At 38.7% G+C, this 72089-nt stretch overlaps 2 protein-coding genes across 3 annotated transcripts; one reads left to right on the plus strand and one right to left on the minus strand.

Moving 5' to 3' along the window:
- Positions 1 to 2312: 2312 nt before the first annotated feature.
- npc1 (Niemann-Pick disease, type C1) lies at positions 2313 to 22235 on the plus strand. The gene is made up of 25 exons (XM_007548604.2): positions 2313 to 2481; positions 4793 to 4921; positions 5969 to 6075; positions 6913 to 7058; positions 7260 to 7427; positions 7522 to 7771; positions 7855 to 7937; positions 8229 to 8599; positions 9405 to 9631; positions 11034 to 11134; positions 12869 to 12971; positions 13095 to 13284; positions 13515 to 13697; positions 13831 to 13945; positions 14968 to 15095; positions 16253 to 16387; positions 16522 to 16611; positions 17244 to 17434; positions 17577 to 17692; positions 18055 to 18184; positions 18302 to 18487; positions 18725 to 18956; positions 19398 to 19511; positions 19639 to 19801; positions 20622 to 22235. The coding sequence occupies exons 1-25, from the start codon at positions 2389 to 2391 to the stop codon at positions 20702 to 20704; spliced, it is 3834 nt and encodes a 1277-aa protein (XP_007548666.1). The 5' UTR covers positions 2313 to 2388; the 3' UTR covers positions 20705 to 22235.
- A 5965-nt stretch (positions 22236 to 28200) lies between these two features.
- On the minus strand, positions 28201 to 50421 carry cables1 (Cdk5 and Abl enzyme substrate 1). Of its 2 annotated transcripts, XM_007548605.2 has the most exons (10): positions 49701 to 50421; positions 39756 to 39827; positions 39572 to 39664; positions 37499 to 37576; positions 33953 to 34055; positions 32813 to 32969; positions 32615 to 32718; positions 31236 to 31342; positions 30857 to 31064; positions 28201 to 29741 (listed from the first exon to the last, which is right to left on the minus strand). In XM_007548605.2, the coding sequence occupies exons 1-10, from the start codon at positions 50273 to 50275 to the stop codon at positions 29601 to 29603; spliced, it is 1638 nt and encodes a 545-aa protein (XP_007548667.1). In that variant the 5' UTR covers positions 50276 to 50421; the 3' UTR covers positions 28201 to 29600. The 2 variants fall into 2 exon arrangements, with proteins under 2 accessions (XP_007548667.1, XP_007548669.1); XM_007548607.2 differs by lacking the exon at positions 37499 to 37576.
- Positions 50422 to 72089: the final 21668 nt, after the last annotated feature.

Genomic DNA, 72089 nt, shown 5'->3' on the forward strand with positions numbered 1-72089 from the left:
TTTATGTTGAAAATGCTGACCAGGCTTGCTGCAGCAACATAAAGTTGCCAAAATGTTTTTTTTTTTGTCTTTTTTTTGTCTTTTTTACATTACATTGAGATTTTTGGACATGGTGGTGGCCAGAAATATTAGAAGCCCTTAGTTGTGTTAATAGAGTACAAATAAAAAATATTGAGACATAGAAGCATTTACAAAGTAAAATATTAATTATCATCACATGTACAAGTATTTATTTGAATTTCTAAAACTAGAATCAAAACATGGAAGAATGCAACCGAATGAAGCTGTTCCAGTGAGATCACAAGGCTTCTCAGCTTTGCATTTGTCCTATTTATTTTTGTTTAAAAGCATTAGTGTGTTTAACAATCTAGAAAAAAAAACTATCATTAAGATAGCCAAACATAACATTTCTATAAATGCCAGAACATACTAGCTGTTGTACTGCTCATGTTACAAAAGCAATCAGTTTTCTGGATGGCTGGTTGCATTCTGTAATACAGCAACTGTCTTTGGAAGTTACAAAACCACAGTTAATCATTATTCTTAGGAAGAAGAAAATGGTGTTTCCCATTAAGTTTATTCACCCACCCAGGCCTCGCCACTTCTTATCTGTGCACACTTCCTGAAACCCTTAGTGATCGTTTTATAGTCATATGGTGTAGATTTAGATGGAGTATAAAACACTCCTTTATAATGGGAAATTTATTTTTACTTCTCTTCATAATAAAACTTAAATAAATGTTACAATACATCAAAAGGGGATGTGCACTATAAAACAGAATAACATGTGAGGCATAACAACACACCAACCTATTCAAAACAAACATCAGCCTATTTTCCAAGAAGATCAGTGTCATAACATCAACTTCTTGTCTGACTCATAACGCAGGGCTGGAAGGCATTTTGTGTTTTCTGGGCAAAGTGCAACAATTTAGACAAGTAGAAAATATTAGTCAATGGTTTAATTGGGTATATTCACCCTCACTTGAAAGAGAATCAAGGTCAAGGTCTTTTATTTTGTTGAACAGATTTATAGGACTACTTAAATACACAACTTCATAAACATAAGGAGTTAGAAACCACCAGTCAATATTATTTAGCTCTGATAAGCAAATACTTCAAACAAACTACTACTAACCCTATCATACTATAAAAGACAAAAAACACTATTTGTACCACTCTTTTAAGTGGTAGTTGAACATGCTGCAGTGAAGTCTAATGGGAACGGTGAATTTCAGTGCAATTTCAAATTATTGATGGTCATTACCTTAATATTTCTAAAATGTTTTAATTTCTTTTGAAAACAAAAAAAAGTCTCAATGCTGAAAATTAAATTTCTTACCAAATATTTACTGAATAGGAACTAGTCAATATATGTAACCAGTAGCTACTAGGTAGCTGTATTTAATTTATTTTACTGCATAACACCATATTGTGTTATCATCTTGAGACATAGCAAGGTTTGTATGAAAAACTCAATATATCAGTTAAGACCTTTATGACCCTTTTTGTCAATGAGAAACTGATAACAGGGAATGCTTTACAGGTCTAAAGTCGGACTCTGATCCTGATTGACTAAACATCTCCTGTCTAAGGACGAGTCTTATTTGATTACAGTAAATGCAACTGACTATCTGATCAATTTGTGTTTGTGGAGCAATAAATTAATCAGTAATCAGTGAGTTAATACTGTTTTTAAAATACAAAATTGAACAGTAGCTTAAAAAGGACAGACTGTATATGTGGGGTTGGAAAATGATGATACATTTACTCCTTTTATGATGTTTACAGTGAAGTTATGTAAAGTGAGTTTAAGTGTTTTTACCGTTAAATGAACATAGAATCTTAAAAATTCCATAAGCAGTATTGCATATGGATGCCTATTGCAGCTCAAACACTCTCGAAAATATTCTATAAATGGAAATTATTGATTAACATTTAAATCTAATTGCTTAATTAAGTTAATTAAATAATTGATTAGTAAAATGAAACAAATGTTGAATGTTAATATTATGGACTATCCTGAGATAACTGCTTAAGTCTAAAGTTTGACAAATTTTTGTTCTATTTCTTTACATTTTCTTGGGTTCAAATTTGGAGGTTGATTCTATGCTGCAAAGTTTAGTTTGAATAAATAAAATGTGATTTTTGGTGGGGGGTTTTTTCTACAAGAATAAAAGAGACAAATATTGGCTAGACAACCAAGCACAGGCAGATGTCGCTTTATATTTATTTCCCTTTGCAGAATCCCATGATTCCACTGTGAGCGCTGAACATTCTCTGCCGCTTGGTGGCAGCACTGGCCTCCGCCCCTAAAGAAAACGTCACAGGAAGAAGAGACCATCAACAAGATATGCAAAAGTTTAGCCGGACTGTCAGTTCATTTCGATGATTTCAGAGAGAGGGATGGGGCCCACAGCAGGGAGGCTCGGTTTCACTGTTCTCTTCTTCATTATACTGCTGTCAGGATACTATCGATGGGTGAGTGTGGCTGAACGTTCCCGGACTCGTGACTGTTCCGTGACTCAGCCTTGGCTACAGCTGCTGTTGTGATGTTTATCCGAGGCGGAGAACGAAACTGGATAAACATATTCTGTTTATCGAGTCTGCATTATAACCTAATGTAGACTGGAGATAGCTTTTTCAACTTACTGGATTTATGCTCGCTTGAAAATATGTTTTTTAATGGTTTAAGACAAGCCGTGCTTTCGTTATTGAGAGCTGATTGAAATCAATCGTTTCAGGGAGACGGGCTTTACTTTTTAAAAGACTGGTTGTACTGGTTGTGTTTAAATTCGCGGCTGTCGAAACCTATAATCATGAGAAAAGCAAAACTGCTTTTTTAGGAAGAAGAAAATAGTTATTGAAACCTCAAAACACGAGTTTAATTGCTAGCTGAGCGAAACGCAACATTGCACAAGTTCACTGCTAAATATAAAATAACCAGGCGGGTATTAAAACACCATCTTGTATAACCTGTATATTTCTGGAGACTGAGCACTTTTTTGATGACAAAAAGCAAATAAAATGTTTACCGCTTGTCTTTGTTGGAAGCTGAATTAACAAATTATTTCAGTGAATTTAAAATGCATGGTCATCCAGTGAGCAGAATTGGCCAGATATTTCATTAATCACAGTTGATCTATTCAGTAAATCCATCGTGAAAAGCAACACATCTCACTTTTATTTTGAAAACATCATGTTCTGTGATTCTCACCTTGTGCCCCTTCTATTTTTCCTGTTAACTACAGACGAAAAAGACATCTTACAAGTTCTTAAATTGTGATAGTAGTTTTGAAATTCACTAGAAAATTAAGAGATTAGAACAATACTGTAACCTTAATTTCTTTATTTCTGCTTTATGGATATTATCCTAACCTTTGTATCATATAATGAACTAAAAATAGGTGCATCAAAGGTACAATGTTGGTTGAATGATTTATAGACTGAAGATGTTGGGAGGTCTTTGTTTTTATACATTTAACAGATGGGCATCAAATGTTTGTTTTTTTCGGTATTTGAAATGCAGACAAAAATCAATGGAATATTGATTGGTTAATCTTCAATAGAAACTTACATCAAGGACGGTCATCCTTGTTGTTTAAATTCTTCAGACGGACAGCTACACCTAAGAGTTGCACAAAAGAATAAACAAAAATTAAACTAAATGCAAAAGCCAGATTTTGCACAGCGTTGTTGTCTGGCGGTCCTGTTTCATTAACTTTAACATGTCTGTCCAGTTCAGGGGTATTGCTAAACAGAAAGTGACTCTGTCCCTTTGCTTTAATTTAATCAATTGTAGGTAATACTCACTCGTTCTCAGTGACCTCTCACAACATTATTTGCACTTCTTTACATGATGCAATTAGTTCGATCCTCTGCAACGCACAGATCTGCTTTGAAACTGAGCTAAGGCGTCTGAAATGTCATTAATCATTACTGTTTTAAGATAAGGTAAAAAAAAAGAAAGAAAAAAAACTGAAAAGAATGCTAGAATCAGCGCAAATATTGACTACCTGAAAGCTGCTGTGGGTAAGCAGAAAAGTTAAAGAAAACTCATGAGTATTTAGGCAGAAATTCCGTTTCTGGCCCAGGATCACTATGGAGACCTGTTTGGTAACCTAGATAAACAGGACTTAGCAAATGGTACCACAGTCCAGGTAGCAGGAGCAGCCTACAGCTTCATAAAGGTTGTTTTCCAGAAATAACTTCACCTGAATATCATATGCTTGTGAATAAAACCCACAAAAATAGGACAAAGTTTAACTCCGAGTCTTGTCATAAAATAGTTTGTGGAGTAAGTGAATTAACTTCCCCAACATGACCTTAGCAACAAAATGCACGTGATGGCTCTGATGCTGAACAGGCAGATTAAAGAACATGTTTAGCTTTATTCTAACTCTTATTGGAGACAGTAGGCTATCACATGTCACATTTTAAATCGATATCTAACATGTTCTGCGCTGGGTGTCACCAGGTTTTTTTCGAAGTCCTGTATTGCAAATATATTTTTGCAGAAGTGAAAATGTTATTTTTAAGTACACGGAGCATATGATGTTCAAAAGACAGGAAATCAATTCTTAAAAGGAAGAAAGATAAAGTGCTTCTTCACCTATATCTCTGAAGAAGTTTTAAAGCCTAATGAACTAAGGCACCTGACACATTTCAGCCTTGGTAAAAATGGCCTTGGTAAAAATAGATGACGTTTTACACGATTTAAAAGTTATTTCTCATCCACCAGCCAACATCCTGTTCACTCATAATCTTGTTTGTTTTGTTGTCTCGCTGTCAGGTTGAGGCCCAGCACTGTGTTTGGTATGGCGAGTGTGATGAGTCTGAAAAGGTTCCTGGCAAAAAATATAACTGTAACTACACCGGTTCCCCTCGTCCACTAAAACCTGAGGGCTACGAGCTTCTAACGGTACGTTCACTACTGTAATGCTTTGCCTTTGTTGGTGATGCTCTGTGGAGAAAGTGTTCATGCATCTTCAACTTTTCACATTTTGTTACATTGCAGCCTCAGTTTATTGGGATTTTATGAGAAGCTTTTGTTTTTAAAGTTTCATTCTACCAGCTTTGTACAGCAAGATGTTTAGCCATTCTTCTTTGCAAAATTGCTGAGCCTCATTTAGTCTGAATAGAGAGCATCCGTGATCGTCACTTTTCTAGTCTTGCTGCAGATTCTTCGTTGGATTAAGGTCTGGACTTTGACTGGACTATTCAGACACATGAAGAAGTTTTGATCTAAACCATGCTGCTGTAGATGTGACTGAATGTTTAGAGTCAGCAACATCCAGCTGGAGCATAAACCTTCACTTGAGCCTCAAGCTATTTGCAGACTCCAATAAATTTCCTTCCATTGCCCTGTATGTAGCTCCATCCATCTTCCAATCAACTTTGCTGAGCTCCCCTGTCCAGGCTCAAGAAAAAAACATTCCCATACCATGATGCGGCCACCACCATGTTTCAGTTTTACATGTAGATCAAAACGTACCATTCTTGTTCTATTTGACCAGAGCAGCTTCTTCCACATGTTTTGCTGTCCCTCCTACGTGGTTTGCACTAAACTGTAAGGGAAACTTCTTATTGCTCTCTTTCAGGGATGACTTTGTTCTTGCCATTCTTCCAGAAAGGCTTGCAGAGCATGATTAGTTATAGTTCTTTTGACACATTCTCTCACCTGAGCTGTGCATCTTTGCATCCCCCTCAGAGTTACCATGAGCATCTTGGATGCTTCTGTAAATAATCTTATAATACCGTCCAGTATGGATACATGTTGGAGGTCATGTATGTATCCATACTGTGTGTCATTTTCCTTCCCCTGTACGCGCAGTACCTTGTGTTGGTCCATCACATAAAATCCCAATGGCTGTAATAAGACAAAACGTAAAAAGGCTCAAGGGTTATAAATACTTTTGCAAGGCATTGTATAAAAGTGTTTTTCACAGCCCGTGCTTTATATGTGCAGGAGCTCTGTCCTGGGTATAACTATGGAAACCGAAGCCTCTGCTGCGATGAGAACCAGCTGCGCACGCTCAAAGGGAGTCTCCAGCTGCCCCTTCAGTTCTTGTCTCGGTATGTTAGAAGATTAGCCGATGAAGCACATGACACTCTTGCAGCATTATCTTCGCCTTCGTGAAATGCTGAAGATAAATTCATCAATGTATCGTATTTGCCGGTAAAAACAAAATATGTTTGTTTTGTTTTTTTTAAGTATGTAAAACTCCACAGATAGCGTTGTGGTTATCAGCTAACGCTAGCATGTTCTATCACTTGCAGCTTGTCTCGATTCACCTCAAATTTTCATTTTCACGTTTTTAAAATCTTACTACTGTTATATGTACGAAGTTGTGAAAAAAGTGTTTGCTACTTTACAGATTCATTCAGTTGTTGCTTTTTAAAAAAAAATCATACTTAATTGTTTCAGATCATCAAACAAATTTTAATACCAGGAAAAAAAAAAGATGAGCTGAAACCAAACAAACCAGAATAACATGACCTTGTGTAAAACAAGCAATTTTCCCACTTTGTTGCATCATGAATTAACCATGAGTAATTCCTATTTTCAATCAGTTTCACTTCCCACACTCAGGCAAGGTTATACCCAGACTCGTAGAATCAAAAAATAATTTAAATCAACCAGTCAGACAACATGAAGTGGATAAAAGACCCTGAGAAGCAACACATCGTGGCACAATCTAAAGAAATTCAACAAAAGATCAGCCATGAACACCCGGTCTGGAATGGGTTACAAAACTATTTTTACATCTTTGACTAAGAAACATGGAACGATGGCGAATCTTCCCAGGAGTTGCTAGCCTCCTCAAATTGCTCCAGGAGCTCATGAGCAATGACTCATCCAGGTGGTCACAAAAGAACTCGGGTTACTCTGACTTCTCCATCTACACACAGGTGTCCTTCGTGTTTCTACAATCTGATGAACCTGTTCTGTGAGCTGACATGCAGTCCGCATCAGAGTCAGTTTATGAATGCCACCAAGTTCGAGAAGGATAATGTAGTAGAAGTGCAGTACTATATCGGAAAGACATTCGCTAATGGTGAGTTTTTCAACTGTTGACATGCAAGCATTTGGCTTGCGTAAGAAATCTGCTGAGTTAACATAATTATTTCCTGAAGCTGAGCTCTCAGTCATGCCATTGGAAACTTCCTGTCATAACTTTCTGCTTTGTGGCAAACGAGAGAAGACCGAAGGGAACTTATGAATCGTTTAATAGTTTTCTCCATATGATTTCTTCCAGCTATGTACAATGCCTGTCAGGATGTGCAGGCACCTTCTAGCAATGTGAAAGCCTTATCGCTGCTGTGTGGCAAGGACGCTCAAGAATGCAATGCAACCAACTGGATCCAGTACATGTTCAGCACTGACAATGGCCAGACTCCATTTCCCATCATCCCCGTGTTCTCTGGTAAGCACCTCTTCATACCACTGACTCACAAACTGACATTCAGAACCATTACATGGGTTCGTTTCTTAAGGCAGATCTTCTGTTACTATTCCAGATGTGGAGGTTTCCGGTTACACGCCCATGAACAACAAAACGTATGCCTGTACGGAAGGCTTAGAGGACGGTTCGGGTCCGTGCTCCTGTCAGGACTGCGCGGCGGCATGCGGCCCCAAACCCGTCCCCCCTCCACTGCCCCCTCCCTGGACCATCCTCGGTATGGATGCCATGTCGGTCATCATGTGGATCTCCTACGTGGCCTTCCTGCTCATCTTTGCCGGAGTTTTAGTCGGGGCTTGGTGTTTCAGGTAACGCGCTTCGGAACGTTATGTGTGATGAATATTATTCGATGCATACGTTTGTTCTGAACTGGTTGCTAACTGATGTGTAGGAAAAGGACCATCACATCAGAGTACGGCCCCATTTTGGACAGCAACAACCCGCTTTCCCTCAATAGTGATAATCATAACCAAGGTAAGGCCAAGTTAATAATAATAATAATAATAATAATAATTCATTTTATTTATAGACATCTTTAAAGACTCTTAAAGTCTCCTTGCATTATGAACAATACATAGAAGCAACATAATTATCAAGTTATCTTTACTTTTTGAACCTTTCTACAACCACAGACCTGAATGCTTTATTGTGGTTTTATGGAATGAACCAAATTGGAGGCCCTGTATCCATAATGTTCTTGTTCTTTAAATGATATACACATAACAAGATTTATTCTTCTTGTTATTTTTGTTTTTCTCCTCTCAGAAAATGCATCGTGCTGTGAGACGCTGGGCGAACGCTTTGAGAATCTCTTGCGAACTTTCTTCAGCTCCTGGGGTTCTTTCTGTGTTCGTCATCCATCCGTGGTCCTGCTGGGCAGCTTGGTGTTAGTGACCGCTTGCAGCGGAGGCTTGGTCTACATGCGCATCACCACCGATCCCGTTGAGCTTTGGTCGTCGCCCGCCAGCCAGGCTCGCCAAGAGAAGAACTACTTCGATGAGCACTTTGGACCGTTCTTCAGAACAACGCAGCTCATTATAACCACTCCCATCAATGACACTCAGACCTACTCCCCGTATTTCGGAGGGTCAGATGTCCCGTTTAAAGCCATCCTGTTCAAAGACATCCTGCACCAGGTTGGTGGTTTAGGAAACAGTGAGCAGCACTAATTTATTGAAACATCTTTCTGACGTTTGGAGAAAACATCAGTTTTTTTGTTTTTTTTTGTTTTGTTTTTTCTGTAAATGAAAACTAAAGTGCAAGACTTTCTGCTGTCTTTCCGTCACAGTGAAGCAGAGAACTTCCAAAGAAAAAAGCTCAGCAAAACCTAAAATCTTTAGATAAACTTAAACTATGGACTTGGCCTTAAAATTTGAATGACCACAGCTTAATCCTTGTCCTTGTTGCTCTGCTGTTTACACAAAGCGTGACTGAAACTAACACCGTCCTCCCTGTTCTGATCGGTTGTTTTTGACCGGGAGTGGTGTATCTCTGCAGATAGCAGTAGGATCACTGGGAAGAGGAAGAAAATCTTTCTTTTTTTTTCTCCCTCAAATTATTTGTCTCATATTAGACTGTTTGTCTGGGTGTAGTGACAGTTTTAAGAACTATGTAAAAAAAATCTGTTTTTATAAAAGTTACCTAAGGCAGTTTTAATAAACGTTTTAAAATCAGGTTTAGAGTCAAATTGCAATTTCTAAGCATTAAAGCACCTACATGTTCTATAATTATGCCTACAGCTCAAATCAGCTCTTGCAAAGTGCAGAAGAAGAGATGGTTTTAATATTTTGCACCTGGAACCGCTAAAATTGCATTTCTGTTTTCTTTCTGCTAATATAGATGAAGTGCAACTAAGGTTTTGGAACTGTGGTTCCAAGTTTTTCTTTTTTTTTTTCTTTCTATTTGTGCACTCATGTTTCTTTTCTAACCTCACTTTTCCAGGTGCTGGACCTGCAACTTGAAATTGAAAACCTGGTAGCTGAACACGACGGCAAAAACGTCACTTTGAAGGACATCTGCTTGGCTCCTCTGGCGCCATACAACAACAACTGCACCATCCTGAGTGTTCTCAACTACTTTCAGAACAGCCACTCGGTGCTGGACCACAGCATAGGAGATGAGTTTTACGTGTACGCCGACTATCACAGCCACTTCCTCTACTGCGTCAGGTATTTTTTACTTTAGTTCAGTTTTGTATTTTTTGTTTTTTTTCTATAAGCTGACAGTTTGTATTATATTTAATCTTTCATTGTGATCTTCTCTTGCTTCACTGTCCTTATTTTGGAGAAGCACTCTTCTAAAAACACCTGTTCCTCATTGCGTTTTCATAGAATTGTAGAGGAACGCTTCGAACATGGAACATAGTCAGCAGACAGCCACCGATTCAGTTTTGTTTCGCAACTTTTTCAGTTCACCTTTTGGCGTTTTGAAAGTCATACCAGGAGAACACAAAAGTATGTTTTCAACTTACAGCCATAGAATTCTGTTTCATTAGGTTTTTTTTAAATTAACCAATAAATATTACTCCATTTTCAAAAGAAAATGACAAATAAAAATCTGAAAAGTGTGGCATGGTGTTAGAACAGTTATCCATGAGATGTTTACAATCTCTAGATATTGTTTCATAACTTAACTGCGATTTCAAAACTTTATCCTTAATTTTCTGCTGTGTTATTGTTCGTTTTATTTTTATGATTAAAGAATATTTCACTGTTCCTTTACCAGCAGAATTCTTTAAAAGGCCATCCTGGCCAAGACTGGTATTGATGCAGAGTTAGAAAACAGACTCTAACAACTTAATCAAAGTCTACATGTTAGTTCATTTGAGCATCAGAGCGGTTAAAAATTAAAGCTTATCTTTGACTGATCATCAGTATATTGATCATGCAAAATTCTTGCTCCCAAAATATCAGACATTTATCAGACTGGCTCCTTTAGTTTCAGATCAGCCTACAAATGACTCTAAAACCAGAGAGCAGCAAACTGAGAGGATTCCTGTTCTGTCTAGGTGTTTGGTGCTGACGATAAGAAAAAAAAAAAAAGTTCTGGGTCCAAAGTGAAAATTTGATAAGATAAGAAAAGGAGCATAAGATACATATGCTTGTTTCTTATGTGCCAGTGCTTCATGATGTTATTTCTTCTCGAATGCTCTCTAACAAGCTTTTGAAGTGTATTTTATTTAGGAGTATGCGAGTAGAGCAGGCAGTATACAAATGTCCAACCTTTTTCCTGGTTTATCACATAAAACCCTAAAAAAAATCCAATGACATTTTTGATGGCCATGCACTGCGTACGATCTTTTTGCCTTTCTTACAAGCTTGGTGTCTTATTTAGTTGAATGTATATATTTTTTTTCTTTTTGTTGATAAAGTTTAAGAACCACCTGCTCCTTCAAGGGTTTTCCCCTGTGTTACATTTTCAGATAATCTTCCTGTTTAGAATAGTGTTTGCAGATTTCCTCCTTACCAGTCATGTATTTTTTCAGTTCTGCAATTAGGGCTTCAGTGACTTTGTTGTTGTGTTTAGGTTTTTTGTCCTAAACCCTTAACTACATATGTTTCCCTCTTGCAGCGCTCCAGCATCACTCAACGACACCACTCTCCTTCATGATCCCTGTTTAGGAACCTTTGGTGGCCCCGTCTTCCCTTGGCTGGCACTCGGAGGTTATGATGGTAAGTTTTTTTTTTTTTTGTTTGTTTGTTTTTTTAAGGCTGTTTTGCACAGTTATGAGTGGTTGATAAAACTCATACATAAGCATGTCCCTGTAAAGGAAGTAGATTCATCTGAGGCGATAGGACTCGCTGGATCCTATGGAAATCAGATATTTGTATTTGGTTTTCAGCACAACTGCATACAGGAGAGGGTGACTAACTACAGTAAAAAGTATTCTTTGTCATATTTTGTCACACTGCAACCACAATCTTGGGTGTATTGGAGGAAAACTAGCACTTCACCCAGCACAGACCTCCTGTGCAGTGTAGACGGTATCATGACAGAGGGAAGCTGTTGATGGGAAAGAAAAATTAAGATTTAATTTCTGCTTGTGAACATTTCCTTCTACTTCACAACTATGCATTGTGTTTTTATTTTTGTTTTTTGTTTTTTTTTTGTTTTTTGGCTCAGTGACATGAAATCCCAATAACACACACTGTGTGTGGTTGAAGTGTGACAGAATGTGAAAAAGTTCAGGAGTAACTTTGCAAGGCACTGTGACAAACTGTAGTTGGTACTTGTTTTGAAAGAGCAAACAAAGAAAACTTCAGCACCCCTCTGGTCATTCACCTTCAGCACATTTTCCATAACTTTGTCGCAGTGTTTGTCCATAGTTGTGTCTCTATAAACCAAATCGTACCTCTTTCCCAGACTAAAAAGTATGGAACTGTCAAGCAGCTGTTGCCTGCTATGCCGCCGCCTCCCTCGTCACACCTTTTCCAATAAAAACAAAGGTGAAGGAGGCTCCGCCCTCCTCCACCGTAAAAGCCTCATCTGCTCTGATTGGCCAGCTTTCTGTGGGCTGATCACCAGGCACTGCCCATAACTTTTTAGAAAGCATTTAATTGGACACAAATAGAATCAATGGTCTGAGTAAGATACTCAAAATTGTGAAACATTTGGCAGGAAATGGGAAAAAAAACCCAAGAAAAAAACATTGATTACGACAAATGACTCACAAACCTTACGTCTTGCATCCACTGTAGCCAACAGAACATGCCATCCTCTGAACCAGTTCTTCACTTTACTCCCTTCTGGCCACAGATGCAAGTAAAGCTTTGTCCCCTCAACTATCAGTGAACAAACTCCAGAGAGAATCGTCCATTTCCTTTTTTGTTTCTTGTGACGTGTATGTGGGTGTGCATAAGGGGAGTAAGCAATGTGTGTTATATCTGTAAAGGTGTGTATGAGTTGAATGTGGTTTATGTTGTAATTTATATTTGTGATGTCACACTTTTTGTGAGAAGCCCAAGTTATTTGTATCTGCAGCTTGGAATATGTAATGAGTGTGAAATAGATTTTCTCTGTGAGACAACAAAGACTATCTCTACCTACCTGTCAAAAGGAAAAATCACAGATCTTTATTGTACCAATAAGTAGTGAAAACCTCACTGGAACCTTCAACATAAAAAAAAGAAGTACAAACTGAATTATGTGTTTTTGTACATATATCAAAGTATTAAATTAAGGAGTAAATAAGTCAACTTGAAATTTATTTGGTAAAATGTTCATTTGTTTAAAACATTTTTATTGTGATTTTATTAATTTTGTTTTACTGTAACACTTTAGGAGCTCTCTAATTTTATTTTATTTTTTAAATAAAAGACTTCAAATAGGCTTATTTCAATGGATAGTAAAGAAGTAAAAAAATTCAATTTGACAGTAAATATACGCTGTATTTCTTCAAATTCCAGAGACAAACTACAACAATGCCACAGCTCTTGTGATCACCTTCCCGCTCAACAACTACCTGAACGACTCGGTCAAGATGGGCCAAGCTCTCGCCTGGGAAAAAGAGTAAGATGACAATCCATCCGACAAACTCCTTTGCCTTTAGTTTTATCTTTTTTTTTCTCTCTTTTTCTCCATATAGTGTTGTTTGTACAGTCTGGTTATTTTGTGTGTGTCCGTGCCTTTCAGGTTCATCAAGTTTATGAAGAACTTCAACAATCCCAATCTGACCGTAGCCTTCAGTGCAGAGAGGAGCGTTGAAGACGAGATCGACAGAGAGAGCAACAGTGACATCAGCACCATCGTGATCAGCTACGCCATCATGTTCATCTACATCTCCCTGGCTTTGGGCCACATCCACAGTTTCAGAAGGCTGCTGGTAATAGGAAAAACCCTGCCACGATGTCAGCATTTTAATCAGAGCTTCTGGTGCCACTTGCTGCCACACATAGCTAAAATAGTTTCAGACATGACACACCCTTAGCTTGTCCTGCCTGTTTACTATGAAGCAGCACGAGTCACGGTCACGTCTCTTGTTACTCATGCATGAAACTAATGTGGCGAAAGGATGGAGATGATTCATTTTGGGGGTTTTTGTAATCGGTGCAGGTGGACTCGAAGATATCTCTAGGTATAGCCGGGATCCTGATTGTCCTCAGCTCTGTGTCTTCGTCTTTGGGGATCTTCAGCTATGCGGGTGTCCCACTTACACTCATCGTGATCGAGGTCATTCCCTTCCTCGTTCTGGCTGTTGGGGTCGACAACATCTTCATCATCGTGCAGACTTACCAGGTAAACGTTATCTTTTGTGCTAATATTTAACGAGCATTGATCCGTAACTTTTATTTGTAAGGAATAATGTTTGTCCGTGGCTTCCTCTGAAAGAAGAGATGCTAAATTTGAAAATGCTTGCATTTGCGAACAGAGAGATGAGCGGATGCCTCAGGAAGAGCTTCACCATCAGATCGGCCGTATTCTTGGAGACATAGCTCCCAGCATGTTTCTCTCTTCCTTCTCAGAGACTGTGGCCTTCTTCCTGGGTAAGATGAATCTCCTGCTTAATGAGTGCAACGTACTCATTAAACTGTTGGGGCTTTCACTGGTGAAGCAGGCCCACAGTATTACAGATCTTCCACCATACTTAACATTCAGCATGCACTGCTTTTCCACTTATCCATTCTGTGCTTCAAACCAAACCCAACTTCAGTTTTTTTTTGACAAAAAGGTCAGTCATTGTCCCATCTGAGGAAAGCAAATGGTTTCATTTTAAACTTCCTGTAGAGTTTACTCTACCTTAACATGTCCATGTTAAGGTTTGCATAGGAACCACTTCCAACCTGTTGGTATTTAGATAGTATGTTGTGGTTTTTATGGATATTTTATGATATTTCATCCCTCTTTGCTGCAGCTCTCCAATGAAATTGGGCCTTTATGTTTATGGATCAGGGATCACAAAGAGCCAAGAGTTACTAATTGGAAATACCTAGAAATTCATATTAGCGTAAAAAGAAAGCATGAATAAGACAAAATATTTTTATTTTAAATGAGTTGTTAGCAACTTACCCTCATCATGTCTGGGGTTTTTTACAAGCTTAATTATGCTTACAAAAATTTAAAGGTGAGTTATCTCTAAAATTTTCACAGTGAACATGAACTACACCTTTAAGGCTATTTACACATTTTTGCCAGATTGTGGCAGTGATTGTGGCTGCATGATCTTGTCAGCAGAAATGGATGCGAATCAGCGTCTGTGTCATATTACACAGTTATATCTCTGACATTGCAGATGGATTTATGGATTGGAGGATAAAGTAATTGGATTGTATCCATTAAGAACTATCTATTGTGAACCTGTCTACATATTTTTGACAAAACATGTCCTAATTATTTGACTAAGCAAAAATCCTTACAGACTGAACTGCAAATGTTTAAGCTTAAACTAACAAACTTGAACTATAAGAACCAGAATGACAACGTTTAACAGATGGATTGCTTCATTTTTCTGCCGAGCCTCAAACTGACCTATTTTTTATTTTTTTATTTTTCTTGGTTTATCATGCAGGTGCCCTGTCCAACATGCCGGCTGTTAGGACTTTCTCACTGTTTGCTGGCTTGGCTGTTTTCATCGATTTCCTGTTGCAGATCAGTTGCTTTGTCAGCTTGCTCGGCTTGGACGCCAAAAGACAGGAGGTGGGAGTTCAGCAACAAACTTTTTTTTTTTGTTATTGTTGTCTTTTTAATCTAGATGCAAAAAAAAGGACATTAGTTGGCATTAAAAATTAGATTGCTAGAATAAAAATAACTTAACTGCCAAATGATTTACACTGCCAAGAAAGTAATCATCCCCTCCAGATTTTATGTTGCTCTAAAAGAAATCACATTTTTGTATTTGATTTGAAAGATTTTAAATACAACCTGAGAAAATACAAAAACACATATTTCAAATGATGGGGACAAAAGCTTTAAAAACAACCTGATCGTGTCTGAAAATGTAATTATTCCCAATCTCAACTGTGGGTGAACACATTTTGTGTCCTGCTTTTAGTACCCATAGAGTTGATTACTGTACGGCCTGCATATTGAAGAAGTCATGTAAATTGCACCTGTATAAAAATCATGAAGTAGACTAAAACTCCTCAAAAAAACACAAACATTTAAGGAAATTAAAATAGAAGAAATTTTTGGGGTCGTAAATCCTGACCATATAACTTCTGAGCATAACGTGTTTTTTTTTTTGTTTTTTTTTTTCTTCATTTGACATTTGCAGTTAGATTTGAGTAAAACTCTGAAGACCATTTTAACAGAAACTCTGTTTTAGTGGTATTTTTCTCTACTTCCTCATTTCCATGTCAGCTGTTTCATTTGACTTCTTTAAAGGTCGTTAATTGTCAGGAGTCTTTCTCCATAACCAAACTGTTGAGTCATGTTTCTCTTTTCCTTCTAGACATTTTAGCAGTAAACAATGATGGTATATTATTATGCACCACCATAAAGTTAGAAACCATTCCAGGCTTTACGAGTAATTTAATAGTTTTGTTTGTTTAATCACATTTGGAACAAATTTTGTACTCGGCGGAATCAAATTTTTTTAAAGTACTTTTTAGTGATTCCTTTTATGAAATTCTCTAATGAAGAAGTAATGTGCAAATATATTTATTATCTAAAACTTTCTAATCTACAAATCACACTAAATGTGAACAGATTTATCTGCAAACAGATAACAGATTCCCTTATTCCAGATCCTCCTGGCCTGTTCAGCGTGTACAATAATAATTCAACTTTAGCAACAGGTTCTTCATTACACTACACTTTTTAAACACTGCGGTGTGTCTGTCATGTTTAAAAAGGGGAATCGACTTGACATCTGCTGCTGCGTGAAGCTGCCCGAACGTCAGGAAGCCAAGACAGAAGGCTTGCTCTTCCGCTTTTTCAAGAAATTCTATGCTCCATTCATCCTTAAGGAGTGGGTTCGACCAATCATTGTGAGTCACACCTTAGTAACCGTGCCTGCCTTCCTGTTTTAAATTCACCAATGAGTTCAAGTGGAACCATTGTTTTTTTTTCTTTCTTTTTTTTCTTTTTTGAGTGGATGTGACCGTGTTGTTCCTGTCAACAGGTGGCGGTGTTTGTGGGTATGCTGTCCTTCAGTATTGCAGTTGTCAATAAAGTGGAAATTGGACTAGACCAGAAGTTATCTATGCCTGATGTAAGTTTTTAGTTTTTGTCATATTTTTCTTTCTCACCATTTCTGAGTGCAGACTTTGAGTTTATGCAAGAAGCCAGAGCTGCATTGCCTTGCTCTTTATTTAACGTATTCGCAACCATTGAACTTAACACCTAGTCACGTTGCAAACTAAATTTTCAGTGTATTTTGCTGATGTTTAAAAAAAAAAAAAAACAACTAAAAGAAGTTCATAATTGTAAAGTGGAACAAAAATGAAATATGTATTTCAAAATGAAAGTCAAATGAAAATCTTCATCCATTTGCATTGTGCCTTGCTGAGACATTTTTTGCAGAACATTTACAGCTGCAAGTCTTTTGTAGTGTATGTCCCTACCAGGTTTGTACATCTGGAGACCAAACATTTTGCCCCGTCTTCTTTACAGAAGACCTAAGCCTAAGCTGTGGATCTGCAGCTCCTCCAGACTATCATTTATCTATCATATATCATTTATCTATCACTTTTACTGAACTCTGTGAGATGTTTAAAGCTTGGGATACTGTTTTCAAGGTGCATTGATTTTACAGTGTCCTCAAGTCTAAGTCCATTTCCGCTCATCCTTAATTATTATACCCATCATAAACAGTTAGTTTTGACAGCTCGTCTCTTCATTTAGGACTCGTATGTTCTGGATTACTTCAAGAACCTGAGCGAGTACCTCCACACCGGAGCGCCAGTTTACTTTGTAGTGGAGGATGGACACAACTACAGTAGCCCAGAGGGCCAAAATTCTGTGTGTGGAGGAGTGGGATGTAACAACAACTCTTTGGTGCAGCAGATCTATTCAGCCTCACTTATCAGCAATTAGTAAGTTGACATTGTAAAAACTTTAAATACTGTATGTAGGACTAATTAGGTCAGCTGTTCAGCTTTAAAGAACTTCACAAACTGCTTATCTCATCTTAATTGTTGCTTCATCCAACTAGTTTCACTTTTTATTTGCTCCCAGCACAACCATTGCCTACACGCCGTCGTCTTGGCTGGATGATTACTTTGATTGGGTGAAGCCTCAGTCAACCTGCTGTCGCTTCTACAACAACACTGGAGCTTTCTGCAATGCCTCAGGTATTTTCCAGCGACCAAACTAATGTCTAGTGGATTCAGAGATCAGAATGTAAAAGCCATGCAACATTTTAGCCAGTTTTTTTGTGTGGAAAAATTATTTTTGTCAAATATCTTAAAGCAGCAAAATACATTTCGTAGGCAATCATAAACTTTTCTGTCCTTTCTTAATTTCTTCTGCTCTTCTTCTATTTTCGTTTTCTTTCTTTGTCTTCTTCCTTCCCTCCTTTCTTGTCTCTGTTTTTTCCAGGTTACACGTTTAAGTGTAAATAGAAATATCTGGTCTTGAGTTCATCGTAGGGCAGTCATACATTTTCTCAAATCCTTTGAATACAGATTAACGTGTTTCTAAATCTATTCACTAGTTGTGAACTCGTCCTGTGTATCCTGTCGGCCCATGACTCCGAGTGGGAAGCAGAGACCTGAAGGCGAAGACTTCATGCACTTTCTGCCCATGTTCTTGTCCGACAATCCTAACCCCAAGTGTGGAAAAGGGTAATTGATCACATGCATTTGACAAAAAAAAAACAAAACAAAACAAAAACACTTCATGTGTCCTTAAATCCTTTCGCTTTAACTTTTTCTTTACCCCTCTCCATTAATCCTCTCCAGCGGACATGCGGCTTATGCCACAGCAGTCGATCTGTATCCCAACAACACGGGCGTCGGAGCAACTTACTTCATGACGTACCACACCATCCTAAAGGATTCTCCAGATTTCATAGATGCTTTGAAAATGGCCCGAATCCTGGCCAAGAATATCAGTCAGTCCATGGATCACAAAGTCTTTGCCTACAGGTACATTCTGCTGACGAGCTGCTCTGTTTTTGGATAATACGTTTTTGTTCATGATACCAAGTCCTCTGCCATACTTATCTGTAGGCATGACTTGTTTTTCTACATGTCCATCTTTTGTTTGTTTGTCTCTTTGTAATAGAAATAAAATACAAGGCTATTTACTGAGGGTGTCAATAATTCTGGCTTGTATGTTTCAGAAGTATCTTACTCACTTATTAATGTTTTCCTCCTCTACAGCGTCTTCTACGTGTTTTATGAGCAGTACCTCACCATTGCCTACGACACGGCTCTGAATTTGTGCGTGTCGCTGGGGGCCATATTTGTGGTCACTACGGTGCTGCTGGGCTTCGAGCTGTGTTCGGCGCTGATGGTCAGCATCACCATCGCCATGATTCTGGTCAACATGTTCGGCGTCATGTGGCTGTGGGACATCAGCCTCAACGCGGTGTCTCTAGTGAACCTGGTTATGGTGAGAGAAAACAAAAATTCAGCAATTTTTCTAAGGAGCATCAATGGGAGAGCAAAAGTTTTTTTCCCCCCCAAGACACGGGAATTACTTTGGGAAAACAAAATTCTGTGTTTTATTTTAAGTAATGTGAAGATTTGTTTCATCTGAAACCCTTTATGTGACAAAAAAAAATACAGAGGAAATCTGTGAAAGGGGTAAAAAAAAAAAAATTTCAGTACAGTAAATGTGTATAAAGTGAAACCCTCTCACTTGATGTACTTTGTTCTGAAAATGTCACATCAACAATTATGATGCCAAGTCGTGTCAGAATGACCGAAAGGAAACTAGAGTTTACAGATGACCTACTGTCACCTCTGATAATCAGTTTGAAAGGGGGGAAAAAAAGCAGATGTGTGACTTTCTTCTGTTCTAAATTGTATGTTTATTTTCCTGGACTTGCAGAGCTGTGGAATCTCCGTGGAGTTCTGCAGTCACATTGTGCGAGCGTTTTCCGTCAGCACGAAGAAGAGCAGAGTGGAGCGAGCAGAGGAGGCCTTGGCTCATATGGGCAGCTCCGTAAGTTGAAGCCGCCGCCGTTTTAAATGCACAACAGGACGTTAAATCTGTCAAAATGTCGTCGTCTTGTGTTTTTAGTGTTACCTTAAATTTATTCTATTTTTGTATTTTTATTAAATCTCAACAGGTGTTCAGTGGGATCACATTAACAAAGTTTGGGGGGATTTTAATCCTGGCGTTGTCCAAGTCGCAGATCTTCCAGGTCTTCTACTTCAGGATGTACTTGGCCATCGTGTTGCTCGGGGCAACGCACGGCCTCGTCTTCCTCCCAGTTCTTCTAAGCTATATAGGTCAGTAATATTACACAACAAGCAATATATAATATACTGCACAACAAAAACACACAATTATATCAAGTATTTTTAGTGTAGTGTAGCATACTTGAAAAGTCCATAATTAACTTAAAAGTAACTTTTTAACAAGATGTAGCAGGTTATTTTAAATAATTCCTTAATATTGATAAAGCTCTAGTTCTAAAAACAAGACATTTTCCCCATGTTATAAATGAAATTATTTATAACATGGGGAACTAATACTTTTTTTAAATCAATATTAAGGAATTATTCACCTAAAACAAGCTCTTATATTTTACTGAAGTTACTTGTGAGTTAGTTTTGTCCTTTTCAAAATTTACACTAGTAGAAACTAGACAAAAGATACTTGCTAAGATTTTGTGTTTTTGTATTGCATTCATACACTTATCACTAGTGTGAATGCTATGTAGATTTTTGATATTTTTAAGTTTTTAACTCTGCTGATTGGGATCTAGAAAATGTCATATAATATGGAGACAAAACTGTTTCAGAAGCTTGTTCATTAAAAAACCCATTTGGTCAAGGAGAAATCCCATAAAAACATTGGTGGGGGTTGATGTATAATTTTGACCGCGTGCGTGAGTTGGAGTAAATCCCTGTTATACAGAAACATAAGCACCAAACTCATTGAATTTGCACATCAAGTGATCATTCCACCCTCTAAAAAAAGAGTAGCTTAAAACGATCGAAAGCTCTAATTTAATATCTCATTAATGATCATGACTGGTGTGCGTACATTTCCTACCTGGACAGTCTTGACCTGGGTGATTTACTTACATTGTGATCCTCTCCAAAGGTCCGTCGGCGAACAAAGCGAAGGTGTTTGCCGCAAACCAGCGCCTCGCCGGCACAGAAAGGGAGCCCCTCATCAAACACTAGCCGGCTTGTTGAGACGGCGAACAACAAACTAATTAACTAACTACCTGTGAGGGACTTGTTCGAGAGTGTGAGCTCGAGCTGCTTCTGCAACCACTGACACACTCTTCATCATCCCAGCTACTATGCGTGGATCTAACTCAGGAATGATATCAGAAATGAGGAACGCTGAAGGCCAAGTCCACAAGCACAAGTAGATTTCTCCTTAGAGGACTTAAGACATGAAATAAAAAAACTGCTGCCCTCCTCTTCTGCTGTCATCGTCGTTGTCGTCATCGTCGACCTTCTCGCACTACAGGCTTTAGCATCTGCAAATGGAACAACACACCAAGGAACAGACACTTTGATGGAGAGGAGCAGGTAGTTTTGAGAAGATACAAAAGGGGACAAACTGGTCAGTTTTCATAAAGCTGTCCAGACCAGATTAATCATATATGAAATGTTTCTTTTTTGTCATGAAAACGTTAAGTATTTGTACAACTATTATTAGACATTTATCTAATGGAACTAGTAACAGCGGCGACTCTTCCTGCAACACCTGGAAAACTCGTCTCTTTGCTTTGTCGTGACGCAGGTCAGCTTTTTCCTCAGCAGCTAGTAGCAATCAAACCGTGACGCTTTTAGACACATCGACATCTACGTCAGATTGGTGATGCATAAAATACTTCCACTGATGAGGATAAATTCTTTTAAATGCATACTCAGTTTTTTTTATTTTTTCGTATTTAAAAATCAGATAATCGGGACGACAAAACAAACAAAAAAAATACCCAAACAATTTCCAGGTACATGCAGCCGGTCCCGAAGATGCTGCTTCACGTCTTCCTTCCCACGTGTTATTTATTTCAAAACAACAAATTTCACTTTAAATTGTGCCGACATAAAAGTGTCCTCCTTTTTTTCCTGAAGACTATGTAGGACTGAACGGTTCTGATTGGTGTGTATCTGATTTGCTTTGTGGTTACTGAACAAAACATTTGTAGCATTATAAAGGAAAGAGGATAAAAAAATATATATATAACTGGAAAAAGCTAACAAGACTAACTAAAATATGTTCTATGGTCATTGCAGTTACGGCAGTTTTGAGATGTGCTTTTAAATTATTGTTTTAACTGTTAGCGTTGCTTTTCTGTATATTGTTTTGAACCTCTTCTAGCTTACGGTTAGAGGCCCCTTTAAACAAACGAGTGTTTTCAGATAATTTAAGCGTAATGTGACCAATCAGAGCTTTACATTGTTTATATTCTCCACCTTTACCTCAACATGTCTTGACATTGTAGCCATTTGTGTTCTGCTAGAGCAGTGAACCATTCCTTGTTTTTATTACTTGGTAGAAATGGAGTAATAATTTGCATAATAAGAGAAAAAGCTGCACCTGAATGTGCAAGACAAAAAAATAAATAAATAAATAAATAATTTTGGTTATCGTTTTGTGTTGTTGAATCCTGTCTGACATTGGAAAAAAAAAACTGATGAAGTGAAACATGGGATACTTTAGTTTTTAACCATTTTTAACATTTATTAAACTACTCAACAAAAATGCAAAGCTTGTTTTGTGTTTGTTTTATGAACTCTTTTGTTCTGATATCTTTGTATGTTTGTATTACTTTGGATTTTTAAAATTTTTACATGCGCAACCCCACTAAAACGTTTTGGTTGGGTAAACGTTGACCTGTTGTGAGCTTATTTTCCCTGCTGCATGCAGAACACGTTGACTGACATAGTTGAGTCTAACCACAGCGTGGCGCCTGAACCCATTCACTGAGAAGAGCCTGCATGATCTCTGAGTAGTGCTAGTGGGAGTGACCTCATTTTTTTCTCACTGCAGGAGAGGCTGGCAGTGCTTTTACTTACATTTTCTGCAGGGCAGCAAGTGCTTTTAGGTCGCACATGTGCAGAAATGTATTTCCAAATAATCAGCTGCAGCAAAACCCATTGTTCTCCATGATAACTGGTCACCCCCTGGTATTGCTTCCCCAAATCTTGACAGGCCGTCGAGTTGCTCACATCCCATCCGAAAGTTGCTGCCAAGTTGAGACCTGTCCACTTCCTCTCAGCATTTGTTGTTGTGACTGTCTGCTCAGCCCTGTTGTCACACAACCCCGCAAGCTCATGACTTATTTATCCTCCTCCCCCCATGGGAGCGGGACTGTCCTTTCAGTGTGACTGAGAGATTAAAATATTAATTTCCTCCGCAGGTCTGCGGCGCTGTCTACAGGAGAAAATGTGCAGGTTGCCAGAGTGCTATTATGTAAGAAGGGAGAGGCTCCCCACTCTCTCTTGACTCTGACCTGTTCCCTGTCTTCCATCAAGGCTCAGGCACACTGAACAGAGGAGGGTATTCTAGTTCAGTCAGGCATGAAAAACACTATGAGCAGAGGAGGAGAGAAACGCACAGCATGGGGAGTGCAGTCTTTGCCGACATGTGAGAAATGAAAGTATTAGGAAGTGACACGTTTGCTTAAACTTATGCAGTTGCATGGATACGAAGAGGATTTTTAAACAATAAGTAACAAAAATAAAATTCCAGAATTGAAGGCAACAGAGGTGTAGTATAGTGCAAAGAATAGCAGCTCAGTTTAATATGGGTTATTAAAGTCATCAGGGCTCACAGAAGACGATCTCCAAGCCTGTTTTGACGTACAAGTTCAGTTATTGTCGTGTTGGAGCAACCGCATTTTAACCAGCGGGGATAATCTGTCCAAATTGGTTTAGAAATTCAGGAAGACACCAGTAGCAATCGAAGTTTGCAGAGAAATGGGAGACACTGAAACATCAGTGTGAAGCTCGGACACAAACAGCAGCACTGTTGCATTGACTGTGTGTTAGAACCCACAGTCAATACCCACAGTCAGTCCATAACCCTTTATGGAGTTATGCCAACTCCATAATGGGTGTGCCTTTATGGAGTTGGCATGTTATGCATATGTGAGCTCTTAAGGTGCTCCGTCTTCCTCTCTATATATTCAATATTTGTATTTGAATGATCTTTGTCTGATCTTCTGAAACGTTTGTGTGACTAGAAAGCAAAATCAGGAGACAAATGCAGAACATAGCGCCCCCCAGAGGAAATGTACATAAAGTTCCTAAAGTCAGATCTCAAGGGATGAGGTTTGTTCTACCGCAATAATTCACTTTCAGTTCGTTTCCTCATAAACCTGAAAGTTAACAGAAGTCTGCTGATTAAAGGATCTGATTTCACAAACATGTTTTTTTATGCATGTTTTTTTTATTTTTCAAGATTTTAACAATATATAAAAAACTAAAATCAAAATCGAAAAGCTTTTTGTTAATTTGTCTGACTTTGACACCGTGTAAAGAAATGCCTTTGTGCCCAGCAGGTTATGGTTCCAGCAGTTCTGTTGGAGGTCTGTGTTAAAAAGCTGGGCCTTTCTAGGAGACCGACCAATTTAAGTTCGTTATACCGATAGTAGTGGTCAATTAACCAAACAGAATGATGTTAAGTTTGTTGATGGCTGCTAAAAGTATGTGGTTGACATCGAATGGCCCTTCATAGTAACCCTAACTAATAAGGTTTGACTAGATAAAACTAACATCTGCTCAAAGCACTGACCAAATATTAGTTTTATCACAACAATTACATCCCAGACACAATGAAAACAAGTAAACAAGATTTTATGATTTTATGGGATCCCCTCTCCCCCAGTTTTATATTTTACCCTCTAATACATTATAGAACATCTGCTCTAGGCTCACAAATAGGTTGGTTTTACTTCCACCTTCAAAGGAGGCAGACATATTTTTGTTATTTCAATCCAAGATCCATCAATAAATAAGTATTTGAAGTGTCTGCTTTGCGTCAGTGGTTTTCAGTTACACTGGGCTCAGTTGAACCTTGGTTTGGAACAGAAGGGATTAGGTAGCCGCATTTTGAGCGGATCAGATTTTCAGGTCCACCTGCAGTGCTTTACCCCCTGCTGAACTCAGACCAGCTTCAGAAAATCAATTCAGTTTCTGCATGATAGTGGTGGATTTTAACCAGAAATCAACTAATCAAATTTTTTTAATGAACAGCAGCTAAATAGACACAGCAGCAATGTTTACAAACTGTGCAAGAAAAAAAAACAAAAAACTCCTGAGTCACTGTATTGTGACAAGAACGGTTCAAAAATGCCATTTCAGCTGTGTGTTGTTAATTTAACATGAAGAGCGGTGGACTTCTCGCAACCCTGGAGCAAATATTTTCACAATGAGGGTCACTTATGTGTGAGCTGGACTCAGGAAGGCCTGTCAATAGCCCCCTTTATGAGACAGTGAGGGGGAATTAGGCCCTCAATAGAGTGGGACTAAGCCATGTATGGTGTTGGTCCACCATCGGGCCGGCTTGTTTGTTTTGAAGGCAGCACGGGACTGCGGTGTTTACGTTGGATGTGTGTGAGGCTGAGGACAGATCCCACCTGGTGAGAAACTGACCTCTCAGATTGCATCAGAACAACAGGTGCAATCATTTCCAGTAAAATCCAAACGAATATGTCTGATGAAACCAATTCATGACTAAAGTTTTTTCTAAATGGTAAAACACCCGCAACCTCTGAAGATCTATAAATAAAAATATGTAATTGGCTGGTTGACCATAAAGTAAGAAAAAAAAAAGTTATTTCTTTAAAAATATAAACAGCAAACTCATTTTGAGATCTGTTTGTTCACGTTCTTCCTGATCTCTCACCTGATCCCAGGGTTTTCTTTTGAAAATGAGTTCCAAGTGTCAAGCTGTTCACAGGAACACAGAAGCTTCTGAGAAAATATTTTAAAGCAAAATTCCAATTCTGTTTTTTTTTACCAGTTAAATTTTCTGATTTCATTTGTTTTTAATAAGAAAAATAATGAAAACTTATACTAAAATTAGTAGTCCTTGAAGACCGTTTTTTTTTTTTTTGCAATTTGTTACATCACAGCCACAAAGTTCAATGTACCGTATTTGAAAATTAGGTGATAGACCAATGCATAGTAGTGCATAAAGTTGAAAGAAAATAAGGCATGGCTTTCACTGAGCGTTTACCTTAAAGAACCACGTTATGGTTTACGCCCATAAAAGCAGCTTTGCACATCTTAAAATTTACACTATTTCTTCTTTGTAAATTAGATCAGTAAATTCACAGAAATGAGAGCTTATGTGTATTTAAGCTCTCTAAACCTGGCACAGATTAGTCTAGACTTTGACTTTGCCATTCTAACACGTGAGAACATTTTGATCTGGACCACTCCAGTGTACATCAGCCTATCTATTTAATCCTGTATTGAGCTCCATGCGTCTTCTCACCGAATCTGACCACCTTCTCTGTCGCTGCTGAAGAAAAGCATCTCATGTTTTACCTAAAGGATGGTGATTCAGGGTGATACGTGCTGTTTCAAATGCAGGTCACAAGATTTTCAATAAGTAGTAGGAGCTCATGTCAAAAAAAAAAGAAGAAATGCCACTGTCATGGGATTGATAAGCATTCATTCAGAGCCACATTGGAAGAGGTATGATTACGAAAGATGTGGGAAAAAATAACTTCAGTTTGGCAGACAGACGTTTAGGACCGGTTCACCCTGAAGTTAGGCAACATAGTAACTGTTGTAGCTGAAAACTGACCTCATCAGGAGCTGGTTTGACAGGATTACTTAGTCTCCTTGGGAAAAAGCATCCAGTCAGATGTTACACGGATGTGATAAACATGAATGAATGTGTCTATTTTAGAATATTTGAGACATATGATAAACTCCTTTAAATCTTCACGTCTCAAGGATTTAAATGAACAAAGTTCAGGTTGTGTGTCTCTGGCCTCTGGGTGTGAATGGCCCTGACTGGGTTCCTGGATGCAACTACGAGTAAAGATGTGGTTTTGCCTTCATAAGTTATCTTACATGTAGTTTTAGAAGAACAGTTAGTCCACATATGTTTTGTGTGTGTGTGTGTGTGTGTGTTCTAAAAAAATATTTTTGTTAGTTTTGATTTCTTTGTCGTTGGCTGCAGGAGATTTGTTAAGTTTTGTGGTCAAGTAATTTTCTCCAATGCTTTCTCTCCTGGTGAAATGCATTTTTCTTTTGTTTTCATTTCCAGGTAATGTTCTCTGTTTTTTTTTTTTACTTGTCCACTGCTATCTTTTCTCTCCCTGAATTTATGCAAAACCTTTTTCTTCCACCTTCAAAGAACCTCTAGACAGACGCATGTAAGTGAAGCTGAGCCCCTCTGCTGTCTTACCCACTGATTTCAGATAAAGTTATATAGTCTTTCAGGGTTTTTTTTTTTTGATTCACTAAATGGATTAGCACATTCTTGACTCCCTGACATTTAAACTCTTCACACTATTAAAAAAATCACTGAGGGTGGGAGAGCAGATGCTCCTGGATGTTGGAAGGAAAAGATTAAACTGCAAAGAAGGAATTGAGCATTTGCTGAAGCTTTATCTAAACTTTAAATGGGCTCACTTTTAACATTGAGCAGTTTCTTATGTCCAACACCTTCCAAGACTTTTTGAAAACCTGTCATTTCTCTGAACATCTAATGAGGGTTCATTCTATGAAGTAATATATAATTGTGAAGAGGAAGGCATATTATACATCCACGCTCTGTACCTGTATAGAGCAACACATAGAGATTTTTCCGCACGTGCACATTAAGATTAAAGGGCCATTTAGAATGACCAGCTAAGCTAACCTGTTTATTTTGGGACTATGGGAGGAAGTCAGAGTACCCAGGGAGAACCCACACATGTACAGAGACAACATGCAAACTGCATGCAGATTCATACAGTTCGAAATGATATACAACTTTCATTTTTCAAAACTTCCTTTTATTGTGGTTAAGAATACTTGCAAGTGTTTTGGTGTATGTCTCTGTAACCTGTACACATCTACAGACTGAAATAATTTCCTGTTCTTTGTTTGCAAAGGACATGGTGCATATAAGCATTATATACATCATGTTTATATAAATATGTAAGATAAACTTCCACCTTCATCCAGCAAAATTCATCTTAGCATGGCATCAAATTTACCTGCCTAATAATGATTAATCTTCAGCCCCAACTGAAGAGAGGCATTCTTGCAGCATGATGGTGCCGCTACTGTGCTTCACAGCTTGGGACCTTACGCTCAGGGAGATGCAAGTTTTCTGCCACACAAAATTTTGTAAGTAGACCAAAGTGTATATTGTATTTTTTCATATGGGGGACTAATGACGATAACTAGTGTGAATGCTGTTCCTCCACTTTTTTCGCAACTTATCCATATCTGCATACTTTGTGCTGTTTCAAGCATTCAGCTTTTCCCGTATTCCGATAATTCAGGACATTATGACTACAATCTTTCAGTATAGTTCATGAAACATCCAGCTTTTTGTGATCATCTTGGTCCATATTGAAATGAATGGAACATCCCATAATTTCTAAAATAGTTTGACGACCTGCCAGTGATGGTCAACTTGCTTCTGACAGCATTTCATCGTTTCATTTACATATAATTCTTGACAACCAAAAAAAAAAAAGAGAGTCTAGTTTGGATTGAACAAGCAAAGAATTTTTTTTTTATTTACAAACAAACAGGCTAAGCATGACACCCATGAGCCCTTACTCACAGAGTACTCTGAGTGCATCATACAACAATATCTTTGGGCTTGCAGACAGAAAGAAGCATTTTTATTTTACCTTAAACACAATCAATCTTTCTCTGATGAAAATCGCTTTTATGATCACTACACCTTAAAACACCATCTATCTGTATAGCAGCACCAAATAGCAGATTTTAGTTTACACTTCTAATGCAGTGACCTCTCTGGTAGTGCGCGAGACATTTTAAAGACTTATTAAAAACAGACCAGTAAAAGTAACTGTTACACAGCTGAAGTTGATTTAAAAAAAAAAAAAAAATCAATTAATTGCACGTTTTAAAGCAACACATTTAAGTTAAAGCAAATGTTTGATCTGACTTTTCCGCTCTCCCTCGTTTTAAACGGATTCCTCACAGAGGTCATCAGCGGGCTAAAAACAAATGGCTCTTTATGCCTGTAGGAACCCCGGTGTCTTGTTCAAGGACACTTCAGCAGAGAACATGTATTTGCATCGTAACGCTTCCCCCCCACCCTCGACGTCCGAGCGCACCACTGCCAGTCCCGTCTGCTGGTTAATGGCATTTTTATCACGCGTTAACAGCTCCCGCAACAAAGCACCGTAAACGTGCCAGCAATACACTCTAACATAGAGCACAGGAAATCTGACACTGATAAAAGCGTGTCTGGCCTCAGGGAGTCTGTAGCAAACAACATTTAAGTGGTAGAAAACGATCCGAACGGAAAGGAGGCCGCATCTTCTTTGCCCGTGTACAAATACTAAGAAATGTTCATGCAGGTTTCTCTGGCTAGAAAGTGTTGTGACAGGATCAAAGGTCCAATTAAATTACACACGTTTAGCTTATTGATCTTCTGGGTTAGTTCCCGAGATGGGTAAGAAAATCTCGTGGTATGCCAAAAAGTGCACTTTCATTACAAACACTTGCAAAAAGATGAGTCACTCCCGAGGAATAACAGTCCTGCTACAAACAGCAGCTTTAAAAAAAAAAAGGCTTTTGTTTGATATTTTAATGCAGCTGAAGAGGTAAGACAAGATTTATGAAGAAGCAAAACAATATAAAGAAATAAAAAATAAATGTTCTCCTAATCAACAAGAGGAAATTTACTTGAAGTAAAGCAGATGAGATACAAACCGGTAAGAAGTTCATGTAGTGATAGTAAATATCAAAAAATAAAAATGAGAGTCTTTTTGGCGAATCATAGTGAAATGAGAGAATAGAAGGGTTTCATCTGTAGTGGTCACAAGGAGGAGAAGGATGAATCCTAGAGGGTTGGGGGGCGGGCGGATCAGGAGAACCCAGCTGCTGTCCTCCTGATGGTTTACCAATGCTAAGAGGTCTGCAGCAGGCGTCTGTAGTGAGGCATGATCTCGTGTTCAGGCAGGTGCAGGTTGAACTCCAGTGCTACCAAGACGGGAAACTCGAACGCTATCAGCTCTCTGCGGTTCACCCGGAATCGCTCCTCCAGTTTCTGCAGAGAGAATTGACACGAGAGGACACTCAAGTTGTGGATCTCTGTAGCTCCTCCAGCGTCACCACGGCCTTTATGGCAGATTCTCTCATTATTGTTGTCTTTGCCTGTCTGTCGGTTTAGGTGGGAGGTTTGCGGCTGTGCTCGTTTCAATTTTATTATGGACCCGTCTACTGTCTTAGACTAAATCTTGTATTTTAATTCCAGAAAGCTGTTAATAACCATTTTGAATCAAAAATGCAACAGCATTGAAAGTTCAGACCCTGGATATGTATAACACATTCTATTAATAGTCTATCCAGTTTTCTTTTCAGTTAACTAGCAGGAAAAAAAAATCAAATGTATTGTAAAGATGTTATTTGTAAGAATTTTGAAAGCCATGAATTCATTCAACTCCACAATTATGTACTACTTTGTGATGGCGTGTAGCTTTGGTTTCTAATCAAAACCCCCAGGGGTTTGGTCCTGCAACTTTAAAGTGTGGCTGAATCCACCAAGTTTGCTCAGAGTCCTGCTGTTGACCTAATTATCGGATTCAGTTCTAGGACACCTGCCCTCGATGACTGAAGTTCGCCACCCGTCCTCCAGTTCATAAAATGGCTAAATGTGATAAAGATCAACGGGGACTTTCATATTAAAAAATGTCCACATGGGAAACTCATCCTTAAAACCTCTACTTTTAATTCTCCCTGTTTGTGCACTACTTAGCTAGATTGAAATCGCAAATGCACGTCTTGCAGCAAACTAGTCACTTCTGCTAAGCTGGAGAAGGTTCAGAAACACCTTGGCTGACATACATCCGTCAGTATTTTTCCTTAAAATTTATAAAACCAGATGATGTTTCCATTCCTTTTCTGCTTGAGCTCTATAAAAAAAATTCTTACACTTATTACCCCCTTTAGACTTATTTCACCAAATAAATCAAAGTGAGCAATTTGTGCTCTACCCTCAGCTGCATCTGCCCGTACATGTTAGCTCCTGCTTTAGCTTGCTTTCTCTCATTAACTAGCCTGCAGCTGGTGATGCAACTGAATGCACGAAGCAGCCACCTCAGTGGACTTTATGATTGCAACTGCAAACATTTGTTTTCTGGTCTTATGGACGAGAACACCTACGTCGATAAGAAGCTTGACCTCGTGCTTCTTAAGATCACCGCCGATCTTGGCTGCCAGGAGGACGCAGGCTCCAGCGCAGAGTTTGCGGTTTTGTTTGTTCAGCTTGCCTTGAAGAACGAGTTTTTCGAAGTAGACGAAAGCCATGGCCACAGTCGGCTCCTCGTACCCGCATTCATCCTGGGCCAGTTTTTTTATCTCTCTTTTCAAGCTGTGAAAAAGTTTAAGTTTGAAGGAGAGAAGGGTATAAAAAATGCCAATACTGACTAAGATAAACTAGAAGTAACACATCCGACGCTCATCATGCTAATTTAACTTCAAATGCAAACTGAAAGAAAAAAAAAAAAAAAAACTTAAATTCTTGACATTCTGGTTGTTTTACCTCCGTATCTTGCTTAGAGTGAGACGAATGTGGGGGAATTTCTCCTTGAAGGTCTCGTTCATGTCCTTCTTCAGGTCAAAGGGCTTGACGTATTCGATGACCGTGGTCTGGAAGGCCAAAGAAAAGAAACGGAGACGGTGTCACCCAGCGATCTTTGTGGATAACTCAACATGCTCACGTGTGAGTGTTGGATTTCAAGCACCGATGAAGAATCTCTGTGGACGCTGGCTTTATCCAGAACACTTAAAGGTCGATCTGGGACACTGATGTTTTAGTAATGTGAGAGAACCAATGAACAGTTGACTGTTTCTGTTTGTTGATAAGAACCTTGTTTTATTTCCAGGATTTTCTTAAATCTTGTCAATGAAACAACAGGCCACATCAGCTGCTGAATGTTTGATATAATGAACACTGCTGTGCAAAAGTATCAATATCTCCACTTTTTTTTTTTTTTTGTCACATTAGAGTCACAAACTTAAGATATTGGGAATTTTTGTTGTAGACAAACACAATTAAATGCAGAATTGTATAGTTAAAGGAAAATATGCATTTTTAATATTTTTTTTTTTACAAATAAGGATTTTGGGTTCCTATAAATTGTGTGAGAATCTTTAGCCTAATATTGAAAAACCAATAGAAATTCTTCAGCAACCATTTACTTCACACATAATTCAGTCCTCCTCCAATCTCCAAACCATGCTTTCCACTGTCTACCAAGCACCCCATGCTCTTGAAACAGAGAACGCTCTTGTTCCATTCCAGTAGTAAACACAATAGCCATTGTTGCTGGACGCTGGCTTTTGCTATCGAAGGAAGAGAAAGTGGCCTTGACTAACGTTATAATTATAATTAGTCCTTGTTGTTCGTTCAGCAAGTCAGAGAAAAAATAATGCAAAGCAGGAAAATATGCGGAGGGAGTTTAGTCCTGTAATCCCTTTTCCACAATAAAACATCCGCTCTTTTATGAGGAAAACAAAAAACAAAAACGGAGATGATCTGGTTTTTAAAGCTGCTAAACGATAGCAGAGATAAATTGTTCTATTTACTGCATTCCATTGGGTGGGAAACAGAATCACTGACCTTGATGATTAGAAATTGTCTGAAAATATTAAAAAAAAAAAAAGAAAAAAAGCTGATACTTTAAGTTGTTTTTTTAGGAATAAACTGCAGACAAATCTTTCCGGTGTTATTGTTCCTGGTGAAGACGGGGGATGCTGAGCACAAAAGGTCAAAAAATAACCGCAGTGGAATACTGAGGCTACGTGTCGAAGCGGAGACGAGCCTCTTCCTATTTGTTTTGAATGAAAACAGCCTTCCCAACCTGCTCGGAGGCTGTTGTTGCTGCTGCTGCTGCTTGTAGTGACGCAGCATCGTCTCACCATGTAAGAGGGAAAGATGAGTACTCTCTTGTGCTTTCCACAGGGCCACTGAGGGTCATCCAGCAGGTTGGGGTCATACTCGCGAAAGTCTCCGAAGTCGTTCCCTGCAGCGAGGACCAACAAACGAAAACCACGTGAGCTTAAAGCCGGAGTTTGCGTGTGAACGGCTTCCTTTAAAAAGTGCCTAAGTTCACTCGCCTGTGTCTAAGCTGCTCTGGTTGCTGTTGGCTCTGCCCAGGCTGAGGCTGCGGTGGCTCGCGTTCCGAGACTGAGAGAAGGACGAGGTGGAGTCAATGGTGTTCCTTCGACCGCCCAGAACGTTGGTGGAATACAGGAACTGGGTGTACGAAACGGTCTGCAAACAAAAGAGTGTTTATCTGAGTAAGAAAGTACCAAAAGGTTTCTGAGGTGGAATGTTAAACTCCAGACATCCCAGCCTATTTATATACCAGAGAAATTTGTTTTCAATGCTGTAGAAAAAAAAAAAAAAAAAAACGACATTGAATAGATAGGCACACCAGATCAAGCTCCCATGATGTTTTGGTCCCACAAAACGTCTTCAGACTAACAGTAGTGTGCTTGAAATGTCACGCATGTTAAAATCTTATTTTATGATTTGTACAGTAGATATTTATGATCTGATCCAGGGGATTTTTGAATGTGCATATCGCTTAAATGATATTCAAAATTATTTAAGCGATATTTTGCACAACATCGCTTTTTGATATACAGTCCATACATTTGATATTATGTACATTCATACGCATATGATGCAACATAATACAGTATCAAAAAGGTTTATTTACAGTTTGTCCTGAAATGCATTCATCCCATTTACACCCGGCTTTACATCAGTATGTCCGGGTAGCTAGGTCATTTATTTAAAATATCTACATGAAACATCCCTCAAGTGCATCCATACCATCTAAACTTTTTTACACTTTGTTCATTTACAACCACAAACTGAGATAACTTTTTATTTTTTTTAATTGCCAGACTACAAACAGTTGCTGCCCATAAGTCCATCCTTCAACAGCGGCTTTGTCTTGAAGGTCATGTTTGTGTCAGGTAGATTTTATTAGGCTGAATACAGATGCAAGCTACAGTGAACATTTCTTAAAAAACAAGAAAAAATACTTTGTGTTGGTCTATAACCCAGGATCTCACTAAAATTATTAAGGTTTATGGTTGTAAGGTGACAAAATGAAAAAAAACAAAAAAAAACAACAACATGTAGGGTGTATGAAAGCTTTTACACATTCTTCAAAATATTGCATACCTTCTAATCCAAGTCAAGAAGACAAGTTTGATCTTCGCAGATCTTTGCTGGTTTCTCACCTTTCCATCTGCTCCCAACTCCACTCCCTCCAGTCCAATCACCATTTCCTTGGCACTTACGCCTCCTGACGAGTGACGCTGACGCCCTTCCGCCCTTATGTCCCTAGTGAGGACAAGAGTTTTAAAACTCAAACCAAACAAATCGTGCTGCAGCTTCGTTCAACCCCCACGCTCCCTCCCTCCTGTTTTAGCCCTGCTCCGTCTCATCTTCCTTACACACTCAAGTTCTGCTTTACACATACAGACCCGGTATCGATCTGCGCTCATCGGCCGGCCTAGTTTCTGTTAACGGCTCGTGTTTTCAGGAGCTTCTCTGAGCACTCTTAAATAAATTGTGCCCTGGGGAGGCAGGATGGAGGAGAAAACTGAGCCAAACTCTGTCAGCTGCTGCCTCTCCCAAGCCTGAGACGCCATACTGATGCGGGAGTGTGTCCTAAAACAGATGGCTGCAGAGCCAAATGTGTGTCAGTGGGGCAACATGTGGGCAGGTTGAGACTATACACATGCTGAATAAGCTAAATATTTCTGTGAAAAGATTGCGCACAACACACAATACCCATACCGATGTTTGTAAATACTTGTTTTACGGCCACACGCCGATGGAACAGATTTTTTTTTTTTTGCTGGGCTTAAAATAATTAACTATTTATAGAAAAGCAACTGCAGTTTTTTCAATAAGTATATTTTTTGTTATTTCCAAGTAAGTTGTTCAATTACAAACTAATAATAAATAGCTTCTTAACTAGGCAATGAATCACTCTTACTTTTGGTATCCAAAGCAAACAAACAGCCCATGCCTACGGCCAAAATAATTTTTCGCTAATGTTAAGCACAAATGCACTTCGACAGCCAAAGAGACGTGCTAACACCGTCCTGTTTGTCTTCTGACCCCTTATCGTCCCTGGTTCAGTCTCGCTTTCTGTTTAACTCTGTATCCATATGCACACACATAAATCCTGTGTTTTGGCGACACACGGCATCTAATCAGTCGCAATAAAAACTGTGTTATCAGGCAGACAAGCAGGGCAAGGCACAATGTTGACACGTCGCAGGAAAGGAGATCCCAGTGCAGCATGGCAGCTTTAACCAAATAATAAAAAAAAGAATGTGGAAAAAGATGAATGGATACAAGCAAGAACAAGGACAAAGATGGAAAACAGAAAAAGTTTCCCCTTTGTTAACCTGAGAACGAACAATTAATGAGAAGGAAAAGTTATTCAGCAACATGCATGGATCTCAGGCTTTATGTAATCTGTTTGTTGGTGTTTCAGTTCTTATCATGTCGCAAAATCACAAGAAAGGTAATAAAAATCTCAAGCTATTAGATATCTCAATAAACACTTTACAATCTAAAGAAACTCTAACATATAGAGTAGTCACAACCCCCCCAATTACAGGAGATTTGAGCTTCTTCAACTTCACCTGTAAGAGCGTTTATTGCCAACATCTGTACAAGTTTAAGGCTTTTACATAGGATTACATTTCCACCACAGCCCACAACCAACATCATAGCCCAACGACCCAGAGCATGAAAACATGATTAAGAATATGTGGTTTCATAATCCCGTTAAACATAAATATTTGATTCCCCTCAGCTCAACTTAAAACTTGATCTTTATTTATTCGTCATTTTCTTATAAGAACAGATGGACTCTTGATCTAAGGAGTTCAGTTCAGTTCAGTTTTGTATGTTGTTCTGCCATCATTTTCCCCAAATGCAGACCGTTACAAGCAACCTATCTCATCTAAGCAGGGGCTTGTAAATTCTGCCAGTATGGGGTTGTGGCCAAGTCACTGACTTGGTGAAATGGTCTGGACTTCCTTAGATAGAAAGAAAACTTAAAAAAAAAACTACCTTTCATAGCATTAACATAAAAAATTAAGATCAAAACGTAATATATGATATACTAGCAGAAAGGCAATGCTAAAATTATATAGCAAAGTAGTCTTACGGCTGTAATTTTAGCTATAATTTAATTGACTGTTCATGTAAACAGTTGATTTTGAAATGGCTTTGTTGCTGTAAGAAGGAAAAGTTTAGAAGCTCTTTTTCAGCCAGCTGACCAACAGTGTGCAGCAAAGTGTTGGGGAGGGGCAGTTCATGTTACCATGCACATACAGCCAGAGACAGCTCTTGTTCTTCCAGCACTGTCTGTCTTTTGACCAGAAGAGCAGTAGATTTTTGTAACCAGAACTTTAGAACCCTGATGATGAAGTTTACCTGCAAAAGCCTACGTAACTATATTTAAAGACATGCTTTTAAGAGGCAATAATTTCAACTGTTTAATAGCTAAAAAAAATTTTTTTGACTCAGGCAGGGAGGAAGATACAAGCCCAGTTAGCATAAATATTTTTTCTAAGCTAGCAGAAATGATGTCAGTACAGCAGACTTTTCCAGCCGCTAAACTTAGCGCACAAATCATTGATTTCAATACGGCTTTTCTATGATACATAGATGCAAGCTCAAACGGAAAGGGTGAATGAAATAATCAAATTTATGGTAAGAACTTAATTACAAAATGTGAGGAGGACATGCTGATCTTCAGTAGAGCTCTTTTTGGAGTTCATTTTTACCGCAACATTGAAGGCAAATATTCAGAGAAGATGGGTTGGTGTTAAATCTCAATCAACATTTTCAACCGAGTTGTCTGATGCAGTTCTGTTCAGCACAAAACAAGCAGCAGACATCTAACTGAAAACTGCCAGTGTGCCTCAAAACGCAGCCAAATGTGCAAACTGACAGAGCACAGGGGGCTTATTAACCTTTGACCCTGCCACTGACTGGCTGGTTTAGGACATTCCACAAATACTCTGAGCCTGTTGTGCTCTGCGCTAAACCTCAGCATGGAGCTTTTCTTTTGGTGCATTGTATTCTCGGTTGTTTACCTGCCCTGTTTCCCTTTCCGCTTCCTCTAAACCGTGTCACCAGATAGGGGTCAGAACCAGTTTTGCAATACAACCGATCTCTATGCAAACCAGGTAGAACCCCTTTATATTGAATTCTAAAAACAGAAATGTGTTAACTAGAAATCAGCTCTTCTATACAGCGGAGATCTGTAAAATTGGTAGAGAAGAAACAAACAAACAAAAAAAAAGCATGGCTTAAAATGGAGCCAACTAATAATGCAGTATTATTGTTTCAGGCTTAAAAGGACTACATCTAAGAGGAGCTATTACCACAGGAATGGTAAACAGGATGGACAGCAAAGCCAGCTATGGACAAAAATAATGTGTGGGGGGGAGGAAGGATGAGTGCCCACAAGCCACCAGAGCAATTATGACAAAAAGCAACAGAGGCAACAAGCAGAAAAGCTATTGAGTCTATTAATACTTACACATGTATGCACACAATTAAGCCCTTAAAGCCATTTTTCAGCCCACTTTTTATTTACGACACCATCATGATAAAAAAAAAAATGCATTGGCCAAAATCAAGCTTTGAAGGGAGAGCGTGTCGACAAAGGAGAAGTATGGGGGAAAAAAAGGAAAGAGGGAGCACAGGGTGGGCGGAGTCATAAAAAGCACGGCATGCCGTCTGATACATACCCTGCTTGGCTACAATCTTGATAGGGCAGGACAGAAAATACACTATAGAAGGATCTTCTGCCACTGATAAGGACTATCCTATGAAAAAGAAAATGGTGAACAAGCTAATGAGCATCTATCTGGTGAAGATCCACAGGTTGAAGTTGGAGAGAGATGGCAGGTAAAACTTCAGAGTAAAGAGAAGATTGGAAACCTTCGTTGTGAAACTTTGGTATGTGACGTGTGCAAAAGCTTTGCATCACTACTAGTTCTCTATATTTCACATCTAATGAGAAATAATGCTTAATACTTTACTATTTTACAGTAATCAACAAATCTTCAGACCCAATAAGCCAGATGCAAAAAAAATGGTTTGTTGAAAACAAGTCCCCATACCTGACATAGTCAGAGAAATGCTATCATTAAGTTGCTTGAAACATAATTCAAGAACAAACGGTACATACAATGAAAAAGTTAGCTACTGCTGAGTGTATGCAATACAGAAAATGTCAAAGACATTTTAACTTAGATGTTTTATGGCTATCCCTGAAAATGCTAGAGACTCAAAAACAAAGATGATGCTATTTTGGAAAAAATAACACTATTCCTACCCCAACACTGGGCTTTTAACAGCATGATGTGCCATATTCTGGAATCTCTTCCAAAATATACTCTATACAATGGGTATCTTTAAGCGTTGCGATGAAGAATTTGATGCCTATTGGTTCTAGCGCGTCTCAATCCAATCCCTAGAAGTGAAACGGTGTTCAGATCGGGACATTTCTAAACGACCTGCACAGAGAGTCACTCAGTAAATTCATCTTTTTGTACCCGTCACTGGTGTTTGGTCTGCAGTGTTCTGCCAGTTCCCCCTGATAAAAGACTTGCTTCAAGTGCACTTTATAAATAATATTTTTCAAAGTTTATGACATAAACTTTTGGCCCTTTGGTGAAACAGAAACATTGGTAGCACTGCCAGCCAGTTATTAGGTTTGGGGATAATTCGTTTTCCACATTAGGCCAACCAGAATTGGACTCAAGTTATCTTCTTCTGATATTATAAGCTGAAACTTATAAGTGAGAAAAAAAAATTAAAAACAAAAACCTGTAAATGGGAGAAAATGCTTTTTAACTACATTGTATGCAAGTAATAAATGGTTTAAACAAACAGCATTTCCCTGAAAATTGTCATACATGAGGACTGTAACAAAAATAAATGAAAAAAAAGAGAAAACATCTTCAGAGAAGCAAAATTGTTGCTTAAAGACTTTATGTGGCAAGTCAGTAATTAGAAAGAAACATGATGCATTTTTCCAATGACTTATTATTCCCATTAAACGCTGACCAAAATGTTTAAAAACGTGAAATGCTTACTTGAAGAATTTCTTCTCATAGACATAAGGTCAGTCTATCAAATAAAATCCAGTCCGTAAACAACACCAGTACCAAGTTGCCAACTTCTTTGGCACATTAATTAACACTAAGCATAATTGGGCAAGAATGAGTTCATCTTAAAAAATACAATCAAAGTCACCGTCTTTTCTAACAAGCTGTGGACAAGATTGCTCCCTTCGTATAAGCCAAATGTTCAACAATGCTCTAAAGAAAAAAGAACATAAACTATTTGGATGAAAGACCAGCATTCAACCAGATCTCAAATCTTCTTGAGACTATCTGACCAGCAATAAAATACTGAAAGTCTCTGAAATAGTACGAGTCAGTACTTGTTTGAAGATCAGCAGAATTTGTTTGACGTGAAGGATTTCTGTGCTGCAAACATGCTTATGAGAACTGTGATACTAATATGTGATTCAGCATTCAGTAGTGAGACATATTGTGTGGTTTTAAAGAACACTCAAAAGTGACCAAGATTTAAAAAAAAAAAAAAAAAAAAGTTCATTGGATTACATAAATGAACAACCGGATGGAATTTCCAGTTTTGTTTGTTTAAGAGTCAGAGCACCATGCTGTGAATGGACCGGGCCTGTAATGCAAGAAAAAAAACCCCAGCTGCACTTCATTGACTGAGGCAGCCTGCCATCATTAAGTGAGAACTCTGCATTGACTGGAGGACGCCTCTGTTTGACTTCATACCTTCCATTGTGCATATCGTGTTGCCGCATGTTCTTTATGAAGTGGATCTTCTTGAAGCTCTTTGGTCGGGGTGAACCCGAAAGGGTTCGGCATCTAAAGCACAAAACAAACATAACAGTCGAACAGGAAAAAGGAAAAAGTGGAAGGCATTTCTCAAGTTAATGTGGGGGACTTTAGCTTGTACCTGCGTAATGGAGCATTTTCCTCAATGTCTTCTAGAGTTTCTAGTGAAGAGCGCTGAGAGATGAGTCTCCTCCTGTGAAAACAGGCAGAAATACCTTAAACTTAAGAGGATGTGAAGTAAATTCCCTCCCATCGTATTAACACAGAACAAATTTGATTTTGTGGAATAGCTCCAGCAAAATGACTACAAATATGACACAACTGACACGGCAAAGAAACTTAATTGAAGGACAAACAATGTCGAATGCACCATAAAATGTTTTAGAAGCTAAAGAAGCAGTAAGGAGCCAACTCATTAAGAAACAAAAAACATTCCCAAAACATCAGTTGTTGGCCAGAAGCAAACTTTTCAAGAAATCCTGGTTGAGCTAGAAATAATAATTTTATTTTTCAGTAGCTAGATTTTCAACTCACAATCTGGGACCCATCTCTGCCCCGGAACCAAAGACGAAAAACTGTCACAATCTTCAAATATCTGTTTATTTATTAAAGTTATGTTGTTAACATAACATTCACCAAATAATTACATATTATAAATCATGCATCTCAAACTCAGATATGAGTCTTTACATTTCTTTTCATTTTTCCAACAAAAACCAAAACATAGGGAAATTTCAAAACATACATTTAATAAATCAGAATTGCTCCAAAGAATTGAATTGAAAGATTAAAGCCAACTCTTCAAAAGAACAAAAGGAAATGAGCCGCTGAAATAATTAATTTTCTAATATAGTGAACATGATTGTACATAACACTTGGCACTAATAGATGCATATTGACATGTGAAGGTGGCTTCGTGTTCAACTAAAGCTCCACGATACAAAGAAAAGAAATGATTGTTTTAAAAACACAACGCAATATTAATTATGACTATCAAATGTTCTTCCTCCTTCTTGTTTTCCACAACATCACATTTTCTCCATCACTCTTTGTGAGCAGAAGCATTTTTGTTGACAGAATCTGAGGATCAAGTTTCAGCATCATGGAGCGACGAGCCTATTATTACCAAATGATCGTAAATATAAAATGACCGCAAAATGGATGTTTTGATAAAAGTTACATTTAGAGATATTGTGAAAATTAAACTAAAAGCAAAACAAAGCCAATATTCCTGAATTCATGGTCAGTTTCAGGTAGAGCTACACCAGGCTAGTTTGCTATGTTGGTAGACAGATATCTTTGTTAAAAAGTCATAGCTTAGAATGTGACTAAACGCTCTCACATAAAAAGGTAAGAGACAAATAATGACTGTTGATTAATACTAAGACTATCATGTCTGCCATCTGTTACATCAGCACTGTGTGCTTTTGTGGTCAGTGATCTCCTCAGTCTCATAAAGAGCACATAGTATTTCCCAGGATCAGAGCTGCTAAGAGGATAACGAGCTGGCTCCACGAGCCTTTTGTGTAACACATTTGGTCACAGATGGCCTTTATTTCACACTTTAGCTGCTTGACTAAATTCTGCTGCCGCAACACTTTCAGTATGTGATCAGCTGCCAATTTCAGAAAATAAAACCTACATGTGAAAGCTAAGTATCCCAAAGCAGTTCCAAAATTAGGTTATAATTGCACGATTAGCGTCACAAAAACAATGCTGTCTAACGATTTAGTCGGACTCAAAGGTTTTACAACCCCCCCACTCCCAAAATTTAAACGGTGAGAAGTTAACCCGTTAATGATCTAAAGAACTGAAATACTACATTTTTCTTCTGACTTCGGTTAGAACAACAGAACTGAAGAGACATCCACTGGGGCTCTGCTTATGCGTCATAATAGAAGAGGGCCTGGCCTGACCTCTGACCCAGGGTTGAAGGAGAATGATCATGTGATTTATGGCCAGTCTTTAATCATCCTCCTCTCACACACGGACAGGCAAAGTAATGATCCATGGCTGCAGCCTTCCTCACGGGGCATGCTTTCTTTCACTGAATCACTTTAATTATGGAATTGCCTAATCTTCCAAAAAGCCACTGGAGCCATTTTAAATGATCCTTAGCTTGGTATTTTGCAATGCATTTATAACTAAACAGTGACATTTTCTCAATTGCTACACAGTTTGTTGCTTTGGTATTTTAACTTTTATTTCTGGATTCCTGCAGCATCAGGATTAAGGACATGTGGGTTTGCTTAATCAATGTATGATTAAGCAAATGTTTCTTCTAAGAAAATGTTGCAATATCTGTTGCATGCACAAAAAGCTAATTTTGTTCCTGTTTGTCTAACTGGTTTGTTGCTCTCAGTATCACAGAGATAAGGAGAGATGAGAGATAGGTGAATTTCCCATTTAAAAGTTTACCGTCAAGCTAACATGACAATGGTTGGTTTTTAAACAATCATGTTGAATATCTGCAAAAGACCCTTGTAGATCGATTACAGGTTACAATATGCTTTATCAGCTTTGTTACTGGGTAACTTTTGACCAACTGAAGTAGACTTTAATACTACATTAAATCAGATTGGAACACCACATACGATTTAATCTGTCCGTATGTTTGCACTGTATGTATATAAATCTGATTTATTGTATATTTCTGTGTAATCAGAAATGAATTCACTCTGTTCCTCCAGTAAATTGCTTTGAAATTCAGTGTTTTATAGATAAACTTAATTGTAAAGCTAGTTGGTGTGGGAGTTACTTTAGTTGAAATGGTTATCTTGCTGAATTTTAAATATGCAGACTTTGCGCATGTGCGCATGTACACATGGCATATATTGTATTCATTTTAAAGTAATATTGGACAGGGGACTCTGCAAATGTCTCATCTTAGGTGACAAAAACTGATCTTGATAGGAAATGGTTGCAACAAATAGTCTCTTCTGTGAGACATTTTGTCCACTTCCAATTCAAATCTCTGTAAATAGAAAACTTTGAAAAGCTATTCTCTAGCAAGCCGACCGTGATGTTTCCTGTTTGCTTTGTCACAACTCCAGCTTTCATATTTGAACTCTGATCCAACCACTGTGGATGAACAGCTGGTGTTCTTGATGCAAAAGATGTTTTCTTGGCCAGCAGAAGTCCTGGAGACAAAAAACAACAGCATGGCCACTCATTCATTCTCAACACAAGGGTCTAAGAGCAAGGGTCAGAACAATCAGTGTCTAGCCCTTCAGTTAGACATTAACTGGTTTGAGTACGGCGCTTCAAAGATGGCTTGTAGCCTCCAGTCTCTTTTAAACAGTCCCTGTTATTGTTGCCCAAGGTAATTTTGTCCATGCATGACCTCAATTCATGCAGCATTACATCAGTTCTGCTATGAATGCAATGAAATTATCTTGTAATAAAATGTGCATAAGAGGGATTTCCAATCCTGCTCAGTGGTGAGCAGGAGGTGAGTGTAGAGTTATAAAACAACAGAGGGCTGGAAGTGGAGATTAGAAGGTTTCACACGTACGACCTGTTGGCAGCTTGCCACAGGACACAGTCTTCCATTTTGCAACAGAGTAAAAGTAAATGTTAAGGTCTGGATTTATTCACACATAGAAGGCCCTGCCCAGGGGGAAGAGGGGTTTGATTATCTGATGAGAGGACAAAAAAAAAAAAATCCAAGGGAGTTGAGCCTCTCTGATCCTCGAAAGGACCGGAACAAATGGAATACATGAGGCAACTTAAAAAAATAATTGGGCACAAAAGACGATAAGGAAAGTTCATTATAGCGTCTTATAACATCCACAACTGAAACTGTTAGTTTCTAATTGGCAAGCATAGCAAGTGAATATGGGGAGACAAAAAAAAAAAAAAAAAACGAATGCAGTGAAAGTGTGATGGATGGATGTACTCAAATAAAAAAAAAGCAAGACATGAATAATGGTTCTAGCTTTACTAGGACCATCATTTAAAAATAATGGAAGCAACATGTATTTGCTTTAAAATTGTCTTTTAGTGTTTTTAAATAGAGGACAATGTACATTAACAAACATAACATTTGGACTGAAAAAGGACTATTATGTGTCAACTGACATTTATTAATTTCATTTGAAAAGAATGTTATCAGATTTGTTTTTTTATTATTATTATTTTAACCACTAAATAAAAACCCTTCATCAAAGTAAAAATTTTAAAATGTTGATGGGAATTAAAAAAATAATAATAATAAAATCTTGATGTCTGGGAAAATTTGAAAAAATAGATACTTTTTGTGAGTAGGACCATTTATGACCAATATTTTGACACAGTTGGAGCCACGAAAGACATTTAGGCATTGATGTTTATGAAAACAACAAATCAGCGATTATCCATCTAAAAAAAGAAAACCGGCTCCAATTTTTACATGAAGTTCTGTAGAGAAGTGGAGGGGATTCCTTGGGTCTGAGGCATGTAGTTCAAATCACTTAAGAGTTTTATTTCAAATTCACACCATGTGAAAGGGGAACATTTTTCCTACATTTTGCTGAATAAATTATTGATGTGTTGTTGATGGTCTGGCGACAATAAGAACTTGCTTGCAAAATGTGTGGAATGTTGGAACTCAGCTAAACAGTAGAGTGGCAGGAAAAAGTCGCATGTGATGGGAAAATGAAACTGATTTTATAAAATAGCAAAATATGTTAAAAAATTAAATCGCTTAGTAATTGTTTTTGATCCGTTTAAAGTACAAATTGTGCTTCCGCATAAAGTTATGAAGAAGTAGTTAACTTTCAAAGTGAGCAGTGTCTCGGAATGATCTGAAATTTTTTTTTTATGAGAAAAAGTTTTTTAAGAATGTAAAAAAAAACGTATAAAGTTAAAGCATATATTTATTTAATAAGAGGAATATTGTAGAAGCTAAATGGTTAAAAAGCACAAACTATGAGAAATGAGTTAGTGATAAAGCAAAAATAAAACTACAATAATTCACACATTCAAAAAAAAAAAAAAGTTTATAGTTAAACACATGCTGGACCTTGTTACACTGTCTCATATTCAGCTCCTTGGGGACTTTCTGACCAAATGTTTCACAGCCCAGACATTGCAAGACACTCTGAAGGAAAATAAAGCCTTCTTATGTAACTCTGTGATTATGCCAACCATGACCTCACCACGCAACAATCGACCTCATAACCAAAGGTATGTGACCTAATCACACAAAACATGAGCGGACTATTATGTTGGCTCATACTCCCTCGTTTCCAGCCAGCTTGTTAAATCACTGAAAGTACAAGTTTCTGGATTACTGCTGTTTGGTGTGAACGAAATTAAAACAGGATGCGAGAAGCTTTTGTCTGACTGTGATGCAGGAGTAAAAGACAAATAGCGATAATTGTTCTACACCTCCAGCATACAGCACCAGATGGAAGAATGGGGTGCTATATTTAAAGCTCGGCTCACCAATTTATGATGAATATATACTGAAGAGTGTAAAGAACATAAAGTTAATCATCATATTTCCACATTAGATTCTGAGGGTTTGAAGAAGCCCCTGGCCTCTAGGTGAATCTATTCTGGAGACACATCTGAGCCTCTGCGACTTCCTGAATGGGAGCAGGACTCGAGGCCAAAATCTCTGAAGGGAGAGTGTGTCTCTAATTCCTCAAGGGAGGAAGCGGAGAGCAGAAAATACAGAGCCAGGCTGCTTCTCAGAAAGCATGGGCATCCTGCCTCTCCCAGCCAGGGACCTCTCGTCATGTTTCCACCAGCTGCCCAGGGAAAAACAAACCCGGCACTGTGTGGAGAGCGCTCGTCTGTTCACGCACCCGTAGAACGCGGTCGAACTCCCACAGCAGGTTACTCATTTCTTGGCATTAGAATTCCTTTTATGCGAATGTCCTTCAAAAGCAGGACACGGTCAAGAGTTTAGCAACTGCATACTGAATTTATTACTGGAGCAACTGAGGTTGTTGCGGGGTGAGAGTAGTAGGGTTGGCAAAATCCAGGTCTCCGTTAAGGATATCTTGTCTCGTAAAATTCTACTTGAATTTTTTATTTTATTTTATTTTTTTAAAGTAAGCATAAATGTAGTTTCAGCTTAAATAAAAGTTATTCTTCTGCAAGGTTTAGGGGTCATAATGGACACTGGGAAATGTTTTATAGGCTACATGGACAACTATCAATCCTGAGATTTCTGGTAAGGCATTTAGTTTTAATTTGTTTTCTTAATCTTTGTTTCAATAGACATTTAAAGTTAAAATTCATGAATACTGTAGTCCTCGTAAAAGCTTACTAGTTGCCTTTTACCAATCTATGGAAATATTACTGGCAATTTTGTCAAGGTGATTACACTTTGAAAAAATGATATGGTCACTTCAAAGTTCAAAGACAGATGCAACTGCAATAAGCGTATATTCTGTATTCTTTGAAGGAGATAAGAGCTTCAGTCTGGTTTACAATCCACTGTTGATCATTTCATAACACTCTGAAACTACTTAAATCTGCAGTATGTAATGTTTAGAAAATATATTTTAACATATTTGTTAAAACTGTCACTACTTTGTGATAGTACACCACGAGGCAAATGATCTGTGAAAAAAAAAAGCCGCATGCAGAAATGCACCGCTCCAGGTAAGAAACAACCAATCATGCCAGGAGGAAGGTCTTAGCGCCATCAATCATACTCATGTACATGCTGCTCCTCAATGTGCTAATGCGTGTGCGTGTGTGTGCTTTGTTGCCCTGTTTATTGTCTGGTGATCAGATGTATGTCAGAAGATAGGCAGCCCCCCTGCCAGGACAAGTGGGAATGGGAGGATGAATGGATGGAGACATTCAACAACCTTATTGAATTCACCTTTTTTCCATGACATTATGTGTGTCCTGTGTGTCTTAGTTATATCACTGGACATCTGATTACATTGACTCTGCAACACTAGCTGTCAGTGAAAACAGAAGCCTGTCTATGACGCACCAGGTGGACAACTATAAGATATAGGGCAAAGGTTTTAGAGGACCAATATTTAAATATATTTGTGTAGTTATTAGGGCAGTGGTGCAGTTGGTAGAGCTGTTGCCTTGCAGAAAGAAGGTTCTGGGTTCAATTCCCGGCCTCAGTCTTTCTGCATGGAGTTTGCATGTTCTTCCTGTGCATGTGTGGGTTTTCTCTGGGTACTCTGGTTTCCTCCTACAGTCCAAAAACATGACTGGCCTCTCCAAATTGCCCCTAGTGGTGTGTGTGTGCATGGTCGTGTGTCCTGTCTGTCTCTGTGTTCCCTTGCGACAGACTGGCGACCTGTCCAGGGTGTACCCCACCTCTTTCCCAGAACGTTAGTTGGAGATAGGCACCAGCACCCCTCCCGACCCCACTAAGGGACAAGGGAGAAAAGAAAATGGATGGATGGGTGTAGTTATTATTGTACTAGGGTTAAGTTAATAACTTAACTGTAAGCTTTTTTAGAATGTGCACAAATTTAACTTTCTCCCTGCATCTTCTCACATTATTATTTCACATGGTGTGAATTTATTTCTATATCATCATTCATCTTACTTGATTGCATATATTCATTATATAATAATGGAATATAAATGGGTTTAATTCCAGCTTCTTGCATTGATTTGTAAAAAATAGATTCATGCAGTGTGGTACTTTGGTGAGAATCTCAGCCCACATCAAAATCTGAAAGATTCACCTCCTCACCATTTGCTCAAACCACTAAAGATGCATAAAAGCAAAAATGATGGCAAAAAAAAAAAAAGCAGCGCTAGACTTTGGCAGCATCCATCCTCCACTGTTCTCTGCACAAAAATGATGAAAATGTAAAGACTGCAAGCTGAAAAACTGCTCTTATCCAAAGTCATCTTTTGACAGCGATTTATTTCATGAGCTTTTGTTTCCTCATTCGCAGCATTTTCTGAGTCAGAACAACTACAGAACGTTTAGGTATTTAGAGTTTTAAGCATATTTTCACCTCGGACTACAGCCTGATAGTTTGTGTAACTTCCACTCAGCCAAGAAAGGGAAATAACAGTTTACTGAGTGTTTCACCATGAACCAGAGCTTCCTGAAGAAGTGTGGCAGAGACACCAGAGGGTGGAGAGGATCTAGCCAGATGGGTGGGGTGGGGGTTTGACCAGAGGGGCTCTGAATGGAAAAAAACTGAGGAGAAAGGAGATGAAAGCAGGCTGAGAGTCATTAGAGGACTGACATCTGTCTTGCTTTTGTGGTCAGCCGAGACCCTCCCTCAATATGTCCTCGCCGCTCCAACACAAACATGAAGTAGACAAAAGGGGGCAAATAAGAGAGGCGCGTGAAACGGCTAGCCCCTGCTACACGTGGAGTCGGACAAGGGTGTAGAGTTACAGGATGTTTACGTCACACAGAGCAAAAAGCAAGTGTGTGCTAAGATGTAAAAGTCAGTTCCATGAAAAGAAAGAAAAGATGCACAGAAAGCAAAAGAGAACAAAATAAAACTGAAACCAGCTGATTCCCCGTGGAGCCAATGAAGTTTGGTGAGTCATGGCCATGACAGCACCTGCATGGAGTGCAGCTGAACTCTGGTCCTGCTGCGCTTTGTTGTGTCCAAGCCAAGTAGTGTGTTGACTGGAACTGAGTGCAACTTTTCGAAGCGGGTGACTGTACCAAATCTTCACGGAAACGGGTCAGAACGGTCGTTCATTCATGTGGAAAAGCAGGAAATGAAACAAGAATCGCTGAAAATTCCTTTGGTTTGTTACGGTTTCAAATGATCCGTCAGAAGACATTGTGATTCGGTTACAAAAGAGCCAACTTTAAATGTAAACTCATAAAATGAAACATTTATTTTTTCACTACTTATCTTAGCCCCAAAGGTACTTGATGTCTCTTTGTTATGAGTTTTCTGTGTTTTCAGTTTGTCAAAGAAGGCAGACATCAGGTTTGTGAATGAACAATACCTCATTAGAACGTGTCTGTTTATGAGCATGGAAGTTAGTATATAATGAAAATATTACTTAAGATTAATTAATAATAGATTATTAGAGAAATTGTATGCTTTGGTGTAGACGTAGAAATGACAGCTGATGTGACAACTGTCCAGATAGTAATCACAAACACCCACCACCTGAATATTAAACCACAAGAGGTTATTGCTAAAGAAGTTGAATGTCCCCAGAGTGCTTTATTCAAGAAATGGAAAGTTAAACGGAAGGACAAAGTGTGGCACAAAAAGTTCAAAAGCAACATGGATAATCACAACCTGGATGTGATTGTGGAGCAAAGCACATTCAACAGTTTGGGGAAGATTCATGAGGCTTGGACTGCAGCTGCAGTCAGTCCTTCAGTGACCTGTCATAATTTTTATATCTACTGTGTCACTTAAACGTTCGGTGTCTGTGTTTTTACCTTTTTTTTTTTCTCTAACACATGAAAATATTTGTTTTGATAAAAGTTTTGAAAATTTTGCAAACAAATTGTGTTTTTTACTATCAGGCAGACGTGATGGTGACATCATGGCAGACAGAGCGACTGTCTAACTGGGACCCCCTGAAAATAAAATTCTGCTATGGGCCCATGCAACCTTGGGAAAGCTTGTGCCTTTTTTAACACATGTGAGGATTACAGGTTGGAAACATCGTTTAAAATGATCAAGAAACTTTTCAGAGAAATATTATCAGACAGATTGCAGTGCATTTCGCAACACACCATAGAATGGTAAATTGTAATATTACATAAGATGACTTCAGTTGTCCAGCAAGAAGGAAATTTACAAAAAAAAAATAAATAAATAAGAAAAATGTGTTATAGAAAAACTTGCACGAGTGACCTGAACTGAACTGAGAGAAATGTAATGTCGAAAACATGCAACAGTGATGCTATGGTAGATGGTGATTTCAACTGGATCACTATGTTAAATTTGGACCCATGCAACCTTGAGCCACTCTTGGAAAACATGCAATGGGACAATGCATTCATGCAAAGACACTTAAGAAGTTAGAAACACCAGTTGAGATGTGAGAATGCAGAATATTAAGTATTAAGCTAACAAACAAAATTTTGCAGGCGTGTTGCAAGGAATGTCTCCACACACCACTCTGAAGAAAAGCCACTATTTACATTTACCTTGACCTCTGCTGCTCTATCTGTCCGCCCTCCAGGCTGAAGCTCGGGGAGAACTGCCTGGAATAGGCGGCAGGAATGATTCCCTGAGTGTACGTCTGCAGCCTCCCTCTGGTTGCCACTGGGACCGCGGAGAAAGGCGAGTTGAACGTGGAGGGCATAAAAGCGTCGCCCTCCGTGTCTGCAGCCGCCGGGGCAGCGGCGGAACCCGTCCCACAGCTGCCCCAGCTGGCGAGCCGAGCCTGGGTTGCTAAAGCGAGCGCCTGGGTGGCCGTGGTCGCTGCAGCGGCAGCCGCAGAGGCAGCTGCAGCCTCGGCGGTGCCAGCAGCGCCATGCGCCCCGAAGGGCTCCAGAGAAACCAGGCTCTGTCTAGTCCGTGCTTCCAGCGAGTTATCCTCCTGGTTCTGATCGTCTGCATCGTCTTGCACGGGTCGGCCGTCTAAAGAAATGTTGCTGAGAAAGGACAGCGCTGCTTGCCTCCTCCTTGGATCTATGCGTTTCCGTGTATGCTCAATGCTGGGGTGCTTTATCTGCTGAAGCGTGGCTGTGGATGTGTTGCTGCTCGTGGCAGCCGCCATGGTCCGCTCCCAGCGATCAGAGTGTCGATCTTACCTTGTGGACATGGATATTGTTCTGATCGTGTTTGTGTGGGTGAATGGAGGAGCCAGTCTTTTAAGTACATGCGTTTAACTGGGTGAAAACAGGGAGGTCACGTGTGTGCAGTATTGTGGCAGCACAGGGAAAATCTGGACCAATGAGCTTTGAGGAAGTCCAGGTTTTTTTTTCTTTCTTTCTTTTTTTTGTTACCTTTTCCTGACTGCTGAATCTTCTCTGTTCTCTGACAGAGCATACCAAAATTACATGAACTTTATCAGGATATTTCCAAGCATGGATAAGATAGATAGATTTTCCTTCCTCATTAACAATTTAAGTCCACTCGTTTAAACAGTAAATCTTAAACACAAAGGTGATCAAACTTTCTTTTTTTTTTTCCACTCAGGCTTGATTAAATATACCTTCTGCTTGCTTAATACCCACAAGGTACAGATGTTTGCACTGTGATCAATGGGCGCTGGCAGAATGGGGCCTGACTTAGTTTGTTTTTAGAAAATAGATCGTTTTCTGAATTGTGCGAGTCAGCATCTCTGGAGCAACTGCGCCATCTGTCTGCTTGACATGCTTTGTGTATGCAGTTTTTTTTCACTGGCAATTACTCGCTTCAATATGCCATCTAGTGGTACTATTTGCAAAGAGGTGTAGAGAAAATGTTAATGGATGAGCAAGGACGCTTCCAGAAAGTTTTGTTTGGGGTGACCAGAAGAGGGCCACTTAACTTTTGTGTGGGCGCCTAAATCAAAAGCCAGAACAGATAAGTTTTATTTAGGTCTGTTGGCTTATCTGATCTTAAAATTTAAGTCTGACTAAAAATCTAATCTAATCTAATGATCTGTAACCTGATATCTTAAAGTAACTAAAAACGTCTATGTCTAATGTCTTAGAAAAATCTTTGTTAGTCCCGGAAAAATCTTGTGTTATTGCTTTTAAAATACGGCAAACCTCCTAATTTTACCATATTTTATTGCCATATGTTTTATTTTCCTAATTTGAGGATTCATGCAGTCTTGGAAAAGCATGGGATTTAATTTGAGGGTTTTTCACATATCAGACCCTTAGAACAATAGCCCTAGATTTGTTGCACTAATGTTTGAGGTGAATGTTGGAGTTTGGCACCAACAACCCTGCAAGCATAAGCAGGTTTGAGGACTGAATGATTCCAAAAATCAGCATGTGCAAAAATTAGAAACCTGCTTATAAGAGCAGTGTAGCATATTTGTTTATTTAGAAAGTTAGATCTAAATGTACCACATGTTCAGTGACACATTTGGTGAAAACCAAAAAGCAATTCAGGACAAACACCTTTGTAAACTATTAAACATGGCAGCAAACAGGTAATAATTTGGGCTCATGTTACAGCTGCAGGACGTTCACTATTTGTAGCCATTGAGTTGACCATGAACTCCTCTGCATACCAAAGCAATCTAGAGTCAAATGTGAGGCCATGTGTTGGACGGCTGAGGTTTGGTCAAACTGGGTCATCAACAGAACCAAACATAATATGAAACCTACAACAGAGGTGCTGAAAAATATTCAGCATGATGCGATGATTTAGTTGAAGTCCAGATCTCAACGTGATAGAAATGCTTGTTGGGAAACGTGTCCATTAACAAATCTGCACAAACTTGATTGTGCTGAAGCAACATTGTAAGGAAGGACAATCTGTCCCAGCCAGGTGACACATTGTTAAGACCTCTGTAAAACAGACACAACTGTACATCTAGGAGAGAACCAATGCATGCACAGGGAGGACATGCAAACTCCATGCGGAAAAACCCCGGGCCAGGATTCGAACCCAGAACCTTCTTGCTCCAATGCAACATTCAATCATGCAGCCCCACAACTGCACAAATTAGTCTAATACATTCTAAAGTCAAACACGTGCATATTTGTTCTGCTAAAAACATGCAGACAATGCCACTAGAGGTCCCTGCTGCACTACGTGTCTTGCTTCCTGAAAGTGCATTTAGCTGTTGGTAGAAAATCTCACAGTTGTAGTATGTGTGTTACAATAGCACAAATCAGAACCATTAATTTAAAATCTGTGTTTGTTCTGGGACTCAAACAAGTTACAGATATTGAATCGGATCGCAAAGACTCTCATTGTCTTATTCATTTCTTATGTGATGGCATACACAGACATAATGCAGATTTTTGTCCCTAAAAATCTGCATTAAAAATAAATTTATTCAAGATGTTCTCCTAAAAACATTACATTTTTAATGCAGAACTTTAATTGAAAATGTATGTTCTACATTTAATATTGAGCTCTTAAGAACAGTGATCTGTGGTGCATGATCTGTGGATCTTTGGCTTGGCAACAATAAAAAAGCAGGACCTGCAGGATCGCTGGCTGCCGTTAATCTGAGCAGCCCATCGGTCCTGCAGCTCCACAGTACGGACTCCTGCCCCTCGGTGAGAAACACTGAGCTTCCTGTGTTTGTGTGAAGTTTCCTACTCATGAAGTGCTTCGGCACCTCATTGTGAGGCTCCGTGCACATGACTCTGCTCTTACTTTCACGATGATTAAAGACAAAAATGCTTCTGCGGTAGAAGAAGAAACACAATACTCACCGGCCGTTAATGGGTGCAGAGAAGCTGCGCAGAGGTGCAGGATCACAACAGCCCGAGGAGAGGCCCGAAAGAAAAATGTTCCTGAGGTGAGAGGACAGAATGTGGAAGGAAGAGGGCGAAGAGCAGAGGCAACAATGGGGAAATAAGATTCTGACATCTAAATATTTATTGCTTAATCAGAATCGTGGCGTTTGGCTCTCACTTTTTAGAAATGGTGATGTGAAGTCGCTGTTACTGGAAATGCCATCCCTGGGAAAGGTTTCACCTTTTAATGTTTTCTTTTGAGCAATATTTTGAGGCTTTGCAGAGTAAAGCAATTAAAATGCCTGCCAAGCTATTTCAGGGGTGCTAATGTTGTTGCTGGCCTGAGTTGTCTTTGCTGTGACACACTGCTGACATGCACACATCACACACACACACACACACAATGGACAGAACATTAAGACCTAACTCTTACACAGTTAAATCTTTTGTTCTTCTTTAATTCCTGACAATATATATTTTTTTCATATTCCCCACGCAGGATCAAATTTTATCAACATTAGCAGTCGTGATCAGATTAGGTGTGTGGTGATGAGGGATTTAGATAAGGGTGAGCGTGTGAGGTCAGCACTGATCTCTCAAACGGGGGACGGCCCGTCTTAATGGGACCGGGGTCTTATCAGAGGAATCTAAAGAGCTCCCTGAAGTTCACCCCAGTTTAACCGCAAGCTTTCGGTTGACACATATATGGCCCAGTGATGTACTCTGGAGGGAGGACCACTCACTTTCACAAGAGGACACGCATATGATTCATTTTGCAAGCAGCGCCTCGCAAAAATTATTCATACCTCTTGAACTTTTTCACGTTTCATACCATAACAACAACCTGGTATTGGTTTAAATTGATAGGCCAATTTTTACATCAAAAAGTGTAAGATCTCAAAAGTACTGTACGGCCAGCTTTAAAGTGAGCCTTCTTTTCAGTCTCATGTATTTCCACATTTCCATGTGTTTTTCTGTTCTCATTAAAGAAAAGAATCCTGACAAAATCATGTTGACACCATCATGTTTCGTCATGTGGTTGGTTTCTCTAGGGTGCCGTATTGTTAGTTTTCCCATCACATATAGTGTTTGGGATGTAGTTTGAAAAAGTTTAAAAAGTTTTGGTCTCATTTGACCAGCTCAGTTTTTTTTCCCACATATTTACCGTGTCCTCTACTTGGGTTGTGGTAAACTCCAAACCAAACTTCTTGTGGCAAATTTCCCCACCTGAGATGTGAATAAGATTTACCATGGGCCTCTTGGCTGTTTCCCTAAATGATGCTCTCTCTGCCCAGCCGCCTGGTTCAGCCGTATGTCTTAGTAGGTTTCCAGTGGAGCCAAATCCCTTCTAATTTCAGAAGATGAAGCTCTTGGTGATACTGTTTTATCATCTAACCCAAATTCAGACTTCTCCATGACTTCCTGTCTGCTGAGACCTTCGCAGAACAGCTGGCTTTATACTGGGATGAAATCGCACATCAGTTACACTCTAAATATAATCTAATAGGACAAAAATTCTCAAGACATTTGGTTGCATGGGATTTTACCTTATTAAAGGGGTTCAATAGAAACAGACACAATACAACTTTCCAGATTTCTATTAGCAAGAAATACTGAAATGCATATCATGTTTTTCATGTTGGTCTATCACATGAAATTCCAATAAAACACATTGAAATTAGTAGTTCTAATATGACAAAATGGACAAGTGTTGTAAAGATAGCCATACGATTGAAGGCACTTGCTGTAGCTGAAAATATGTCCTCTGTAGACAACAAAGTTGGTTTTCTAATCTGTAACATAAAACAAATTTGTAATAAAACTGTTGTAAAAAAGTATTTGCATTTATTTGATCGTGACGCTGAGCTTATGGAAAAAGTTGCTTTCTTGGTTAATGACTGATGTGCATGTTTAAGAACTACCCAGCAGTGTATGTATGCTGTTGGAACTAGGATCCAGTTAGCTCAGCATAAGACAGGAAACCAGGGGATGTTTGTTTTAATGGATGGTTGATGGTAGATGAATCCTGTCTGTCACATTCCAGTTTGTAACTTTTTCCTGGAGCTCTGACTTCCTGAAGTCCTTTTCCCCCTGCGAAGATCACCAACGGCAGAGTCACAGACACAATTGGAAGAAATCCCAGACACACCTGTGGATAACCTGCAGTACTTTGCAAAAGTATTCATAACCGCAGAACATTTTCACTTCTTTACTGTACAGTCAAAAACCTCAGTGTATTTTTGGGGGATCTGATGTGATAGACCCAAGTAACACACTTACAAAATAATAATAAATGTGTTTTGAATTGTCTTAAGAAGAAACATTTGAAAAGTGTGGCATTTATTATGTACTCCTCATCTTTTAATCTAAATTACGTCAAATGCATTCAAAAACCCGCTGCCAGATGAGTCAGAGATGAGAGGACACAACACATGTGTGGAAGAAAATGCTTTTTTTTTTTTTAGATGATACACTATGTGGTAGACAGGAAGAATTTAGATAGACCAATTATAATCTAACAGTTGTGTTTTTGGATTGTCAAGTAGGAGTACCCAGGAGAGAACCCATACATGCACAGGAAAGAACCCAGGCTAGGGTGTGAACCCAGGGACCTTCTTGCTGCAAGGTAGCAGTCACAACTGTGCCACTATGTACCCTCAAAAAGCAATAAACTCTTCCTCTTTATTCAGTAGAAAGCTCTGCGGCATTACTATGGAAACTGAAATTTAGCTCAGTTATATCCTGGAAAGCAAAAGTGAGGAAGTATGGCAAATAAAGTAAAACAACAGTGCTCAGGTGGATTGTGGAGTCAACTTCTACTGGCCCACATGATGAAATTTTGAATAAAGCATTCTACACCCTTTAAATGTCTATGTATTTAAATATATATTATTTTTCAATGGTTGTGCGTGTTTAGTGACAACTTTTTTATGCCAAGACGCAATGCCTGTTGGTGCTGAGGCACATAGCTGTTCAAGAAGCTGGCACTGAAACCTGCTGGAGGAGAAAGCTGCAATGAGAGGTGATAGAATATGTAATTGCGACTTTCTGAAAGGTCATAGCGTAAAAAAAAGAAATGCCTGCCCTTGTGTCACAGCCCCTGACATCAAATACTCCATATTACATTGATCTATGGAGACCCAATGAGGACAACTCCGTCAAAGAATTTATCTCTTCATGAGATTAAAGGAGGCCAAGGCCTCTGCCAAACAAATTCAAGCTCTGAAGGTCAACATGAATCTCAAACTGAAAGATTTAAACTCATCCAACCTTCAGAGCATAGTAAGACCCAAACAAAGAGACCACAGCCTCTAAATTTTACCATGATTGTCTGCCATGAATGGTAAGGGAGTTGCCTATGCACATATGTGTGTGTTTTTTTTGTTTTTTTTGCAAATGCAGAGCTCCATCGTACAACACTCTAAACACATTAGTGCATGCTTTCTGTCAGGCTTTAATGCAGCCCGGATTATTTGGAACACTGACATGTTCCTGGCATCTTTCAGGATTCCACAGTCATGATGAAATCTCTTTTTGGGAACATTAGGGTCAGTTATTTTTTCCTGTTTGCTTTGCAAATTGTAAGCAGGAACGCAACAGTTAATTATGTACATGAAACTTGAACCACTTTCTTTTTCTTTTTTTTCTTTTTTTTTTTTTACAAAGCCCTGTCACATCCAGTGGTTTCGTTCCTGTTTCTCTGACCTCTACACTCCTGCCTATTAGTCACTTTGTAAAGTTTTTTGGTCAAGGAATGCAGGCTCGTTTCACTGTTGCTCTTTTTTGCAGGGACAGGGACAATTTAACAGTTTGCATGCAAAAACAAACTCAAATGTGTAGAAGCAAATTAATGTGTCAGCTAAATAAACTGTCTTCCTAATTGTCCTCTTCTCCACCGGGTTATTCTGCAGCCTGCTTCAAAAGTCAAATGCAGACATAAAAAAACAGTCTCTTTTTTTTCCTCCCCCCAAGAATTTCCTACTTTTGTTTTCCTTTTACGAGAGTTAGCTCCTTTTATACGTATTAGCCAGTGTTTTTGCTAACATACTTTGCTGTTTTTGGTCTGTCTCACAATGAAAACACTCATTTATATTCATTTGGAAATGAGTGGGTGAGGGACAAAGTGGTGCATGGGTGAGATACAATCAAGGCAGTGGAACTTGCAGGGTTTAAATGAACTAAGACCCGAACTTGGGCAAGAGAGCCTTAAATCAGGGCAAAGCATCCCGAGGAATGTAGCTTCCAAGGTGGAATGATACCTTGCAGTCCACATGGGAATATTTGTCTCACTTATAAAAATCAGGGCTCGAGAGTGTCTGCTGATGGTAATGGAGAAGTGAGGAACTGGAGAAAAATTACTTTTATTTGAATTCTGCTGTTCTCCTAAAGCAGGAGAGAAGAAATGTGACCCACACTGGGTTAGTCTCACCTCTACGCTAGTGCTGCTGTTAGCGCTAAATGCTGGACTGTTGCAGTAAAACGTCTTAAAATGCATTGCGGGAGCAAACTCCACGATCCATATTCTCTTAGTGTGTAGGCGTGTGTTTGTGTCTGTTGGCCCGAGTGCACACGCCTTTCTGCGTCTGCACATATCAATGTTAACACAGTGTTGCTACGTGATGCATCGCCAAGCCTCGCCCAGAGTAGGAGGAGAGTACATGGCAGGGTCAACATAGTACGAGCCGGAGGAGACGCAGTGCCTGGCACGGCGACACATACACAAATACACGCGCACACTCGCGCACACACGCACACACCCACCCACACAAGAGAGAGAGAGGCAACCTTGGGAATCACAGCCAAAGCAGAACAGAATGTACATTAAGGAGGTCATTTCTTCTCGCTTCTTTCTTCTGAAAGCCACACTTACTCCAAATATATTTTAAATGTTTAGCTTAATACTAATTACGTCTGAGACATCTGGAAGGGTTCGCATCCCAAATTAAAGAGGCACAAGAGCAATAGAAGGAGTGAGCAAAGGTTGAAGAACACTTTGCCATAACTGAGCCCTCGCCCTACTGCTTCTTTCCTCTCTTTCCGTCACTGTCAAACGGCTTCACGTTTGAGGTCACACGATGAGACTTTGTCTTGTAAACACCCCTTTGAGGGTTTTACCATTGTGTTAAAGGTCCTGCGTTTAACTGTGCGCCCAATGAGGAGCAGATGAGTGGAGCCGCGTGTGCATGTCTCAGTGTGAGGTAGTGCTGTTGTGTGGGCACTGGGAGGATTGGATCCAGGTCTTAGGACTTTGGGGTTAATATGCGGATGAGTGATGCTCTGTTTAAGTGCCAAATTGTGAAATATTGTTGCTAAAGGTACATGACCTAGAGACCACAGAGAAATCCAAAGCAAAAAACAAAAAACAAAAAAAAACAAAAACAGAAATTTTCTTGCCTTTACACTGCCTTGCTTAAATTCACATACCCTTTGGATTTTTTATTTATTTATTTATTTTTATTTTTTTTTTTCAGATTTTCTCACATTACAACCACAAACTTCAATGCATCGAACACAAATAGAGCAACACAAATTTTTGCTTTACCCACCTGACCAGGGGTTGGGTTGTGTCTGCCCAGACTTTGGCAGAGATCAGGTAACTCTCTGCTGAACTACCGAACCTTAAGACGAGCTGCACTCTACAATATTACTCTGTAGAAGCAAGGAATTTGTTGTTAAAGAAAATTCATTAAATGAATTATTATGCAGTGGGAGTACAAGGACACACTGTTTTCATTTTTCTTTTCCAAATTAGTCATAAAATTGCAGCGTACTTTGTGTTCAAGCTTTTACTCTATTTCCTTTAAGTAAAATCATTGCAAGCAAGCATGTGTCAAGCATTTTCCAAACTGTTCTCACAAGAAAATATGGTGGTTGCAGCAGAGAAAGTGTGTCGTCTAAATCAAGCAAATGTGTGTTGATCTTAATAAGTCAATAAACTGCAACAAGAAAATTGCTGGTTACCTTAATTTACTCTTATCTACAGATGGAGGAGTAAGATAAGAAGTTTAACAGGAGCTGTGACAAACACTCAGGTTTATTTTGTCACCTTCCACTCTGCACAACTGCAGCAAAGAGGGACATCTCGTACGTAGCAAGTTTCTATTAGAATTAATGTTAAGATATTAAAGCACAACCCTACGAAGTATGCATATATGTTTACATGGGCTGTTAAATTTAATCGTTTTTGGTCAAAAGGAAACCAATATGAAAGCTTTAGTAAATAAAGGGGATTTAAAATTATGTGCAGTTTATTATGAAACTGCTTTGCAGAAAACATTAAATTAATGTTTTAAATATTTCTGTGAAAAGAATAAGTGCTGAATGTTCAGCACTGAAATACTTTCATGCATGCATATAAAATAGCATTTATTTTATACCCGTGCATCCAATTACTATCATTGAGAGTAAATAGAAAAGCCTGAGAAGATATGGACAAAGTTAAATGGTGCTACAAGTGTAGACTATTTAAACCTAAAACACAGGTTTAAACCTGAGAGCTGCGCAGAGTTTGAGAAGAAGATTTTGTTATGGATGCTTTTTAGACATTTCCCATGCTATTAAATATGCAAAGGCCTGACAACATTTTCCGAGATTAATGGCATCATTTTTTTCAGGATTTAAAAGTGTAAACAAGTGCCAGAAATAACTTCTGAATGTCTGTTGAGAACAGTAAGAAGGTAAGATACACAATTTAAAGTATGACTGTGACACTGATTGTCACATTATTATTACTTTGAAAAGAGCGATATGAGATGATTTAAGTCACAAATTTTATACAGTGTTGAATTCAATGCAACACAACCCCTCGAAGTTGACCAACACTGCTGGTATTTTCACTGATTAAAGCTCGAAGGAGTGCAGCATGTTGACATCTCCATTTGTGACTTATGAATGGCCAGAGAGAGGATCAAGAAACACCAGGGTTTCAACATGAAAGTACAAGCACTGTACAATCAGAAAACGTCTGCACAAATGTAACTTTCACCTTTGCTCTCTAAGAAAAACATAAAAGTCAGACAAAGCTTGGAGAAAGACCAGAACTTCTGGAATGTTAATAATGTTCTTGGTACAGGTGAGTCCAAAACTGAGTTATCTGAACACCAAAAACAGAGTGCATGTTCGGCTTAAACCAAATACAGCATTCCAGGAGAAGCACCTCATACCAACCGTGAAGCATGGACGTGGAAATGTCAATGTTTATTACAGACTCAAACATGAATTCTACCAGACATCAAAAACACTGTGCAGGCACACATTCTTAGTTTAAAAAAAATATTAATTTGATAAATCTTTTAATTTCACAGGCACTTTATTCAGCAACTGATTGTAAAATATCATAAAACATCAGTTCAATTCAGATTTATTTAAATCCCAAATGAGCAAATAATGTTACAATAAGTACATACTTAGAGACATCCATATATATTTTAAGACATAAAAACTAAGAGAAAATCAAAGTTAGAATAAAGTAAGAGTCAATAAAGTGTGTCAAAACAACATCAAATATTAGTCCGTAAATGACAGCAAGAGTACCAGCAGTGAATATCATCGTTGACTGATAGTTAATACTATAAGAAACAAATGGGACAAATAAAAACAGAAATCAACCAATGAATCCCAACAATAAGATGGAAACCCCCTACCTTGTTCTGCATTAAAAAGAGAAATTGGAGTGCTTGTACCTGTTACCTTTCTGAGCCGGAGGCCAGAAGGCATAAACTGGAACTCAGCATGTAAAAGAGTGAGAGCTGTCAGTAAGAATAGCACCAGTTTTCCTGATGACATGTCTGTTGAAGACAGAAACAAATACTTCAATCATTTGCTTGTTTCATATTCTTCATCTGTGGAAGGTGGGCATGCAGGGAGAAGTTGGGAGAAACTGCAAAAAATAAAAAATAAAAAAAAATTATATATATATATATATCACCTGCTGAAAACAAACTCTCTGGTTAATGTTGCAAATGTTTACAAAATTTTGAGCATAAATTTGCTATTTGAGACCCAAGCTAGCCAAGAGAGGACATTTGCTGTATGGTCATTTCCTTGTTTTTTTTTAACCCCACTGTGGCTTCTGTTTTTCCAGTGAAAGCATCCTTAAGTAATTCAAAGATGTTCAGAAAATAAAACCAAAAAACATAAACCAAATCTGCCATTCTACTGTCAAAACTCCATGTAACTACATGTTCGCTCTGAGTGCAAAACATCACTTTTTCAGTTTAACTTAGTTGAGTTTGTAACATGTCATTCATTAGCACCTTGTCCCAAAACTAACTCATTCCTGCCAACCGCTTTGTCCTGTTATCCATGCCGCAGCAGCAGATAAAGAGAGAAGGTTGAGGGAGAGAAGAGAAAACACAAGCAGCAGATTTCAGGCATTCTACAACGCATTAGGTCATGAGAATTGGAACTTGTGCTGTTTAAATGATGAAATGGCTCACCAAAGGGACCTCGGCTGAGGTCTGCATGATTGGTCACCCAGAGGTCATTTCCATTCAGGGCAAGAATGATAAATTCGCTCAACTCGGCACAGTTATTGCATTACTTTGTGTGTTTTTCCTAAACTCTCCAATGAGCGAAGCTGTTCCTGATGGGTTATTAGGAACTGAAAATGAGCTTGGTCTTGGTGTGGGAATTTCTACGCGACAGACACGACGAGAGCGTCGAGGGCCAAAGAACAGAACGGTCGAATCCAGACATCAGAGCTATTTTTGTAAGCAGAAATTCAGAAGTGGTCCTGTTACCCTGGAGGCGGCTTGTGTTTTCCATATAGCTCAGTGACTTAGAAGGTCTCAGAAGGGGCAGTTTCACATTGAGACCCTCTCTCCCTCTCTGCTCGATACTCCTGAGCCCCCTCCTCTTCCTTCTGCTATCCTCCCATCGTGCACCACTCACACCCCCCCACCCCAGCAGGAAAACGCTCGTGGCCTGCAGTGGAGACAGCCTGACTGCGCAGGCGGCCCGGCAGATGCACTGGAGATAAGTTTGTGTGCGTAAGCTGGGCCACGACCCTCGGCGGCAGGACATTGACCAGATCCTGTCAGTGAGAGGGCAAGAGCCAGCGCAGCACCTCCTCTGCTCATTTACTTCAGGTCTGCCCGTCTCCACCCCCTCCATCCTTCTTTCTGGTTTCCCTTGTTGGGACACAAGGGAAGACTAGCTCCCCCAGTTGAGAGTGTCCCACCAGCACACTTAAAGCCAGTCAAAACTTAAATCAGAAAACACAATAGGTCCCCAAGATCACTTCCCCTGTCCCACGAAGGGAGAATGGATCGGACTGTGCGACAGAGACGCCAAACTCTTACAAAAACACCATCCTTCATGCCACATCAGCACTTTTAGGTTTCTTTTGTCCCTGAAATGGTTTAAGAGGAAGCTCCTTGACTGGAAATGTGAATGATTTGTCATGTCAAAGCATAGCTGGTGCCACGCAACATTAAATGTGGGAGAAAGCTGCAAGAGTTTGCGTATCTTCAAAGTTTTTATATATATATATATATTTTTTTGTCTAACAACAATATTTCAATTTAGAATAGACTTAGTCAATCAGACAAAAAGCTGACATAAAAAATAAATAAATAAAATCATAAATCACAGAAGCACAGTATGTCCAAATGCTTGAAATATGGTTGGTTGGGTCTATTTAAATCCTCAGAGTACTGCTAGTCCTTCCACATCCCTACTAGTACCAATAGCTTCCTGGCTCCATTTAAATGCCTTGCCCCCTAGGACCATGGGCAGAGATGAAAGAACTGGCACAACTTAAAATACCATGCAAGAGTATTGACAATTTGGCTGCTTTGAAGTACAGATAATTGAGCTTTTGTTGGTTTTTATCTACTCTGGAGACTATTTTTAACCCAGTGTGCACTGGCCAGCTTCAGTTAGCGCTTACCTTAAAAACAAGTGGTTAGACTGTAGCTCAGTAGACATACATTTGCAAACAACAGTACTGTAAATCAATTCATTTCAGTTTATTTATAGAGCACCAATTCACAACGGATGTTATCTCAATGAACTCTACAGTTCAAACAGGTTCAGATCATATCCAGATACAGAACCTAGTTCAGTTTCAGTTTCAGTTCAACTCAGTCAAGTTCTTTTCAGCACAATCTACTCATAGAGTGTAATTCAGGCCGATCAATTACTGTATATATGATTCAATTCAGTGCAGGTATTAGTAAAATACAACTAAATTAGGTTAATCTTATAATCTCTGTAAAGTAAAAAAAAAAAAAAACACAGAAGCACAGAGCCAGAAGCACTTGTATGGGAAATAAAAAATAATGAATAAAAAGAGTTACTAGCACCAAAAGCTTTGTGATTGGCTCAATCCAGTAAAGAAACAGATGGGCACTGAGTGAGGAGAGGTTTATGGGGAAGAAAAGCTAAGAGTACACAACATCACTGGCAACAGTGGCTCTCATCAGCTTTGTTCAGGGAAGAAACACGACTCAAACAGGTTCAGTTCATTACCAGATAAGTAGAGGCCAGTTTTGTTCAAGACTTAACTGAACTAAACACAGAAGCACTGAGTAGGAGCACTGTCTACGTCACAGATAAACAAAGAGAGGACACAATTTATGGCAGCAATCTCTTGTTTAATCGCTCCACCCATGAAAGACACACGGTTGAACACAAAATTACCAAGCCAGGGGTACTTTCTTTGGAAAGTAAAGATAAGTAAAGAGGGTACAAATAGTTTATGACAGCAGTAGCTTGGTTAATGACTGTTCAGGAACAAGACTATTAAAGACAGAGTGACGGAGCCAGGAGAACTTTCTACGCCAAATACAACTGAAGGGAGCACACGCGTTTCATGACATGAGCCTTATCCTTTATGTGGCACAAACAGAAGAAAAAACACTATGTAAATAATCACTGTTACACATGCAAACAATCATTTGACAGTTCTTAGAAAATTGAATGAGTTGATTAGAAAAGAGAGGCTCCTCATGCTTCAAAATAAATAGTAAATGGTTTGTTCTTGTATAGTGCTTTATTAAGTCCATAGGACCTCAAAGCAGACTACACTACATCCAGTCAGTCATCCATTCACGCACACCCTCACACACTGATGGTGGCAAGCTACTGGACAGTAGCTGCAGCTGCTCTGAGACAGTCTGACAGAAGGAAGTCTGTAATGCAGCAGCACCACCGGGCCTTCTGTCCACCACCAGCAGGCAAGGCGAGTGAAGTGTCTCACTTCGGCAAGACATCTGAATCAAATGGCTAAACATCTGATTGTGTGGGACATCTGAAATAAGTATTAGTGTGTGGAAAAAAAAAAAAAAGGAAACACAGCCATGTGTGCCATCTGTGCCATGCCAACAGGGAGGTATCCTGATGCATTCCATGCATGGTGTTGCTTCTCATCCAAGGAAAATCACATTTCTACCTGAGCACACATGTATGAGTAAAGAAAGGTGTAAAAACGTCCTCCATCAGCAACTTCTACCAACAATCCATGCACAATACGATGAGGACTGCAGAAGACAGAGGGTCAAATTTAACATTTGCTTAAATATGATGTGTTTTTCAACAAAGGGCTTCAGAAAGATAGAGAATCACTTTATCATCTAAAAATGTGTCCGACAATAATTTTGAGCATGTTATAGATTACTTTAACTTGGACCAACCACGTGATTACGAATAGCTTATGTAGAGTGTGCAAAATGTTCTGAAAGGACTTTCATTAATTTGTTACCAAAATGTTGTTATTGGGCTAAATATAAATGCACATCACACATTGCAGATTGTTTTTTTTTTTTGTGGTACATTTCCCTAGCTGTGTATCATTTTCATTTCACTCCATAATAATATGCTACTTTGTGTTGGTTACCAAAATTGATATAGATGAATTTTTGTTATGCATCAGCAGATTTTGTATTCTCACAACCAGTAATGGAAGTAGAACGGATTTTAGTAGAACAGGAAGCTGCCAGGCCACACATAAGAAATGTGAACATTTTTGCCTGAGAGAACCTGCTACATTCCCAGGATGTCCCAGAATTTGGCAGATTTTATGAAAAAACATGGATGGAAAATCTCAGCAAGAAATTTTAAAAGAGTATTGTGGACTTCTGCATTCTCATGCAGCCCCTCCCAGAGAATTTCAGCAAATGTTCTTGATGTGCATGAGCAGAAAAGTCCCACAAGAAAAATAAATTCCCAGTTAATGTTTCATAACCATTCTTTGTCATTTTTTTATTATTATTATTATATCAAAAAGCCTCCTAGTCTATCTTATGTTTTGTTGCTTCAAAAAAGGCCACAACTTTGCAACTAAAATACTTAAAGTGCTCAGTGACAAAACCAACAGGGGAAAAACTGTTAACACAATGCCAGGTCAAAATGCAACAGGGGAAGTAAAGTCTTTCCAGCTTTCCTAGTGATAACAAAAGGAGAAAAGACAGCTTGTAAAAGACCCACAGCTATGTGTTCACCTCTTCACTGCTGATGCAGATGTTTTCCTAACCAAAACTTACTCATTAGTGCTGCATGCTGCATTGTCACTGGAAATATGCACTATCACAGCTGGTATCCTGCGATGATCAAGCAGGTGGAGAAAAATCAATGGAGGAGTTTACCTCAGTTTCAACAGAAGTCATTTTTACCTCACTGAGAAGTCAATGAGATTGTTTTTGTGTTAGATGAACACAAAGCCATTTTATAATTTGTGATGGATTATAAAACGTGTGGTGTGCATTTGTATTTAGCCTATTTGTCTCGAATACTTAATACTCTAATAAAATCCATTCTACTAAGTAGTGACTCAGAAGGCTTAAGTAAAAATACGTATTGCTTGCAGAGACTTTTTAGTTGCTTTTTTTTTGTTTTGTTTTTTTCTTCTAGGACATGCATCATTTTCATTTCACTTGTTGATGCGATAAAATGATGTGCTCTTTTGTGTTGGTCTAGCAAATAAAAACATTGAAGACACCGAGTCTGGTGAAAAGTGAAAAGGTTCAACCTATATTAATTAGAATCCTATGATGGTTGAGTTTTATTATTGTTTATCTGGCTTTGAATTGTATCTATTGTCTGTCATCACGCTAAAATTAGCTTTACAAGTCATTCTAATGCGTTGCAGCAAAGGTGTGCATATTTTTCATTCAGAGGAAACAACAGAGAATAATTTCTTTGCCTGTTTTCAGCAGGACCAACATTGAGTTAGCTTGTTGTAGGGTTTACTGGAAGTGACGCAAGTTCAAACTGCTGGGAATCGTAGCCCACCACTAGAATACATCTCTTTCCGGACAAGCTACTCCTCCACACGGAGCAATAAGAAACTGAACCCAGCTCCTCATAGCTGGGAGGTTAAACCTAGTTTGTCATCAGATTCCAGAGGGAGGGAGCCATTGATGAAGGAGTTGAGTAAAGAACAACCTGGTCTGCTCACTGGCTTGCTACGACTCCTACTGAAACCTCATCCTGGAAATTCATAAACAAATTCACCTTAAAATCCATATTTGATTTAGCAGTTCTTCCATTATTGTTTTGTTGCTGCTTATTTTACAAGATGTTAACTGTTCATACAGCAAGTTAAGCTTTCTGTAGAATACCAACAACATAGAAAAAAGATGAAAACAAGCTAACCAGTTCAAATCTTTCTTTTTGTTTATTATTTTATGGTTTTTATAGCAGTTTAAATATAGCACTCTGTCGAGTTTTATGTGCTGATTCATAAATTAAGAGTTTGAGGTAAATTGTTTGAATGCATTCTACCAAATGAAATATCTTGATATTTCACTTTCTGGTCAAATCAGCAGTAGGTCGGTTTTGTTTTTGCAGTTTGTTGAAAATTCCTGTCCACTGAGTATTTTGTTCATTTTATCACATTGCAACCACAGACTTTGTGGTTCACCTTCCAGCAGGACAAGCAACCCACAGAAATGTACGGCTTTATTTAGACCAATTAGATTACTGTTGCTACTTTTCTTCAAAGACCAAATTTCTGGAGTGGATGACCAGTAACATAAAATTACATGCAGTAAAGTCCTAATGGAAGACTTATGGAGGCAATTCATTTTAAATTATAAAACAGGTGAAACATTCCATCGCCATTGATGATAATTGATAACGTTGTGATGATATTGTACAAATATTTCTGAAGCTAACTGCTGTATGGTATAAACATAATCTGCCATGACATATTTAAAATTAGAGTTATTTGGCAAACTAATTTCTTTTTCATCATACTAAATAGGGTGAGAGTTACACTCACTTTTAAGGTATAAATAGATTTGTTAAATATTGTTTTAAATAAAAAATCCTTTCAAAAATAACTTTTATACTATATCAGATATATATACTGAAAAGCGAGAGCCACACCTCTAGATCTGAGGTCACCGTTCAGATCACATCCCTGCTGCTGCACACCCGCACTCTCAGTCTCTGACTGAAAAGGAAGGGAAATGATCAAGAGTGACTCAGACAAGCCCAATGTTTACATTCGTCCATTATGTGAAAAACATTAAAATTCATTGTGAATGTTGTCAAGTGGACTGGTGAAGCAGCTTCCTGGCGCCTCCCTAATCACCGTTGTGTGTCAAACAAGGTGTTAATTGGTTACTTTGGCTGTGGTTCAATACATTGTCTGGTAGATCACATTGTTTTAAAAGGACTAAACTACGATTTTGTATGACCACGATCGCCCATTAAACTGTTTAAAGTTGAGTTAATCCCACAAGCTAAGAATAAAAATGTACTTGCAAGGAAAAAAACCAAACAGTGACTAGGCGAGCATGTAATGTATGCATCAACCATGATCTGCTCAGCAGTTGTTCAAGTCTATAAACAGTTTGTTAGCAGCAGATGTAAAGTTGCGTGCACTCCCTTTTCTCTTCTCATGAATTTCCTGTTTCATTGCTCAACATGTGAGAGGTTGTGATCCAAAGCAAATATTGTTATAACATGATTCAACCTCAAAAATCCACTGGTGACATAGTGACTAACGTACAACAGAGTTTCATTATCCCAAGGCTTCTGTCAGCCATGACAACGGCATGATGTGTTTCTCTGTATCGACACGTTGATCAAATCAAGGCTGACCAGAAGACTGAACACAATAAATGGGATTTTTCCTTTTGTTCAGTGAATTGACTGACAGGTTGAAATATATGGAAATAATATAACTCTGTTTAAGGTTACCTTTTGTGGGTTATAAAATGGATTCAACGAATGTTTCTACATTACACCACTCCAAGAAGAAAGATCCAGCCTCCATTTTTTTATTGCAATTGCTACAGAGCAGAGAAAGCATCTGCCCTCCTGCAGACTTTTTATTTCTGCGTTTGTTGTTTTATTAAATGCTTTCAGTAATTGAACAAAAGTGTTTTGTTTTGTTTTTTTAAATTATGGGATAAAAAACTAACTATTTCTAAGGCTTCGGGACTAGAGAGAAACAAATAGAGGCTGATTTAACATAGGAACTTTCTGGGTACTAGAGCCAAAAGTAGAAAATAAAAGGGCTCAGGCGCATGATCGACATTAGTTCTTGATAAAATTACTGCTGGAATAAATTGTTTCTAAAGAAAATGTCTGTCTTTGCTCACATATTTTATAATAATAATAATAATAAAAGAAACACATCTCATTTCTCTTACTTTTTAATGTATTTTTAGTTCTAATTTGTTAAATATGTATGTTTAAAGTGTAACTTTTTGTGAGTTGTTCTATACTCATCTGTCAAATCATCCAGATACTGAGGCGCCACAACCTTCTCTTTTATATCAGTCTTTGTGGACATGTACAAAGTTTTCTACAAGGTTTTTCTTACATGTCTACGTGAGTATGCGGGGCATAAATCTTTTAGAAAACCTTTCAGATGATCTAATTCTAAATGACCACTGATTGGTCATTTAGATTTAGGTTGCACAGCCTTTGAAAGGGTTGTGCAAAGTTTTAATGGTCAAAGATCCGTCTTTGTGTGCTTCAACTTTGTAGAATTTGATATTTGAACAATCGATGCTGTTGTCTTGGTAAAAGGGGGTTGTAGAAGGTGTTTACACCAGGGCTGTAAATAATTGTGAACATAATTAAAAACAAGTATTTCTTTGAACATTGGAATTTTTACCAAATAAATAAATATATACATATATCAATAAATATATCAATATGAAATTATTCTTATTACAATAAAATATTCATGTATTTTGAGGTCATTCTCCACACTCGAGGTGTAAAAAATACTGGATATAATATATGATTTCCACTTATTAACTCAGCATTAATTAAAATAATAATATATAAATCACAGATTTTCCCACCTTGGCACAGCAAATTTCCTTTGTACTACAAACATTGAATGCAGTATCACTTCTCATAATATGCTGCTGTGAGGATTTCTCCCGTGAATTGAACAGATCTGAATTTGAGGTGGTTTGCAGGGCAAAAAAAGTGCTGATTACAGAGACGATGAATCTAATTTAATCAGACCCTCTTTGGGGACTTCTCTCTGTATGTCTCTCTCTTCTGTGTGTGTTGCAGATGACTTCCTGTAACATGATATCGACTGTTTTCTCTCTGCCGACACAAAAATTAATTGTGGGTTTTCAGAGTCTCTGCCATGCCATCATTCACGCGCTTCAAACACAATTAGCACACCAATGACCCGGTTCTTCAGGGGGTGTCATGTTACAATTAACTTGTCATTCTGTTGCACTCTGCTCGCCAATCAAGGAAAATATGTTTTCTGCTCTTAAGAGGTCATCTTTCAGCACTGGCAAGCTTCAGCTCGCTAGAAGACTGAATTAATTTTGCTAAGATGTTGGGTTATGTCCCAGATAACAGGATAAATTATCTTCCATTTTTTTTCTAAACTCTTCTGAGACTGGGAGAGGAACATTAGTGTGACCGATGTGGCATTATATGCTGTTTTTATGGATGAATTAAGCCAAGTGTAACTGGAATAAAGCATAACCATAAATGGTCGGTAGGCTCAACCTATTAAAAGCTAGGTGGCGACTCCTCCAGGAACTGAACTTTATCAAATATTTGCGATTTACAAGCACAGGGCAATTAATTTTGCACCATTAAGCATATAATCTTGAAAGGTACTTAATATAATAATTTGTTGCCAAAAAGTAAAATTTTCTATGTGACTTTAGTTTGAAGTGTCCAACAAAATAATTCAGAATTATTTAAGGTTTTCAACTCGGGTCACATTACAGCTACAAATTTAAATGTACTTTATTGAGATCTTATGTGAGAGAGAACATAAAATACAGCATATATAGAAAGTTGAAGGAAAACATGGTATAATTTGGCATGCGTTTATCTTCAACAAACACAAAATAATGTTATTTGTGAAACAAAAAAAAACATTTTGCTTCACATTGCTTGTTGTGGTTGTAATGAGGAAAATGGTGAAAAGCTTCGAGCGGTGTGAATACTTATGAAAGTCCTGTTCATTCATGTGCAAGATATTTCAAAAAATTCCAGGTCCAAAACAAACACAACCAGAAAACAAAGAGGAGATTCGCAGACCTGGCGGCCTCCAGCTCCTCGACGTCCACATCCGCTGACTAAACCTGAAGCAGGTAAAATATTGTTCTCTGCTGTTTACCTCAAACACCGCCTGCCTTTTAATCTCTAATCCCTCACTCTGCCTCAGACAACAAATGCCAGAGGATCCATTGTATGGAATGCCTTGTGGCTCTCCTAAGGTGTGTGATTAACCCCTACTGTACATAAGAGCTAACAGTTCTTCAAAGGGCAGCCACAGGGGGTGTCTGCAGGTGACGGGTCAGAGGGAGGTGAGGGGGTCGGTCACCGGCTGCAGCACAGAACAGCAGGTCTGAGCAGGGAGAGGGAGAATCAAAGAGAGCTGAGCTGGCAAATAGTTCTGGTAGTTTCTTCTTACATTTTTCAAATTTTAATTGCTGCCAAAGTATTACTTAATGTGGAGTTTTCGGGAGTTATTTGTGGGGGCAGCTGTTTTGAGAAGAGAATTCAACTTTCTAATGCGCAAGTTGTCACAACGTGTAATTCTATTTATCAGAGGCATTCTGACAACATCCAGAACATATGCAGGTTTGATACGTATGGAAAATATAAGATCGATCAATATTAAGTGTCTTTTTTGAATATTTCTCATGATTCTTGTCAGAAATTTCCCTTCAACAATCTGCTAGTAAGTTATTAAATTTAGACCTCCATCTTGGTCAAATACCAGGTCGAGGTCTCATTGTATGGGTAAAAAAAAAAAAATGTGGCAGTTCTACAATAAATCTCCCGATAAGGTGATATTCACAAAACATGAAACACTTGTTGATCCAAAATACTGAACTCAAAGAAAACCTGAAGCTTAAAACCAAATATGGACATTTCAGTTTGACTCAGCAGGAAAAGCACATTTAGATTTATTCATTTTAATGATGATTCGCTTCCTTTTAATGTCCCTGTAAGAAAAAAAAAAGGTCATGAATACACATCTCTTTGTGAAACACAGCTATGCATTTCCTCTAAAGCTAAGATAGTGGAAAAATAGTCTTTTATCTGTTTCAACATGCTAAATTTTGCAAACTAAAGCTACACGAAGTCATAATATTTAAGCTGCATTACTGGGCGTTAAACCTGCTGTCCTGAAGACTGTTGCTTGACAGACACACTGCTCAAAGCAAGCCACTAAAGCAACATTATATTATCCGCATTGATGGACGGAGCTTGACTGCCCTTCCCTTTTAAATTAAATATATTTGCAACACCTAGTTTCTTTGTAAGATTGGGAAGTGTACTGTTTAGAACTGCAGGTGCAGTTTGATGGAACGAAAAAAATCTCGGCACACCTTGATGAAGGCATCTGACCCTTGCAGAGATGCAAGTGGGAGTTTTCTTTCCAAGTCAGGTCAGGTTGTGTAATGATGCTTCCCTTCATAAACAGTACGAAAAGTAAGAACAAACACACACAAACACTCTCACGCCTCGTCCCACCAACAGAGAGTTTGCCACCAGACCACACAAACTGTATTTACCACTCACATATCTTGGCCTAAACACTGCCACCATTAATTGAGCTCATGCTGTTTGTGTGTGTGTGTGTGTGTGTGTGCATGTGTATGTTGGCTTGCGTTGCTGGTGTGGGGTTTTAAAAGTCCTCCCTCCCCCAGGCTCCTTCTTGTGCACTAATTGAGTGATTCAGAACAGGACTCAGACTTGCTGCCCCTTCTCTATCAGACT

Source organism: Poecilia formosa, unplaced genomic scaffold, assembly GCF_000485575.1.
Source record: "Poecilia formosa unplaced genomic scaffold, Poecilia_formosa-5.1.2 Scaffold27, whole genome shotgun sequence".
Taxonomy (NCBI): domain Eukaryota; kingdom Metazoa; phylum Chordata; class Actinopteri; order Cyprinodontiformes; family Poeciliidae; genus Poecilia; species Poecilia formosa.

Bases quoted from the DNA above. Each gene is read 5' to 3' on its own strand.
- npc1 (XM_007548604.2), top strand. From the start codon at position 2,389: ATGATTTCAGAGAGAGGGATGGGGCCCACAGCAGGGAGGCTCGGTTTC. The intron at 7,059-7,259 runs GTGAGTTTTTCA...GATTTCTTCCAG, and splicing joins CGGAAAGACATTCGCTAATG to CTATGTACAATGCCTGTCAG. The intron at 13,946-14,967 runs GTAAGATGAATC...TTTATCATGCAG, and splicing joins GACTGTGGCCTTCTTCCTGG to GTGCCCTGTCCAACATGCCG.
- cables1 (XM_007548605.2), bottom strand. From the start codon at position 50,275: ATGGCGGCTGCCACGAGCAGCAACACATCCACAGCCACGCTTCAGCAG. The intron at 39,828-49,700 runs GTAAATGTAAAT...CTGTTTTCACAG, and splicing joins ATAGAGCAGCAGAGGTCAAG to GAGGAGACTCATCTCTCAGC. The intron at 32,719-32,812 runs GCGAGTGAACTT...TCCTCGCTGCAG, and splicing joins CCAGAGCAGCTTAGACACAG to GGAACGACTTCGGAGACTTT.